This window comes from Lasioglossum baleicum, chromosome 12 (assembly GCF_051020765.1).
Source record: "Lasioglossum baleicum chromosome 12, iyLasBale1, whole genome shotgun sequence".
Classification (NCBI taxonomy): Eukaryota; Metazoa; Arthropoda; class Insecta; order Hymenoptera; family Halictidae; genus Lasioglossum; species Lasioglossum baleicum.
Genome location: NC_134940.1, coordinates 4,964,619 through 5,036,707, shown reverse-complemented (window position 1 = coordinate 5,036,707; position 72,089 = coordinate 4,964,619). Strand labels below are relative to the sequence as shown.

At 44.5% G+C, this 72,089-nt stretch overlaps 1 protein-coding gene across 2 annotated transcripts; it reads right to left on the bottom strand.

Annotated features, from left to right (window-relative positions):
- Positions 1-17,898: 17,898 nt before the first annotated feature.
- Positions 17,899-55,820, bottom strand: LOC143213932 (uncharacterized). Of its 2 annotated transcripts, none has more exons than XM_076434302.1 (5): positions 55,335-55,820; positions 45,555-45,820; positions 31,624-31,818; positions 25,527-25,687; positions 17,899-20,540 (listed from the first exon to the last, which is right to left on the bottom strand). In XM_076434302.1, exons 1-5 carry the CDS (start codon positions 55,337-55,339, stop codon positions 19,992-19,994), a joined length of 1,176 nt encoding a protein of 391 aa, XP_076290417.1. In that variant the 5' UTR covers positions 55,340-55,820; the 3' UTR covers positions 17,899-19,991. The 2 variants fall into 2 exon arrangements, with proteins under 2 accessions (XP_076290417.1, XP_076290418.1); XM_076434303.1 differs by having other exon boundaries at positions 25,527-25,684; positions 55,335-55,818.
- Between the last annotated feature and the right edge of the window lie 16,269 nt (positions 55,821-72,089).

Below are 72,089 nucleotides of genomic sequence, written 5' to 3'. Positions count from 1 at the left end.
CAGAGCCGGTCCTTTGAACTGTAGCGGTTCGGTTTTCAGATTCCGCGTCTCCTAGGGCGGAATGAAAGCCCGAATAACACCGGTGGCCTTCGCTAGACACCCACTGGGAGTTATTAAACGATCTACAATGCTTGTTGCCTCGTCACCCATCTCTACCGGGACCCGTACCGAGCCGCCACGGCACCTTCAGAAGCCGTAATCAAATTCGTCGGGGATCCGGCTCTCTCGCCTTGGATCCGATGATCGAAGAAACACGCCCGCAAGGATCATTCTGTTTCTCGCCGGTCACTCCTCGCTGTTGCCTTTTGTTGCACCGCGAAAGTCGGCTTCTGTTTCTGTTCCGGGGCCACATTGTGCTCGAAACACGCCGCTGGATAACCGATGGCATCATGCTCCGTCAATTAACAATGTTCGTTTCGAATCGATGGAATCCGCTCCGAAACATGCACCGCGAAGGAGAGTGGATAGTTGCAATTTTCTGCGATTTAAATGAACCTCTTGGTGTACAAAAACGTCACGGGTGCGGCGCACAGTGGGGAAAAGTGACCTAACTCGATTCAAAAGGAAATAACTTTCGATAGAAATGAGGTAGAGCAATAAATTTTTTTAAAAATTAAAACTGATACCTTATTCTTATTGTTATCGCCAGAAGTTAAAGAATTCGTTGATGAGAAGTAAGTTAAAAAGATTAAATACTTACTTACTGTGTACATGAAAATATAATCATGGAAAATAGATATCTAATTTAAATTACATTACAGTCACACATAGCCTACAAGGAGACAAGGAGTGCCAGCGGCAATCGCAGCGATACGTCGGGTGATCGTTCGTCAAGTGATATACGTCAAATAAACGTTCAAATACTTCATTATGTTTAATTTTATTGTGTTTTATATATGAGAATACAATATACCTTCAAACTAGTGGGTTATCAAATCATTTCAACGAAAAATGATTACATTAGTTCTGTTCACAAAAATCGATTTCTTGAAAAAAACAGAGGTCGTAGATGAATTTTGAGGCCAGATTTGAAATCAGCGTGAAAAAATCTACGGGAAATGATATATAGCAAAAATTAAAAAAAATTTTCCGCCCGTGGTAACGGAGAAACCATATTTTCTTGAAATTGTGAAAGTTTTAATTTATATTAAATAATTTATTTAATAATTTATTTAAATTTATTTATTAAATAATTGTTAAAATCCGTTCGTACCGTAATCTCCCTATTTTTCCCATATTCTGCAAAGTTTCAGCTTTAATTAAAAAAAAAATTCATCGCTCTACCTCATTTCTATCGAAAGTTATTTCTTTTTGAATCGAGTTAGGTCACTTTTCTCCACTGTGCGGCGTGTTTCTTGTTTCAAGTCGAACGCGAGTGGAACACATTAGATCATTTTTAAAACTTCGAATAGCATCACACCCTTTTTGACACTAACATTTCTTGGGCTCAACCTTCCCTTATATTTCAAAAATTGGCCCGTGGTGCAATCCGCAGTGTAATTATTAATATTGCACTCCTAATCTCCGTTCACAAAAGACACACACCCGAGCCCGATTTCATTAGTTCGATATATCGAACCTATTCTCCATCGACCTACACAGCCCCTTGCAATGTTCTCGCTCAATCAGAGCGGCGATCGGCGGGAAGAGAACGGGCAAGAGAAAACAAGAAAAGAGAAAGAAAGAGCGAATGGAAGCGAAAGAGAGGGGTGGAAAGAAGAAATTAGTTTCGCGCGGGGGTTCCGATCGAGCCACATGACGGTCCCGTTGTTTGTCCACGGCTGCCTTCTCGGTAGCTTGGTTCATTACGCGGTGGAAAAGGTAATCGAAAGGTCAGAACAACAGGAAGAAAGAGAGCTGCACGAGAAACTTTCACCCTCGGTGTCTTTCTTCGAGGCGTGCCGGGGTGCAGTCGCGTAAACGTGTATCGTTTGTAGCCGTCGGCCACCTGGAAGCGATCGAACCTCGAACAATCGTAACGCAGAGTCACGATTGCTTCGAAGAGTGGAGAAAATGAACGAGAAGGAAACCGGCGAGAAAAAGACTGGGGCCCGGGTTAGCTGTCATTATGTGCGCGGGAGAGCACGGAACGCGTGGATGAAGAAACTCGCAGGATGACGATCGCATTCATCGCGGATCCGAAATTACTTGGTCGACCTGTTTATAACGAGCCCTAACAGGGGCCTATTTAAAAAAACAATGGCACTTTTTATTAAAATCTTGTCTGTGCGCGAGAAACTATCGAATAAATTCGTATAAAGCGTCGCATCGCCTCCCTTTCGCTCGACGAAGGGCTATTAACCCTGCAGCTGGTAAAAAAAAATCGAACGACTCGCTCGAAGGAATTCCACGGGACTGATCGTGTTCGAACGATTCGAGTCCGCCTCGTTCGATCGGATTCCCGGCTAATTTTCCTCCGTCGTCCGTCTGGCTTCAACCCTTTCGCTGCAGCCCCGGGCGAATTTTCCGCGCCGGGATCGCGAGATCGCGTATTCCTCCTCGTGCAGCTTGACGAGTGTTAATGACGTTTATTGGAAATCCGGCGCTTCGCCGACGCGCGTTCCGAACGGTTCTCGGCGAGCTAAGTAGCTGTATACAGCCCGTTGAACCGAGGCAATCGATATCTCTATGGCGGATGCAAAAGGGGGCTTTCCTGATTAATGAACGCAGCCCGGCGAACCTATTCGCGCGCTATATCCATCTTCGATTCGCTCGTTCTTCACGTCCCGCTAAACAATCTTTCGATCGGTTCACCCTTCTCCTCCACTCCCTCGTCAACCCTCCCCCTTTCTAACATCCCTGTGCAATTCTACATCTTTTTCTGCTTGTTCCTTTCGAACGGGTGCGTCAAACAATGCCGATGCCGCGCTCAGTCGGGATTACTGACGAGCACATGGAAATCCTCTAATTTGTCTAACCCTTACATCTATTTAATATTGTTACATCACACAAGTATATACAAACAACGTGATCGTCTGTTTATTAACTTTTCATTACTTGATAATAAAACGGGCTGCGTTTGGACTGGGCTAACCTAACATAGTATTTGTGTGTGTTGATTGTAATAACGGCAAGTCTGTCGATAAAGTAGGTGCAAACAATTATCATCTGAACAGATAGTTGTAGTGACACCTGTTGTGTACTACTGCGTGTTGTGTATACTCTGAACAATGTATCTAATACAGTCTCTGTACGACCGCACAACCAGAAGGTCTTATATACAAGTATCAGATTAAAGTGTTATATTAAAACCAGTCTATACATATATTCCTACTCTGCTCATACCCAGTAAAAGTAATACTGTTATTACAACAGACAAAATTCAACAGGTTATGGGCCCAGGTCCAAAGAAAAGTAAAAAAGGTAAAAACTAAAAACTAACCTAATACTAAGAGCTGTCGAAAAGTCTAAGCAAAATTAAAATCAAGTAAGAAAAAATAAAGAGCAGTAATAAGTAAAACTGTAGGAAAGTGAAAAAATTAATAAGGCTAACAAGTTAAACCATAAGTGTTCTGTTCGAAATTCAAATACACGTGGTCGTGAAACAAAAGTGAAAATGGCTGCCAGAAACGGTTATAATGAAGCAGATCATATAGAAAAACTGAAGGACGAAACCAACTTTCAGTTCTGGAAATTCCAAGTGACGATTCTGTTTAAGTCGCAAAACATACTCGATGTAGCGACTGGGAAAATTGTGCCAGCAAACGATTGGAACGAGCAAAAGAAGCTAGACTGGGAACTTAAGGATGCAAAAGCGCAAAAAGTTATCATACTTTCAAGTGAGAAAAAACCGCAAATGCATCTCCTGCATTGTAAAACCTCAATGGAAATGTTCAAGAAATTAACGGCCATATACGGAAAAGATACGGAACAAATGAAATGTACATTGCTGCAAGAATTCTTTAACTGTACTTTCGAAAAAGGAAGCGATATATCGACTCACGTGAGTACTCTTGAAAACTTAGCTCATCGATTAAATTCATTGGATCAAACAATAGACGATACAATGTTAATAACAAAAATATTAGCTACTCTTCCTGTTCAGTTCAAACATTTCGCAAGCGCGTGGGATTCGACGCCATTGGCCGAAAGGACCTTGACGAATTTAATAACAAGGTTACAGCTAGAAGAAAACAGAAACAAACAAAAGGACGATTCGCCCGACAATGTTGCCTTTAAAGCTTCTGTTAGAAGGTGTTTCAAATGCAATGGTTTTAACCATTTGGCTAAGTATTGCAGGTCAACAGAACGTAATCGCAACGAAAGAGGATATAAGGAGAAATCTTTCGAATCGGCGAGTGACCAATCATCACAAAGATGCGGAATCTGTAAGAAATCTAACCACTTAGAGAGAGACTGTTACTTTAGAAAGAATAAAAATGTATCAACTGCTAGACGTACTCAAGACAAGGTATGTTTCTACGTTAATAAAAACAATGACTGTGAAAATAAATGGGTAGTTGACTCAGGTGCATCGAACCACATGATTAACAACATTAATCTTCTAAGTGATGTAAAAACTGTAGAGTCCGAAATATCTACTGCAAAAAAATCGGTAACTATGAAGGCCAAAGCAACAGGGCAAGTAATAACTGAAAATTGCACACTAAACAATGTAATACTGATTCCAGAACTCACGAAAAATTTATTGTCTGTAAATGCAATCACTCAAAACAATGGAAAGGTTGTGTTCACCAAGGACAAAGTAGAGATTTCAAAAAATAATACAACGGTACTTGAAGGATCTCGAGGACAGAATGGACTATATGCAATCGATTTCAATAAAACAAACAAAACTACAAGTTTGCTAACATTGCAAAACGAGACCTTACTATGGCACCGAAAACTTGGGCATTTGAGCGGAGCAAACATGAAGAAATTGGAAAAATTAAGTAAAGGTATGAACTCAATGTCTATATCTACTAATAACCTAGAAACATGTGACATATGCATGAGAGCGAAACAAACGCGAAAACCGTTTAATACGGAGAGAAACAGAGCCTCAAAACCATTGGAAATCATACATTCCGACGTGTGTGGACCGATAGAACCACCTACCTGGGACGGGATGAGATATTTTGTAACAATTCTCGATGACTTCACGCATTTCACAGCTGTATTTCCCATCAAAGGAAAATATGAGGTAACAGAAACAATTAAATACTATTTAAATCAATGTAAAACTAAATGGGGAAAACAAGTAACAAAGCTGCGGTGTGACAATGGTAGAGAATTTGCAAATAAAGATCTAGAACAATGGTGTAAAAACAATGGAACTGTATTAGATTTTACGATACCTTATTCTCCACAGCTAAACGGCAAAGCCGAAAGGTTGAACCGGACAATTATGGAAAAAGCAAGAGCTCTTTTGCTGGATTCCGGATTAAACAAAGAGATGTGGGGAGAAGCTGTAAGAACAGCAGTTTATTTGTTAAACAGAAGTCCTACCACCACGAGTGATAAAACGCCAGCGGAAAATTGGCATGGAACAATTCCTAACCTGGATAATTTACAAATCTTCGGATGTAACGCCTATGCAAAAAAGCTTGGACGACTAAAAAAATTAGATGAAAGGAGTACTAAATATGTTATGGTTGGCTACTCCACTTGCGGATATCGCTTATGGGATGAACAAAATAGAAAAATAACACTAGCACGAGATGTAATCTTTAACAATGAGAATAAAGAAGAACAAGAAAACAATGAAAGTAAAATATCAAAGGTAATGATTAGAATAGAAGACAGTAAAACAGACGAACATCAAACAGAGAATACAGAAGAAAATCAAGAAGAAGAAAACTCGGAAGAGACAGACAGATCAGAAAACTCTGAAGAGACAGGCAGATTAGAAAACTCGGAAGAAAACGAAACATCTGTAAATGAGGATGAAGATATACAAAATACTGATCAAGATCGACAAGAAATGCCAAGAAGAAGTGAAAGACAAAGAAATCTACCAGAAAGACTTGGAGAGTACTATGTACATCTAACGTACAAGGAAGCAATCTATGGAGAAGATGCAGAAAAATGGAAAGCTGCAATCGAAGAGGAAAAGACTTCCTTAAAAAAAAATAAAACATGGATTGAGGTAGATCCTAATCACATATCAGACAAAAAGATTTTGAGTGCAAGATGGATATTCAAAATAAAGGATGATGGAAGACACAGGGCACGTTTAGTAGTCAGAGGATGTGAACAACAAAAAGGAGTTGACTTCAACGAAACCTATAGTCCTGTGCTACATGCAAATCTTTTCAGACTGTTAATGGCCTTATCTGTTTTAGGAAATTACAAAATTCTGAAATTTGATATAAAAACTGCGTTCCTGTATGGACACTTAGATGAGGAAGTCTATATAAAGTTACCAGAAGGATTCGGAAACACAAACAAATTCTGTAAGTTGCAAAAAGCTTTGTACGGACTGAAACAAGCTCCAATAAATTGGAATCAACGTTTCAAATCATTTGTAAAACAAAACGGGCTAGATCCGATTCCTTCAGACCAATGTATTTTCAAATCAAAGGGAGGTCATTTGATATTGGCAATATACGTAGACGACGGAATAATACTAAGTAAAAATACTAAATATTTGAATCAAATTAAAGAAAAACTGTCAAAAGAATTTGAGGTAAAATTTTTTGGCTCTTTTGAAAATTTCTTAGGTGTTAATATAACTAGAAATAATACTTCGTTAATATTAGATCAAAGTAAATTTGTTGAAAAAGTATTAACAGAATATGGAATGGGAAATTCAAAGGCTGTTTCCACTCCTATAGTAAGTATTCATACGAATACTAATTTAAATGATGAAACATCAGATACTCGTTTTCCTTATAGAGAATTAGTTGGTAATTTACAATATCTAACGTCGAAAACTCGACCGGACATCGCGTTCGCTGTCAATTACGTAAGCAGATTCGTAGACAAACCAACAAACCTAGATATAAGTAATATAAAACGCATTCTCAGATATTTACAGGGAACTAAAAACATTGGTATTCAGTTTTCAAAACAAAACGCTCAACGAGAAAATGAATTAATTGGCTACAGCGATTCGGACTTTGCTGGTGACGTATCCACAAGAAAGAGTACTACTGGCTTTGTCATATTTTATGGAAATGGACCTATCAGCTGGTGCTCCCACAAACAATCCATAGTTGCACTGTCAACCACCGAATCCGAATACATCGCTGCTGCAGAATGTTGTAGAGAACTTACATACCTAAAAACTGTGTTAGAAACTTTAACTAATTCAAAGGTAAAGGCTACACTATTAATAGACAATCAGAGCGCTTTGAGCCTAATTAAAAACGGAATAATTCATAAAAGAAGCAAGCATATTGATGTACGATTTCAATTTATCAGCGAAAAATATAATGAAGGGACTATTGACATAGAATACTGTCCATCTGAAAAACAGTTAGCTGATCTACTAACTAAACCCTTAAGCAATGTAAAATTTAAAGAATTTAAGAATAGTTTACAATATACTATGTAGAAACAAGCATTAATTAACAGCGCTCATGAATCAATGATGTGTATTACTCAGTTTGGTTTATTGTTCTTGTGACTACATATGTTAAAAGCTATAGACAAGGCAATTCAGTAATATTTTTTGGTTTCTAAAAGAAATAATATTCAATCTATGTTGTAATTATAGAAATAAAAAAATTAATAAATCTCTTAGACAAACTTACCGTTAAGAGGAAGTGTTGATTGTAATAACGGCAAGTCTGTCGATAAAGTAGGTGCAAACAATTATCATCTGAACAGATAGTTGTAGTGACACCTGTTGTGTACTACTGCGTGTTGTGTATACTCTGAACAATGTATCTAATACAGTCTCTGTACGACCGCACAACCAGAAGGTCTTATATACAAGTATCAGATTAAAGTGTTATATTAAAACCAGTCTATACATATATTCCTACTCTGCTCATACCCAGTAAAAGTAATACTGTTATTACAACAGACAAAATTCAACAGTGTGATGTAACAATATTAAATGTACGCATTGCGAAAGAAACTTTTGGGGCAACCTAATATATGTATGATATAATTCAAGGAAGTTATAAAAAGTCTATGTTTGCTAAAGGGGTTAGGAGGCAATGCCGATTCAAGGCGAGCGCCCATCGATCGCGAAACACCCAGGACAATCTTCTCGGACGTTCTCTACGAATCGCGTGGATGTCCCCCACACCACCCCCAGCTCTATCCTTGCTGGTTCGTAGTTTTGCATTATCCCCATTACTGCTGATTCACACGTCCTCCTTTGTGGGCTTTGTGAGCCGCGACAATGCAGGACCGGGGCTCCTCTTCCTCTCTTTTTCTCGCGCTTAGAAAATACGAATGGCCCGTAAGAGCGAGTCGGATGACAAACGACGGCCCGGCGTACCCCATCGACCTGATATAATATGCGACTTCGTCCTCGTCCTACGATCCTCTCTCTCCTCTCCTCTCCCCATCCCGCCAGCTATCCTCTTTTTAATCCTCCGCCCCGACTGTCTCAGCCTTGAATTAATTATAATTAACGGCGATTGTGCGTGGACATCGGACAGAATCGTCGACGGCTAGTCGATATTTTTAGACCTGCACCGTCTCGCACGGCTTCGATCGCGCTTTAATGACTTATGCTAGGTCTGTTTAACACTATCAATGCGCTTTTGACGATCTAAAACTCGCCCCAACGCGAATGTTTTTAATTTTTATTTCTTCTGTAAAATCTATTACCTCTCTGGAAAAAATTCTCCAAAATTTTGAGCGCAAATCGCTAGGTCCGCATTGGATGTGTTAACAATACTTTTAAGAACGCTTTAACTATGTTTTTATTGGAATTTAGTTAATATATCAATTTTTGACTCTCCCAGGCCGTGATCAAAAGCGGAAGGAAACATTAAACGAACCTTAAAATTCACGCGTGTCCGCCATTATCGAGTCGTTGCAACGCCCGGAAAAGGATTACCGAAAGGACTCCGATCACGCGTGTCGAACCTTCAAGAAACCCTTTTCCGTACAAAAGGGAAATAAATCCTGACGCACAACACAGAGAAAGAGGGAGAAAGAGAGCAAGATTGTTTATCTCGAGAATCGGGGACCCTTCGTAACGAAGTGAAAAAGGGTTCGATCGGGGAGAGAGAGAAAAAAGGAAATAATATTCTGCCCTGTAACCCTTCCCCCTATCCCCCTCTTGTTCTCGATACCATATCGAGGGCAATGAATGAGAAAGATAAAAAGGAAACTCGATCGATCGCGATTGGGAGGGCACAACCGATGTGTCACTGATCGGAACGGCATCATCGAACGTTTTTCCAACGTGCAACAATGGGTTCCGACCGACAAAAGGGACGTCGGGCAGGTAGTGCCACGTTCTGCTTCCTTGTTCCGCGGAACCGAAAGGATTCTCGCTACTCCATTTTAGCAACGGGAACAGTCAAATTTATTTACCCTTTCTGGGCCAGGACTTTTACGTAGCGAAAAGCCAAATGTCACGGAATTGAATTGATTTCTTGAAAAGTTGTTCACTCTTTGGCTATTCCGCAATATTGTTAGCAAACTCTTGACAGAGTGAATAACATTTCCTCGATTCGTTGCAGTCGACGCTACTTCACCCTTCCGCTTCTTCGCACGACTTCCAGCGGTCTCCGGCGGCTGTTATTAATTCAACGCCTCATCGGCAGCATCATTCACGCTGAGACAATTTTCAATTTACCATCATCGCCTCGAGTTTCTCTCGGAACACGCCTTTCAAGACGGTCGCGCACCGAATGGCCGTAATAAATAAAACATTTCATCGGAATCAATACCCAGTCAAAGCAATCGCTCTCTGTCTGCGAGCAAGAATTATTATGATCGTTATTCTCACCTGCTGGTTGGCTGCCCCCCCCCTGCCCCTCGTCGTCGTCGGTTCGTCGGTTCAACAGGGTTTCGCCAGAATTTCCAGCTAATAACGCGCCTCGCGCTCGTTATCGCGCGTCACACGTGAATTAGCACCGAGCTAAGGGAACTCGTGCACGCTCCACTCGGCGTGTTTCCTTTGAATGTTCGTCGTTTCACTGCTGCAAAATTGTTTATAAGTGAGAAACGGAGAAAGGGAACGACTACGATGGGGTAGAGGTGGAGTAGAGGAGGAGGGATCGTGGGAGTGCGGGGGCGGAACTCGGGGAGGGGAGGGAAATATAATCCAGCGTTTTCTGTCGGCAAACGTGTCAACGCGTTCCGCGGTCATTCGCTCCGCTAAAAGGGGGAAAATTGACGGCGCCGGGGCTGCCTGGCGAGTTTCAAAGTGTAAATTAGGTCATTGTTGATCGGTATGCGAGGCGCAATTACACTGTATCAAGCCTTTGACTGCGGTTATCGCTCTCGGGGCCGCGTTCCGCGTTTCCAACACCTTCCGACGAATCGAAATACGCCGAATGAAAGTCGTCCGCGAAGAGGCTTTGACGTTCATCGCGTTCTCACTTGATCCCGTGTTTTCGAAATTAATTTTACTCCTTTTACTGGAAAATACACTGTGTAGATTTTGCTCCGGTCGATTAAGAACGACGCCCCCAATTGTTCAGAAACACATAAATTTCGGAGGGATCGCGCCCATGGGTTAATTTGTTAATAAGACGTCTGCGGTGCGCGCCGAACATGCGTCACCTCGCGAATAAACACGAGCCCCGAATGGCAACCCTTCGAGATTCGTTTTCTACGAGCCACCCCCGAGCAGATATCGGTGTATACGAGCCGATTGAAAGGAGGGTGTCATTGTTGCCAGCTTTTAAATCGCGAAAGGGCCCGCCACTGCTCGCGGATTCAATAAAGTAACGATTCACACCGTTATCTGGATCCCGCAGATTGGGGTTCCGCGCGTTGATCAGGCCCGATACGTGCGGCCGGATATAACGAGGGCCATCGTACACTTACGCCCCCCTCGTTGCGTCGCGAGACAATACCGGGAACTTTCGATGAAAAGAAGGGACGCCGCTTGGAGGTGGAAGATAGCGCCCCGGTGAAATTGAGAGAGATAATCATTCGGGTTGTTTTACCCTGTGGGTTTAACGTGGTTATTCACCAAGAGCACGCAAAACTTACGATGAAAGTCTAGGAAATGGTGAATGTGTCAAGTTCATTTATGATTCTCGGTTTTAGTCATCTTTTCGGTGAACGTCATCGAACTTTCAAAAATCGGAACAAGACTAATAGTTTTTTTTCGAGAGGTCACGTGCAGAGCATCGATCTCTCCTTCTATCCTCCATCCCCCAGCAACAACTTCAAGGATGAGTCACTGCGTCGCGATGTCGATTCGTCGTTCCCGTCGGTAATCGACTCGACAATCGACCGTTTAACAGGATGGAACTGCAATCAATAATCTACCCGACAGCCTAAGAAATTAAGAATAGCAAATCTTTAAAAATCCTATCACGCGGATACCATTGTCCAGTCCTCCGGACGCAAGAAAAAGTTAACGATGTCCCGAAATAAAAAACGCCGTTTCCAAAAAACTCGGCTTCGATGCGGGTTTTCAACATTGAATTTATGTGGACATTCCAAGTGGCCAATTTTTTGTAGTATTTCTCAAACATATGCCCAAAAACAGAATAAACTGCATCGACACAAAATTACTATAAAATACAAGTCCCAAAAAAAAAGAGGTGTAATTAATCATCCAACATAAACGTGCATATTTATTAATTTATTTTCGGCATTCGAGTCACTCGGAATAAGTTAGACGACTATCATGATTTTCGCAGCAAATGCCAAAGATAAATGAATGTTTTAAAGTGAATATGAATACGTACTTATAGAAATACTTGGAAATTAATGAAAGATGTTCGAGACGTGCCACAGGGTGAAATTAGCGACAGCATTGTTAAAATTGTTTATGAAGACAGTTCGTTAGGGATCGCGATTATCAAATGGAGGCGAGGGGGCATATATCTACCTGGATTAACCGCAAACGATCTGGAAAATCGTCTGGAACAAAATGGGACGAGGCTCACCTCCGAATCGCGGTGGGACGTCCTGGATGGCATCCACGTATGAGCATCCGTGCAGCGGGAGGCCGCAACCAGGTGTACGCGTGTGAATAGACCATCGGCTAATTTACATACACCGAAAACCGGCGTGCCAGCTCCTCGATGGCCCGGAATTCCCGGCAACAAAGCTGCTACGTTTTATCCGGCGGGTGTATCTCGACCGGCTGGAAACCAACAAATTCACTACCTGTTAGTTTCGATGAAAAAGCGGCCGCGGATGAAGAACACCAGCATGTTTCATACAGAGGAAGCTACCTTGTCCGCGGCGGTGTTTCAAGCTTGCCCTCCAACAAGGGGGCAATGAGCCCTCCATCGATAATTCAGGACCACCGAATATTAACCCTTTGCACTCGGACCTATTTTAACTGGAAAATTAAACATTTCTTTCGACTTAGAATAATTCCGTTCTATATTAATTCTTTTCTTTGTATGAATATTTGAAATTGATATAATAACTTTGATATATACATATTGATTGATATAATAATAACACAATACTTAAATGTTTAGTAATTGATTCGATACTAACATATTTAGTAATATAAACAATATTTTGAGTAATGGTACAGCAAGTTTTAGTGGTCCCTCGGAGTCGCCACTCGAGTGCTAAGGGTTAAAGGTTTCTTCTTAAATTGGTACTTAATAGTGCCTATGAAATAAAAAAATACATAAAAAAAACTTTTTAAAAACCACGCTTATATTAAAATGCACAGAAAAGGAGAAAATAATTTTTTTAGACATTAGTGACTATAAATAAAAGCGTGGAGCGCCCACGAAGATTACGTCAATATAGTTTAGCGCTCCATGCTTTTGTTTATAGTATAAAGTACATATATATAGTATAGTATAATTTATAGTGTATAAATAAAAGCATGGAGCGCTGAACTATATTGACGTAATCTTCGTGGGCGCTCCACGCTTTTATTTATAGTCACTAATGTCTAACAAAATCATTTTCTCCTTTTCTGTGCATTTTAATATAAGCGTGGTTTTTAAAAAGTTTTTTTATTTTCTACTTTTTAGGATAACTCCGGGAGACGACGTCTCTTGATGGAGTCCGAAATTGTCCGAAATGGAACTGAATGAACGGAACATCACACTGACTGAGCTCCTTCGGTGCGAAATGGGTCAGTGGAGTGGGGATGAGTCGGAGTAAGAACGCGTAGTGGAGTAGGAAGCTCTGGCGCGCGGAGTGGGGATCGCTGAACGCGATGACGGACTACCGAGCGTCGCGCGACGAGGTGTGACGGTTAATATTAAAATGTTTTTTCTCCTGAACGGACAGATTTTTTAAAATTTGTTTTTTTAATATTGCATTGTCATCCAGTTCTGAGCTATGTTTAAAATTTCAAGTCTCTAGCTCATCGGGAACTGGTATAAAATTCGATTACAAGATTTGACGCATACAACAACAACAACAATAATAAGCGTTGTAAAAAGGATTATTAATATCGCAGGTTTTGTCTGAAGCGAAAAGAAAGATTTAATTATGCAACCGGTCAGGAAGTTTCCACGGGCGGTTTTTGCCGATGCTTTTGGACAGTGCAGAAATTGCAATGTTCCGCGTTTTGTTGTCGAGGAATGGAGCAAGATGAAGCGAAAAAAGAAATTCTGGACCACACGAGCGATCGAAATTCGCAAGCTATTGGCGCCTTTTTTCACGGATCGCTTACGGTCCTTCCTTAATCCGAATTATCACGCACGTACCGAGGACCGTCGCTATAAACCGCAAGTTCCACATTTTGGTAAATGTGCGCTAAATCTGTAATATAACTGTTAATGAGAAAAAAATTTATTGTCGCGCGTGTTGTACCGCAAAATCTGTGCTTAATAAAATATTCATTTGGAACGTAGAAAAAACTATCCATTTTTACGACGCTGATGTTTAAGACTGTCAAGATCCGCCATTTGATGAAATTAAATAATCCGTAATTCCGTCTGAATCGTTCGGGAAAAATATGCGCGAGAACCCGACCTACTCCAACCTATTTACCTCGAACCTATAATACCGTTGATGTAATACCTTCCGGTGCGTGGCAGCCGCCCCAGGTCTCTGAAAGAAAAATCAGGGGAAAAGACGATCGAAGGAAGAGAGTCGTTGGAGTCGATTCTCGAGTGCAGGGTTCAATCTGGGTTGAATCGGCGAGGTTCCCTGGCAGCCTCCCCAGAACAATGATCAACGATTAATTATACCGTTCGCAGCTCGTGTCGAGACCGCGCGTGTGAAACGCGTTCGAGTGAACAGGGGCGCGTGATTAAGCTTTGCCGAAGGCGCTGCGTGCGAGTAGCCGGGAAATCGAAATGTCCTATTCAAATTATTTAACGCTTTGCAATCCCGTCAACCTGCTGGCGATACATTCCATTTAATGCACAGTTATACAGCAATACATTCACACATTCGGCATACCCAAAAAAGGTAGGAATAATGAAATATAGACGTTAGGAAATATACTCTGAAAATATAAATTGTCCAGAATGTTTTTTTAAAGCGACACTTAGAGCAGCTGATGATCGAATTAACAAGCTCATTACAGCTTAAGTACCATTCCAATTTCAATCTGCAAGCCAGCGAGATGATTTTATTTTCAAGCCCAGTCTCGAACCTTTCGAGTCGTCCCAATAATTACGATCGATGCGACAAAGAAACGAGCAAAAAGTTCGAAAAATCTGATAATTTCAGGTAGTACGTTGAACCGCGATGTTCGCTATGAATCACGATTGCTATCACGTGATCCCGCTTCCTATCTAAAGTGTGTACTCCAATAAACGTGAATCCGTTCGCAACCGCGAAGTTAATCCTCACATTTTGCATCGGAAACGAGCATAGGTAACCAGCGGGGGAGCCTAACGCGATTATTATAATTTTTCTGATGGCTCTCGAGATGTGGTCCGGATGGTAACCGTATAGAAACTCCGCGACGTCGAAAGTAATTAATCCTTCAGAGCGGTTCAAGTTTGTTCCGGGAACAGTTTATAAAAATCAGAAAAATCGTCGAGACCGGAAGTAGTAGATGGCTCGGCGGTTGGAAGGCTCGAAATGCCAATGGCGGATCCCCACGCTAATGAAGCCGCGAGGTGGTGGACGAGCGACTGATTTACATTCCGGTTAAGTGATTTCAGGTACATAACTGGCGAAAGGCACTCGTCCAACTCGTTGCTCGTCGTTCTATAATGAATTTAATGAGAAAACCGTCCGCAGCGTCTTTTGAACGGCAACAGTTGACGAGAGAGAGAGAGAGAGAGAGGAGCAGAGAGGGATAGAGAAAGGAGATAGCAGAAAAGGAGGGCTGCTGCTGTCGACCAGCTTCGATCGTACGGGTCGTCGCGGGACTGACGGGACGTATAATTAGTAATTAAATTGTCCGTCGTTCACCGTCGAACCACCGGTAGCCGAATTCTAGACAATCACCGGCCGATTTGCGGCGATTTCTAACGAGATGAAAAGTGAACGGCGCGGCCGAACAGTTTGAAGAAACCTGTTCCTCGGATGATGACGTTGACGCAATCCTCCACTAAACTTTGTCTCTCTCTCTCTCGGAACCCTCGACGGCCTTCGTCACGGATGTCTTATCGGATGTTGTAACTCGCTTCGATCACCTGGGAAAGTGGCTCGAATTCTTTGAATACTGCGTGTTGAATCGTTCTTTTTTTACTTGCTGGCTCGGAGATAGAAAGATTGGTTCTGCGCTGGCAGTTACGCTACGTCCTTTCGGGTAATTCGTATGATAGATGTTGCGAGATCAATTAACCCTTTGCGGATCTTTATGCGGATCGCAACAAGGTTGGAAAAATAATATAATATTCTTACTTTGCACTTACCCAATTTTCAATGAACGACATACTCGGAAAGATATTATCCCGAAGGAATAATACCGGGCAGAGTCGTATTTTACCGGGCACAGGATCAGTCGACAGGAAACCAGGATTAAAATCTGTCCAAAAAGAGGCTCACAGTTTCACCCGAAACCAGGGCATTCAATGCCATCTTAAATCATTCCGCCTCCCGCGGAGCGTATCCTCTCGGCGGAACCTCTTCATCGTGCGGATCTGGGGCCTGGGTCCCGTGGTAACAGGACCTTTACATGGACCACTTAAAACCCCATCGGCAACAAAAGGCGACCGTGATCCCCACGATCAAATCCCTATCAGCTCTTCACGGACCCCCGAGCTGAAGAATCAGGAAACCCACAAAAAACCGAATCCGAATCTGACCATCAGAAGAAGGAGAAGACGACGACGGAGAAGGAGAAGGATGAGGAGGAAGAAGAAGCAGAGGAGGATGAGGTTGGAGAGCGCGCCGAGTCCTCTAAGCGGAGCATTCCAAAGTCAACAGGTACTAATGAAGTCGTGAGTGGTTACCGGGAACGGTGCATCGGGGTTGAACGTCCTCGGGAAGGCTCGACCGTGGTCGAAGGACGGGGAAGGATGATTTAGATTCCACCTAAACGATCTGTCTAACCGGTGGAGAGGAAAGGTCCACGGTTGACGGGCGTTCGGCTCGAGTTCATCGCTGTTCACTCGGTATAATGGATTTAATGAGAAGGTAGCCACCTCTCGGCTTGCTTCTGCTTGTCCTTGCTTCCTCCGGGTCCAGGAGAACCTACAGGGATCCCGTAGAACCTGGAGGAGAGAGAGCTGGCTACGGGGGAGCGTGTCCCTAAGCGGCGCGCGAACGGGTATACACGCGGCCGTCTCGACAACATAATGGCTCTCCAGAGATCAGAAACAATGGCGCAGGCCCTCGAGAGGATAATGATGGTGAAAATTGTCAGTTTGTCGCGGCAAGAGGCGTGCATAAGTCGGTAATCACCGTTCTCACGAGCGCCGCCTCATTATTGCTGGGCGGAGGAGGCTGTGCTATCGTGGCCGTTGCTCTTTTTTATCCAGTTACCAGCCGCAAACAAACGAGCTGCTGCTGCTGTTGCCCCGCCAACAGACCCCTGCCAAGCCGTCTAACTGCTCGTTACCTTTTCTTTTATGCCCCCAAGGACCTTGGCTGCCGGTTTCTGCCAATGGCCAGCTTTCGACACTCTCGGCCCGAACCAATGAGTCTCGGCCCTTTGATTAAGATGACAGCGATGAGGAACAGAGTAATAGACGGACTCCGCATGCTTGCGTAACGTTACGGGTTTGCACGCGATCTCGTCAGCTCCGGATTTACAGAAAATATTGGTCTATTTTGTTTAGACATTCTTCGTGTAACGAAAAAGAATTAATAGAAAATTGTGGTCTGGTGAAAACCGATTGTAAATTAACTGTATTTTTTAATTTCTGTGTCTGGACCGTCTTCCAGCCGGCGTTTCATAGAAAAGAGGCTTCCTCAAAAGCGGCCCCTTTCACGCACTGACGGAACCATGAAGGAAGACAAGATTCGGCGGCGAGGAAGGTGTCGCAGAGGTGCGAACGAATGAATGGATCCAGGGATGACGAGACAGGCAGCCGCGATCGCAGCTGTCGCTTTTCGGAATCCTACAATGCGTCGCAACCCGGCGAACCTTCCTGCCGCTTTTTCACCTTAACGCTTCGACCGCGTGTCAGATTTCGATAGATATTGTGCACAGTTAACTTGGCCGGGCGGCTTTGTTTCCGGGGATTTTCGAGGTCCTGTCGATCTTGGATTTCGTGATCCTCCGACTACAAGCCATTGTTCGCGTCCTTTCGATCGGGAACTAGACGTGTCTCACTGTTCGTTGCTTCCTATTTTTATTTATCCCCAGAACTTGATATTCTGACACCTCTCCGGCAAAATATTGCACCGCTGTTTTATTTTTCAACTCTTTACGTACCGACGCACACCTAGAGAAACATTAATGGAAAGAAGCATAAAACAGGAACAGGTTAAAGAGAAAGTGATTTGATTACACAAGCGTCGTGCCAGTTTCGAAGGATAATACTTAACGTTTATTTTGCTTTCTCACTTACAGTACAATATTTATAGGTTACTTCTGCCACTTTAAATTGTAATACTCGAATAGTCGGTACACTGTGTAAGATTTATCGTAACGATACAAGTACAAAGGTTACACATCGTACAACGGGAGGTGGTAAGGGGGTTCGTGAACGTTTTCGCAGCAATCGAAAAAGGAGATCTCTCTCTTTCACTCTTCCATCTATTCCTCCCTCTCTTACGTTCTCTCATTCGTGAAACATCTATAAAAGCTCTCATCGTCACTCTCTCACGAAGTCGTTCGACAACGAACAACAACACCAACCAGAAAACTAAACAAAAGAAAACGAAACAACGAAGATTGGCCGATGGGAGAGCACTAGGTGTTCTCTTCACGGTGAACAAATAGAAAATAACTCGCGAGGAACAAGTGGACAGGCATGGGGAAACGATATTTTACAAACGCGATTGTCTAACGACACAGTCCGGATGATTCTCGCTTATTTAACACCTATCAATTCAACCTAACACTTAGGTGATTCATTTCTCTTGAACTGAAATAAAATATAAACTTTCTTGTACGAAGTTCTGATCGTGATTGGAGCAAGAATCATCCGAAGAAGGGACCGATATCACCGATTTGCAACGCTCCCCTAATTCGGACTTCCGAGCCCGGGGAGACTCAATAACCAACATGGGGAAACAAGAACAAAGGAAACTTGATAATAAATAAGCCGAGGCGGGGAGACTCGTCGACCGAAACCGAGACACACGCACAATGTCGTATCTAGGGGGACAGGGGTCTAGACGAATCGATGATCACGTTCGATCGCCGATAAACCGAGAAACTCTGCGGGACGCGATAGAATTTCCTCAACGATCCGGGCCGTCTATGTACACCGATCACGATTCGAAAACGCGAACTCCTTCCAGTTCCAGCCGATCGTTCTGCGAGCACATCGTCAAAACACCTGTCGCGATTATGTCACACCTTTCTCTTTCTCGGAATCGATTCGATCTTAGTGTCTCGAGGTAATTCTCAAGCTACCGACGGAAAGGACAAGACTTACTCGGACAGTTCCGACGACCGAAACTGGAGGAGGTCCTGGATCGAGGGAAGATATCCTAGACGAGTCGGGGGTGTACGGAGAGTCTGAAGGGAAACTGTTTGCGAGCGACGTGCGCGATAATAATCCTTGCTACACTATTTACACGGGGACTATGTACAATATCTCTGTATCGCCTCGTCTGCCGCTGCGAGATCTATGCCTGATAAATAATCGTTGCGTCGTGCTCCGCGTCTACGGGTGGTTTAGGGGTACGAGTACGTCGGAGTTGCAGTTCCGTTTTACTCGTATCCTTAGAACGGAGTGATTCGATTTCGTTGTTGATGTCAAAACGATTGGGCACCGTTGGCGGCCCTGGGATTCAACTCGCGGGCTAGCTAACGTGGTCCTCTTCTGGTCTGAGAGTCGCCTCGGGTGTCCGCCATTTTCTATCCGACTGGCTCGGTGCTTAGGCGAACAATGTTCAGGGATTTCAGAAGGTAAAGCCTCGTCCAGACTGCCGACAGTCAGCGGAGGATTGTTTATCAGTCTGGACAGGACTTTAGAGTACGCTTACTTGCGGCTTTGGCGCCTGGGAGGTTCGGGCTAGGCTACCTTCTGCCGGAATCTTCTGTGTTAAAAACAGTTCCTGTGATGAAGAGGACTGAAGTTCTCGCGAAATTGACGGATCTTCGAAGTGAGAGAGTCAGAGTTCTTTGAACATTAGGACCCTTCAGAATTAGATCTCGGAGCGATTGGTCATTCTCGCGAGGAGTCGTGGATGTGTATCAAACTCGAAGAGGAGCCTACCTGAAGCCCCCACACCCAAAGTCCACTTTCCACATCGGTAGCTTCTTGCATCGGTATAGCAAAGCCCGCGGCCGTCACCGATCCGACGCATTCCAACCGAGCGGGCCCCTCCACCCGACGGTAATCACATTTCACAGGTTCGCATCCGAACACCTCCGGACCAGTCCTTCCGACCAGATTCTAGGGAAACTGTTCCTCGAAGAAGGATCAGAGCTACGTTCTATCGGGTCAGAAGATGACAGTGAGGGGTCGTCGGAACGACTCGTTCCCAGGTGCGGGGGCGGTTTGGTAGCCGCCGTACTGGCTCATCTGAGGTCCCAGCAGGCCGCTACTCTGAACTGGACCGGGGTAATAGGCTGGAAGGCTCGCCCCAGGACTCGCTGCCGATGACGTCGACGTGGAACTCGCGCTGGACGAACCTTGCTCGGTCCTCTCGTGCTGTTTGCTCATGTCCGGCGATTCCGCAGCCGGTGACCTCGTCGATCCACCACCGCCCACTACGCTGCCAGGACTGGACTCCTCGTAGAGCTTGTTGTGCTCGTAACTAGGTCGATTGTAGTCGGCTATCGAAGGCTTCTGGTCCATGTACAGCTTCGATTGCTCGAAGTACGCCTTCGCCGAGTCCAGGTAGCTCCGGTCCAGGTACGACTTCGGGCTGGAGTCCAGGTACTTCGGATCCGAGTACATGCTCATGGCTAGAGTACTCGGTGGCATGTATGCGGCTCGGTACTTGTCAGCTTCCATCGAGTACTTCATCGCATCCATCGAGCTCACCACCTGGAACGTTACAAAAGTACCCGGGGTTCTTTAGTGGTTCTTGGGATGTTAATCTCTTTTAGCATAAAGTCTTAAGAACGTGTTCGCGCGACACATTTGTCCTTAACCCTAAATTCGCCATCCCAACAATAGGTCCTGAATATATGAAAGGTCGGTCAGCTAGCATTCCTCGGCACTCGGGCCGCCTTTAAAGGTCCTAGCCGGCCGCGTAGCTAATGGATCCCGTGTCGCCGATCAATTTTAATAAATCCAGAGGAGCGGGAGGTAGAAAATCGCGCGTGGGTGGAGGGAAGAAGCTATTTCGAGCGAGGAGAAGAAGCGATCGAGTCGGATTCGCCTCGGTGCGGCTCGCAAATCGCGAAATCGCCGGATCCACCGCTCAGAGATTTGTTCTATGCGGAGGACAAAGCTGCCAATGGCTATAAATTTCGTAACGGTGGCCACGAGCCATCCCAGAAAAAGGTAGGAGGAAGGTGTATACTCCGCCGCGCGTGAACCCCGCGAGGATACTTAAAAAGGCGAGAAAGAGATCCCGGGAGGAGCTTGTATTCCCGATTCTATAATTCGTGGACGAGGACCGAGAGCGGGACCCTTTGTCGGATCGTTAAGCGGCTTTGTCCGGATGATATACATCCAGTCTTAGCTGCCTCGCTCGTCTCACCTCCCTGCTACGTCCAATTGATTACCGCTCGGTTCCTCTCGCCTCAAAAATCCTCCTCGCGAATCGGCCCTGAAGCCCTGGGCCACGATGGATCCGGAAATTAAGTGCTTCTCGCATTCCTCGACCCTAGGTGCCGCGCTGGGAACAGTCTCAGACGTCCCGATGATCGTTTCGCGAATTTATGGAATCAACTTTGCCACCTGTTCGTCGCGACGCGTGAGAAAAGCTGCTGATGTCGCGATTTTAATAAAGAACGATAATTTAACGTTACAATAGAGACCCTAATGACGAGCAGAGTTTGCAATGGTTGAGCGGCAGTGTACATTTAATTTCATAAGGCAGCGGGTCTGAAATGGCCAGGAAATATTCGAGAGTCCTCTCGGTATAGTTTCTCTAGCTCTCGTTTAGAGCCCGGACACTCCAGACCGTGCCCGGCAAGACTTAATTATCCTCCACCATCGCGATGTCACAATTCAGCCGTACAATAACGTCGAAACGTTTCTCTTCTGTTTTCATTCACAAAAGCGTCTATTCTCCTCGCTGCCATGTGTCGTCAGAGAACGAAGGGACGTGCAGAAAGGAGACGCACCGCGCCAGCAACTCGGCGAGACGAAGACAGAGCGAGGAGGAGAGACACTGGGTCGGAGAATGGAATGTCTTTTGCTAGCTCACTTTATTTTCCAAATGGCCCCTCTCTCTTCGTTCCGGGGACCAGAAAAGTCGACTAGACCGAGAAAGTCAACCGTGGTGCCATTGTTGCGCACCCGGGACGCCGATATATCACCCACATTGCGCCCCATATGGATCGACCTGGACTAATGTCGATGGAGGTCGGAGCCAGTCGATCGAAGCGCGAATTTTCGTCTTCGAATTTATGCGCATCCTGCTGCTCTTCTGAATGAGCTCATTGTGAACCTCTGACCCGACGATGGTTTATGCTCTTCTTCTTCGGAAGCTCCTGATTCGATCTTCTATTTAGTTCTACGGTTCTTCTTCATCCAGTTCAGTGTAATTTACAGTTTATAGATTCGGATGATTTTCATGACAAAAACGTGTAGAGCATAACAGCGCAGGTTCGTCCAGTTATCCCGCGCCTCCAGGAACACAGTGCATCGTCTTGACGTTGTTGGCTGCCTGCCAACCCTTTTCTCAAAAATCGTTTCCCGGCGCCCCGTCAATTGCGCTTTCAGCTGGCCCGTGGTAAGGTAACCGCGAACGATGGTCGATCGGAAGATGCTGGGCCCGGATGGGCAATGACGGTGTCCGGTGACAGCGATGACGCCGATGACGCCGCCGTTTCGTCCTCGGGACGATAACAGGCAGCGCATGTTGGAATTCTTCGCTCGTGCTCGCCGGTTCGCCAATAATAGTCGGCTGTATCGCGTCGGTGCGTCGTTCCAGACGCGTCGGCCATTCAGCCGTTGAATGCAGAAATAACTAGCTATCTGTTTGTCTCCCGTACCCAGCTGCGGAAATTCATACACAGACCACGGTCTCCGGTTTCTGTTTGCGAAGCCACCCGGGGGCCCCTTTGTTGCGACAACGAATGAAACGTACCTACGCTCGTCCTCCGCATCGTTCTCCTCTTCTTTCTCCTCTTCCTATATCCTCTCTCGCTGCTCCTGCTGCTTCTCATCAGCGATCTATCTCCCTCTTTCATTCTCTCTTTTTTCCTCCAACTTGCTCTCTCTCTCTCTCCCTCTCTCTTTCTCCCTCTTGTTTCTACTCGCTGCAGCTCTACCTCGGCTCCATTCGGACCAGGCGATCTAGGCAGACTCTGTTTCGAGACCGGAGGAGACCCGATCGACATTCGATCGACGAACAATTTTGCCCGGCTATCTTTTTGCTTGGCGACTGCCCGCGATTCGGTGACGTAACGCCAGCTCGAGAGCTTCTTTCGCTTTTTGTTCCACGGTCCGCTATTTTGGAGGCGAGCCCAGCCGCTGGGGAAAGAGACGGTGCTTTTCGAGGAAAGTGGGGTTGGTTCCTTTTTTCTTGGTCTTCGGACCACGGTCCTGATAACGGCAATGAAAATGTTGAGGTTCTTTCTTGCTTCAATCATTTCAGTCAGTTGACAAATAATATTAAAGTATATTTTGTTAAATCATGTTGGAATTCGTCGAAGACGATCAAAGAGCGAACGCATCTCGATAAATCTAGAGATTCCCCGATCGGGTCTCCGTCGACGTCAGATTCCGCTGAATAGGGACGACGGAGAAATAACCGCGTGGGCGGCTTTTTTTTCGCTTGCATCTCGATAACGCTGCTCCCCATACGAGCGTGTCTTACGCATTTTTCGTGTCTGACAAATCGTGATCGTCGATCCCTCCCCATACTTCTTGGTAGATCGACTGTGTTTGCTGATTGAATCGTGCATTGTCGTCCGAAGAATTGTTTTGTCTCCTTTGTAGATGGAGTTACTCCTCGTGAGTGGGACTAATGTTTCCTTGTTCATTTAATCATCGAAATTGATAAACTCTATAATCCCTATAATAAAAGTATAAAATTTTGAAAGAACTCCCATTTGTGAATACTCGAAAGTCTATTTCATTCCGAACGAATTAACATAAGAATATACGAATGATTCTTCGATTAAACAATAGATATACAGTTACTGACAATTTAAAGTGGACACCCTTAAAAATCGCATAACATTTTAGAAATTGGACCAAAGGACTTGAATTTTTTTAAGATGTTAGACCGGCTAGTTCGCTAGAGAATAAGTAAACAAAAATTTAATACGATTGCAATTGGTAGGAATCATACAAAATTTTTAAAAATGATGTTTTGTCAACTTTTTTATCTGGGCCTGTAATGATAATTTAAAAAATGCGTTTTATAGATTTCGGTAACTTATATGCATACTGAAAATTTCATCGAAATCGGTCTACATTGCAATGAGCTACATACGTTTAAAGATGAGAGCTTAAGGGTGAAAGTCGCAGATTTTCAGCCTTGCCAGGACATTTCGTTGTCAAGTTGACAAAACATCATTTTTAAAAATTTTGTATAATTCCTACCAATTGCAATCGTATTAAATTTTTGTTTACTTATTCTCTAGCGAACTAGCCGGTCTAACATCTTAAAAAAATTCAAGTCCTTTGGTCCAATTTCTAAAAAGTTATGCGATTTTTAAGGGTGTCCACTTTAAATTGTCAGTGACTGTAATGGAACTATTGTGCAGTCATTCGTCATTGTATTATTCTCTCGTGGATATACACTAAATGGTAGACCTTCTAATTTAAGTTTTCCATTTCCCGACATTTGCGTGCCCGTATGGTAATTACGAGCATAAGTTTGATTTCCCGAGGTACTAGGTAAAAAATCACCCCGTTGTTAGGAACGTGACGAACCGGCGGAACACCGCGTTTCCTAATTTTCCGCACGCCTCCGAGTGTTCAAACGAGCGTGCCAGCTGCAGCGAGCGAAAACGCAACGTGCGTTGAATTCGACCGCGGAATAAACGAAACCAGCCGTTCCTCGTAACAATGCGCAATTAAAATTCCCCGCAACTCCGTCCGCTTTGTCGCAATCTTCTAAACCACTATGGGGCCTGGTCTCGGAACGTATGCTACACTATGCTGCACCGGCATTTGTTCAAGGAGAAGAACGGGAGCCCATCGCAGCGTGTCCTGCGGAAACTCTTGTCACGATTCGTTTCACTTCGCGATCGGAAATCGTAGCATGACCGTTTCAACATGGAATCAGCATGGACACTCTTCAGAAAATTGCTAACATTGGGAAATGTACCAGTCGATAAAACGTTCAATAAAATTGTACGTAAGTGGATTACGTTAATCCATAAGTGGGGTGTAGAGAACACGGTGCGTGGGAAAGAGGGATTCTCTGGACGCGGAAATTCCATCTTTCCCAAGAGCACACTCTAGCCGGTTTGGTCGAGGGGCCGGTCATTAAAGTGACGATTGCCAGAACCCTGGTACGACCGTTGCTGTCCTTGATGTTGACGATTCCTAACACATTGTTTCGGCGGAGCAAACTATCTCCATTGCTCTCGAGGAATGGAGAATTTCTCTCCCCGTTTTAACGGTTTTTAGGACGTCACCAATCCGCCCCCAAAAAGGTTTCTTACCAGTGGGGCAGAAAGCTAACAGACGTCAACGAGTGTACTTCGTTCAGCGCGCGGATATACATATCCAGAAAACGTTAGGCTCTCCGAGTTACCGTTAGTTGTTAGCGTTTTCTGACATATTAAATATTCTCAATATTATCACGTGTACCATTTAGTAATTCTCTACTGCACGATATCCTAAAGGGGCTTATAGCTGATCGAAAATTGTGTTTATTTACAAGAGATGTCGACTCACCTGACCAGGTGCCGCGAGGCCCGCGGACATCGCCGCCGCAGACTGTTGGGCCGCAGCCGCAGCCGCCGCGGCCATGCTGGCCGCCGATAGTGAACCATAAGCTGCCGCAGGACCATAGTACGAGCCCATTCCAGCTTGTCCCATACTGCCAGCCATTCCTACTAGAACAGAATTTTTAATCCATTAGACAACTGCACCGTTCATCACACAACTCGTAAAATACTATTCGCCGAGACACAAAAATCATTCAAGTAAGGTGGAGTGGGGTAAGTGCGTCACACACACACACACACACACACACACACACAACGGGGCAAGTCCGTTAATTGGTTATTTTTATTATAATATGAACGAAATTTCTCTAGCTTGTATTTATTAATGTAGTATAAGTTAGTATGAACTATTCGACACGTACATCTTTGAGGTTACCCTGAACGTGCAATATAGTTTAAAAGTTATTAATATATTATTCTGAGTTGTTATTTTAGATAAGTACAACAAATATTGATGTAGGTTTACATCAAATAAACCGTTTTTATTTTATGTTTGATTCAGACCAACACTAAGATGCACTTGCCCCGTAAATATTACTACACGGGGCAAGTGCGTACTCTCACGGTGGGGTAAGTGCGTACTGTATGGGTAACTATACAACTAAACAATATATTTAATTCAATAAAAAGCATTTTGTAGCAGGCTTGATAATCATTCTTTTCTTGCCCCGTAGTACTTGAAACAAGGTTCGAAAGTATTTTTAAACTTTGTTTTAATATCACTGTATCCCCTTTCATATTTCAGCATACAAGTACTTTGTTTCCTTAAAAATGGATAACTATGAAACTAAACAATATAATTGAATGCAATAAGAAGCATTTTATAGCAGCTTGTTAATCATTTTTGTCTTGCCCCATAGCACTTGAAACAAGGTTCGAAAGCATTTTTAACTCTCAGAGACGGACTTGCCCCATTTTCGGGGCAAGTGCGTACGAGTTGACACTTTGTACAATATCCTATCAACGTCATAATTTTCAAGCAAAATTATAATAGAATCCCGCAATTCACTAATTCATCAGTAATACAGTGGGTAACGAAAGTATTCGAACGCCCTTTAAAACAATAACTTTTTCATAATTGTACCAAACGACCTGATTTTTTATAAACAATTAGAAGCATTAGGTTATGAAATGATATGCAAAAAAGATGTTCCAAAAAATTATTATTGACAAGGTTACGTGCAAAAATAAAAAAGGCATTTTCTATAACTTTTTTATTAGGGCCCCCTTAAAGACAATTTAAAATATATAAGTTATTTTGTTTTAAAGGGCGTTCGAATACTTTCGTTAGCCACTGTAACTGTGGCAAGAGTTCGATACCAAGAACGTTAAGTTTTTACATACCGTACTGAAAATACATCAGTTTAAAGTCGAACTTTCCAAAAACTAGGGCGGATTTACCCTATTCCACCTCAACATTTGTTGATAGATCCACAATACGAGTCATAACCGTAACATTCGGACGTTTTCCCGAAACACACGTTGCGCCGACAATAACCTAATCGAGCGATCCGTGCGTTCCTTCATCTTCGATCCGAGGCTCTCGTGGACCGACAATGCCAATGATTAACCGAACAAGCGTGCATTTTCGTCGAGATTAATATCGAGGGGCCGACGTGTACCACGACGTGTAAGAGCAGCGCCGGCTTATCGATCATCGTCGTCGAACGACGGAAACGCGGCGAAAGAATACCTATACCAACGAAGGCCCCATTGTCGGGCCGACGTGAATCTCTACGGTGACGAAGAAACGTCGCTTGATGCTTCGTGCTATGGTCCTTCGGATGAAGAAGAAGGCCGGGGATGATTGGCGGCGAGATTTATGATCGGCAACGAAGAATTCACGCGCATATTAGTCGCGATTTTGTAACCGCGCATTCCACCCGTCCCCGCGGAATTAATAAAATTGGTAAAAGGAGAAGAATGAACGGGCCATTAATTTCTGATTCTCCCGAGTTTTCGTTTCCACGAATTGTTATCACCTTTCAAGGGAATCTATTAAACAAAGTACAAACTAGGAATTTTACGTGTGTGAACGTGATCGCGTAAAATGAGCACGCGAACGCATTTCCTCCGGTGAATTTGAATAATTCGGTTCGATGTATCGCGATAGCTTGCAGGAAAGAAGCGGATCGGTCGAGAAAGCGAAGTTCGATGAACTAAATGAAATTCACCGCGAATCTTGATAAATTCGTGGAAATCGAGGTATTCTAGTCGCGGCATCGATTTCGCGCGAACTATTTGTTCCCATGTGACAGCCAAATGGAAATTTCATGCATCGAATATTCGCCGGTCGCCATCCCTTTCGCCCGCCCCCCACCCCCGCGTCCTCCCACGCACCCCCAATGGGCATCGGCCATTCACGATCATAATTTCGCGCGATTGTTCCTAACCCTCTCTCGTTTTTCTTTGACTCGCCGCCGCGCCGCGGAGAAATTCAAAATTACGTAATCCAGTATGAGGCGGGCAACAATGAAGACAATGGAGAGGCCGGAACGTCAAACAAATCTGTGTAAACTGACGAGGGGTGAAGAGAGAGAGAGAGAGCTCGCGTGTGTGTTCGCGATTCATCGAACATCTGTTACCCCGTGATTTCGCGGGGAAACTTTACGAATTCGAGATAAGGATCGATCAAATTCGACGGACACGCCCTGCGATCGCCTAATTGAACCTGACGGGCCTAATCGAAGACGCGCTTAAATTATTTCGAAGGAACACAATTTTTAACTTTTGGTCTTTGTTTGGATTAGTTAGGAGGTAAACATACTAAAAGTCCCTACTCCTTTTCCGGTTTTCCGCTTATATCTCGGAAACTATGTGTCCTAGCGATAAGACCATTCTATGTATACAAAATTAAAGCTGACAAAATGTGCCATAAGATTGACTCCATTCAGTTTTTCGCTATCTCGCATAGTTTCCGAGATATCCGCGCTCAAAATTCACTAATTGTGAAAAATAAAAATTTTTGCCTAATTTGACTAGCTAACTCTTCAGCACAATTAGCGAATACCTGTGATTAGCGGATATCTCGGAAACTATGCGAGATAGCGAAAAACTGAATCCCATCAATCTGGTGGCACATTTTATCAGCTTTAATTTTGTATATAATAGAATAGTCTTATCGCTAGGACGCATAGTTTCCGAGATATAAGCGGAGAACCGAAAAAGAGCAGAGACTTTTAGTATGTTTACCTCCTAACACTAGTCCAAACAAAGACCCAAAGTTAAAAATTGTGTTCCTTCCATTTCCCTCTACAACTTCTCGTTGACTGAACTATATTGGCAATTAATAATCGTGCTCGTGCAGTCACGTGCTTCCGTCGAAGTACCCACGGCGTAATTATAGACGGTCTTGAGGGTAACAGCGCCGGCCACTAAGACAATTCGATAAATAATGAGCCAGCGACATGTTTATACTCTCGCGTGCATAGGACCAATGAATCGCCCGCACGAAGCGCTGCCCTTCCGCGCCAAAGGGAATTATTCGACGATTTATTCCGAGCCCTTCGAGGCCCCCGATCGTCGTGATAACTTTTGACCCGTGTTTTTGAAAATAAACGCGGGGGCCGTCGCGTGATCGCTTCATTCGCCTTCCACCATGAAATTTATCAGTTCATGCTGCGTACACAACCTCTTGATGCATGACTTACTGTTTCATCGATAACATTACGGTTTATTAATTAGCTGAGAATTTTTAAACTCACCGAGGCCACAGAAAATACGAAATTCTCCTTCTTGTGACCGGTAGAAAACCGTGTAGGATGTCGAAAAATTATTACAAATGTTCTGGTATCCTTGGAGGACAAATTCCGAATTTTCGAATCATCGTGTACGAACAATTTCGACAATAAATAGGAGACAAGTCAATAATCGGCGAGTTATGGCGGCAATTCCCCGCGGTACGGCGCAGGACAGTAGAAGTTGAATCGATTGTGCTAGATCAAGGGGAATCGCTAGGCAGAGTCGCAGTTTATCGCGAATAAGGGAGGATCGAGAGAGTGGAAAACACGACCGAAAGTAGAAACGGCGTGTTCCCCCTTAACTTACGTGCTTAAGTCGCTATCTGCACGAGCGGAAACCGCGGTCAGAAATTCCAGCCTAAGCCGATAATTTATCCCAGCCACCCACGCACTTGTCTTATGCGCGTGCCACTGTGCGGGGACGTGTCCGCCAACGTCTGACCGACGAACAAAACGGGAAAGAAAGGGGTTTATGTAGCACGGTGGATAGAGAACGAGAATGGAGGTGCGGAATCGGTAGCAGATTCCCTTATCGCGAATCTAAACGGCGGCTACTATGAAAATCTTCTGGGTTTAGAGACAATAATTCACTTCACATGTTGAACAGAGTCGTTCCGTGAGACGCGATACTCGATCCTCGTTCTAAAAATACCTTATCACCTTATTCGAGATTTGAATCTAATTAAAGATGTACTCTTATCTGGGTAAGAACGCAAATATTATAATTAGACAATTGTTTAATCGTTTACTGTTTTATATTTCACTCAGCCAATTTCTTCATAAATCCATAAAAATCCGCATTTTCGCAATTCTAGCAACAGATAAACTCGAATGCAAACCGCGCGATCGTGATCCGCAGATCGTGCTCCGGGAAAGAAGAAAAATTTTCCACGACTCGATTTCGTTATTTCCCGTCCGAGAAAATGATGGGACAAAGTGCGGGACCGTGCGAGAGAGATAAAAGGAGAAACCGAGTAGAGAATGAGATAAAAGGAGGGAGCGAAAAAGAGGTAAGAAGGGGCGCCGAGGAATACGACCGATAAATCGCGGATTACCGATCACTTTTCGCGGTGTCGCGTGGGCGACGAGATAAATTCCAGCTTTAATCGGGTCGTTGCCGGAATTAATAATTTTGTCTGGTTATACTACGGATCGGCAGGGGTTTGTGAATGAACCGTGTGTGGATATACCCGTGAACGCGTTCACGCGGTTACAGCTGAAGTTACGAGCTGCTTGGAGACACTCGTTTCCACAGGTTTCACGGAATTATAATAAAATGATCGGCCGGTGCCTGTTTATTCCGATACGATCGGACGATATTTCAGATTTATGCTGATTCTTTCCATACCGGGCCGTTCCACTACGAAAGAAACACTCTCGTCGAAATCGGAGCAGAACGCTTAATAATATTATTTCTGTGATTATCGCGCGAACAATATATAATTTTGCATGATCAAGGAGGAGTGACACTCGAACACTGACCGCAGATGACGTCACCAGTATAAACGCAAGTGTTCGTCTGGCCGGTTTGTTTGAACAAGTGCAGATGTATATTCGCGATAATAAGACCGCGCGGCAGCAGTCGCAAAAGGGCCGGTGTACCGTGTCTTTGACGCGAAAACGGGCAAACGCGTGAACCATTAACGAGACGCCGGAGAAAATGGCAGAGGAAACGAGAGTCGGGCGAACCTCGAAGAAATCGCTATTATAAGACTTCCGACCAGGGATCCCGGAGGCATCGCCGGCAACAATGCGGCTGAAACGCGAGCCGAAAAGATAAGAATATCAGAGCCCTACCAGACGAACTGTTCTTCTTTCCCCCCATTGTACTCCCCCGCAACTGACGCAACACACTTACAACTCGGCGCCGTTCCTCTGGATCATCCGTGAGGATCGATCCCGCCTTGTCCTTTCGTACCGTGATCGCATTGTTTCACCGACGGCGTAAGAAAATGGGACTGTTTCAATGGACTCTTCTAAGAAAAGCGATTATGGCTTTCAAAATTGCTGCTTGCGTCAGAATTGATTTGAACACCGACCACCCTCCCTTAAAATAGTGACGCAGACAATTTTGTCCAATACGTGGATGCATGAAATGATTTTTGCAACTCGGAAACGTATACAGAAGTATCCACATTATGTTAATCAGATGTCTCGGAGTGGTACTGGAAAGTTTCCTGATGCTTCCTTACTTTTCTGATTTATCAGAAGTGCCGATAGTTTCGATACAGATCGTAAGTAGATGGTAAAAGAGTTTCGAAGTTGCGGTAATAATGTTGCTCGATTGTAGAACGACCGACTTACCGGCTCGGATCGCATCCATGGGCACGCTCGGGTAAGGGATGCTGTACGGGTAGCCTTCCTTCCTCAAAGTTTTCGGCTTTCTTCTCGGCCTGTATTTGTAATCGGGGTGTTCTTTCATGTGCTGGGCTCGTAACCTCTTCGCCTGATCGATGAACGGCCGTTTTTCGTCTTCGGTGAGCAGCTTCCATTCCGCACCTGGAACAATCGATTAGTTTTGGCTATTAGACCAAGCGCATCGTGATGTTTGTTGTACAAGCATATCCAACTGTATCCCCTTTCATATTTCAGCATAAAAGCACTTGTTTGCTTAAAATGGATAATTATAAAACCAAACAATATAATTTAAAGCAATAACAAGCATTTTATAGCAGGCTTGTTAATCATTCTTTTCTTGCCCCATAGCACTTGAAACAAGGTTCGAAAGCATTTTTAAACTTTGTTTTAATATCACTGTATCCCCTTTCATATTTCAGCATAAAAGTACTTCTTTGTTTAAAAATGGATAACTATAAAATTAAACAGTATATAATCATTCTTTTCTTGCCCCCATTTTCGGGGCAAGTGCGTAGTAGTTGACACTTTGTACAATATCCTATGAAAATGATAATTTTCAAACAATATTAGAATCCTATATAATACTAATTCATGAGTAATAACTATGGCAAGAGTCTGATACCAACAGTGTTAAGTTTTTACATACCAAACTGAAAATAAATCAGTTGAATGTCCAATTTTGCAAAAACTAGGGCGCACTTACACGAAAATTATCCGGAGACGTTCCCAAGAATCTAAATCCTAATTTGCTAACAGCGTGAGTTTAAATAATTTCCAGATGCATTTGGTGCAAGAAAACTATCAAAGGAACGAGTGTTATATTATTAGCAAACAGATCTTTGATAACAATCTGCAAACGTACTAATAGAAGCAGCGACAGCTTCGATATCAACCTATCTCCCTCCTTCTCCCTCTCTCTGAATTGCGTATTTGCGGCCCGTATAAAGCAGTTTGTAAACGAACGATAGGCACTTGGATCACGCGTTCGATCAATGACTATAAAAGGCATTTGGACGCTGTGTTTACTCGGCGAAACGGCTGTGTTGTGTGCAGCCGACGCCGCCGCCAGTGCCAGCCGTTATGGCTGAATTATCGACGAGGCCGTAATCACGCCTCATTTAAATCCGCCTCGTTGACAATTGTCTCCGCGGAAAATTGCAGTTTCACTTCCAACGATGTCACTCAGTCTATCGTGTCGCTGTATCGTCCAAGACAACTATTTATTCCTGTCTATTCTATTATATTTAAATGAACGTAACTGTCACACGTTTCAACGCTCAGACAATGTCTGAATTTGCTATACAAATTTTTGTAATAAAGACAACTATTTATTTCTGTCTATCATGTCATATTTAAGTGAACGCAACTGTCTACATTCTTTGCAGAACAATTTTTTTTCCCGGCAATCTCAGGACAAACTGAAATCGTTACTTTCGTCTCCCGTCTCTGACATAATCATAATCGCCATCCAATCAGAGCGTTCTCCGCCCACGCGACGAGATCAAAGATCGTCGACGAAAAGACGCCAAGCGTCTCGACATCGGGCCAGCATTGTTGCAAACGAGTTGGGCGCGACCTCGGTGCCCTTTGTTTCGGCGGTTGCAAACCGCGGCGTCGGCGTCTGCGTCTGCGTCGTTTCTCGTTTGATCCGGGGCTCCATCTCCAGGATGCAAGCGCTTCGCGCTTTGTTCGCGCAGCTACAGCTAGCGCCCCGAGAACAAGTGGTAATTAATTCTCGGCGAAACAATCGACCCGTTACCGCTGAAGGAACAACACCGTCAAAGTGGAAAGAGGAGTGAGAGAGAGAGAGAGAGAGAGAGAGAGAGAGAGACGCGGAAGCATTTTGCCGCGAAAACATTGCTTGTTTCGGCTAAACGACTCCCCTTTCGACGCTCGACGCGCTCCTGTAAAACAGTTTGAACATCGTTTGTTCTGAACACGAGCCGCCATGTTGTTCGCCGGCGTCTTTCTTTGTTCTGCTCTGCAAATTGCTGATCTGTTTCGCGTTTCGCAACTCGCAACGGAGCTGCGAATCAAAACTTCTTGTTCCCGGATGCTATTGATATTTATCTGGGAGACGAAGAAGAAACTAGCCAGACATTTCTACATTCGAGCCGATTCATGCAAAAATGGTGCGAGTCTCAATGATTTGATAACGATGAGAATTAAGCAAAACGAAAGTTCTCGGTTAAAACGAAAACTTGAGAGACAAAAAGTGGGGGGGGGGGCGGGGCGAAACGTGGGGATGACGGTGAATAAAAGAGAAAATCGGGGCCACGGAGTAATATCAAGAACGAGCACGTTCCAGCGGACACAGAACCGGGTCTGTCGAGGAATCGCTCAAGGGGGATGAAAGTTCCTCGATACAGAGAGGAGATACACTACCGGAAATTCGAGGCGCACCGGAGTAGATACGAGAGAGTGAGAGAGAAAGGGAGGAAGCAGAGGATGGGATTCAACGTTGCCCGATGGATCTTTTACTCTCCTCGTTATTGTTGCTGACAGCAGCCAACAACAATGGAAAGAGTTGCTCGGCATAGTGGAGCACACACAGCGAAAGAGAGGGAAGAAAGGAGAGACCCGGCTAAACAATACGTACACGTGGTGGTGTACAATGCACGCTCGAGAGGAACGATGCGAGAAAAAGAGAGAGGAAACATCCGAGATTTTTGTCTTCCGGGACAATGTCGTGCGCTGATAACACATTCGACGACCGGCGAGTGGTGTCGGACCATTCTTAATCCCTGTTCCGAGAATTTCCGATACGCGACGACAAATACGCTTCTGCCATTATTTCCATGATCTCTCTTAAAATAATCACACTTTTCTCTTTCAGTTTCATTTTCGAAGAAAACAATACGTTCTCTTGTTTGCTCGGGCAGAATGGTTCGCGAAAGTGCTCGTGCAGATTCACGAGGTCTATTCTATTTAGTTTTATTAGTCTTCCATGATCTTGAAATCAGTTGTCGAGGTCATCATTAAATTCTTCTCAATTTTTCTTTCCACAGTGCCGCAAGCACCTTTGATTCCCCGTCTCCCGCGCCGAGTCCCCAAATCGTGAGGCATTCGCGTAACAAGCCAGCAGCGGATCGATTCGCGAGTACGTTCGCACGTGCACCGGTGCCGAAAGGGGTTTCCTTCCACGCTATTTACACTATAGGCAATCCAATCGATACACGTTTTCCCGTGTGCAAAGGCAGGTACCACGACCGCGAACAAGGGGCTGTGCTCTCGTTGGCATGGGGAGGTCCGGAAGGTAGCTGGGGGTTGACGGCGCGAAGGAGGGGCGGGTGGTCGAGGGTGGGTCGGCGTATTTGTTTAGAACAAAGCCTCCTCGGCACCGACGGTATTAGTAGGTTGGTATTCTCGACCAGTACTCCTTCCTCCTCTTCCCGCGGTTTCGGAGAGCGAGAGAGAATCTGGAGAGAGCGAGAGAGAACCAGAGGCTAGGACGGCGACGACGTCGACGACGACGTCGACGATGAGGACCGGGCTTAAAGCACAATACCGCCTGCTTTTCAGTCCTTTCGCTGGCGGACAATGCCGTTTATTTAACATCGTTTAAAAGTACAAAGCCTGTTAATTAATGGACGGGGTCGAAGGAGAGAAACGAAGCCCGGTGTCGAGAGGGGGTGGGAAAACCGGTGGTGGAAGAGAAGCTGAGGATAGTCATGGCGACGGAGCCATTGCCACAGACCCCGGACCTCTCTCAGGCTTTTACCACACCATCGCACCGCGACGCGCTATTGCACCGGCATTACTATTTCTGAAGGCTGCCGCTATTAGTCCACGGCTACACAGCCACTGGATATGCCATTCTTCTTTCGGTCCTCTCTCCTTTTTACTCGTCTTCATTGTCACCCCGGCGAAACTAGGCTACTACCGCTGCTACTACCCCGCTACTGTTCTTCTTTTCTCCGTTCCCCCACCTATCCGCCAGACCAAACCTCGCTTTTCTTCGCCGTGTCTTCGGGGCCCGCTCAACAAAACCGCTAGCTAGTATCTGCGGTTGCAAGGAAAAACGCCGCACGTCGCAATTTCAACAAATTTTAGTTTATGCATTAACTCTTACAAGGGAAGGACCCCAACCGTCCGTCTTCGATTTTGATAATTTTTTGTGGGACGATTGTACATGGATCCCTAATGATGTCTGCAAAATGTTAGGTGTAGTTACTCAATAGTTTTAAAGATATAAACAATTAAGGTAAAGGTACCAGTAGTTGACCATTTTGCAAGAAAAACATAAAAAATAAGATTTTTATAACCTGTACACTTCTGATGAAAGTGAACCACGGATGCCATACCATCTGTTGGTTAAATTTCAAAACAATTGCATGCGAAGTGAAGTATGCATAGTAATAACGGACGTCTGAATTCATTAAGGTTAGTAATATGCCGATATGAATTGTTTGAATTATTTGCTTTTTAAATTCTCACAGAGTTTTATAAGTAACAAATGCATTGTTTTTGTTATTCTAACTTGAAAAACAATAGTATATTAGGTGGTCAAATACTGAATATTGTAAAGGAGGTATTTTTCGCGATCGCACTATTTTGAAAGAATGGTAATTATTTTTCTCGGCGCACAGGTTCGATCAATTTTCTACAATAAATGAATATAGCTTGAGCTATATTCATCAAGCTATATTCATTTATTGTAGAAAATTGATCGAACCTGTGCGCCGAGAAAAATAATTACCATTCTTACTGAATATTGTTCTTGAACAATTTTCAGAAGTTGACAGACGTGGTCAGTTACAGACGTGACTCATTTAAATTTGTTTACGATTTATAATGTATCCATTTTACATCTACGATTGTTAGGAGTACAAAATATAATTCCAAATTTTGTAGCATGCTGTGTTTTAGAGGATGACCACATGGTCAACTATTGATTGCATTCACGGTCAAGTATTGACCAATGTCCATTTTTTTAACACTTTACCGACCGATAGCCTATTAATCGGCTTCAAGAGGAAAACGGAGAAAACGAACTGTTGAATAACAATAAATGGTCTGCCTGGTTGCCTGTTGAAAAAGTTGTGAACGAGCACGTAATATTTTTATATGATGGAAAACATTTCCCTGAAAAAATTCTTCGTGTAACTAAAACTAAAGCGGCTATTTCATCCATGGAAATGTATGGGCGATTATAGAAGTGGCCAGAGAAGCCTGATGTGCTGGACTACGAGTGGAAGGCTATACTTTCTCATATCAATGAGCGTACGAAATCAAGCAGAACTCGCAACTCTACTCTGTTCCTGAATTGAACTTTTTATGGAATTGATTTGTTTTATTTCTTATTTTATTCTTTAATTGTAATTTGTGCTGGTAATTGTCGAAACTAAATGATAGTAAAATGATTCCCAACATTATTGCTTTAACCCTCTTTCTAGTATAAGTGGTCAACTACTAACGAACAGAAGGTCAATTACTAGATTTTTCATTTTCAAGTGTGGTCAACTTCTGAAGCAATTACTGAATTTTTAAATATGTTTCTTAAAGTAGAAGTAAACTTTTTTTAAAAAGTCGCCTTGGTACATAATCTAGAAGACTTAAAGAGTGTCTTCAGGCATCGACTCTCGCTATTTGATGACTGGGGAAGTGGTTACTATTGTTCGCGTGGAAAACTTCTCTTAACTGGTCAACTACTATAGTACCTTTACCTTATACCTTGTTGATATACAGGTATGTATACAGTAAGCAGGTTTCGTGAAAGTTCAATTGTTCATATCTTTAAAACAATTGAGTAACTACACCTAATATTTTGCAGACATCATTAGGGATGCATATACCATCACAAAAAATTATCAAAATCGAAATCGGACACTTGGGGTCCTCCCCTTGTTAGTTTTTTCGTACACTAACGTTGACGAGATGAAAGACTGTAAACTTGGTGTGGGAGCGAAGAAACGTAGGATGGAAGAAGTAAAATGACCGCCCCCGAACTAAGGCTTGTACCTTCGAGCGACGCACGCAGGAAATCCGCGTGTCACGAGGAATGACCGTAGCAGCCAATAAATCAGAGAAGCGCCTCGACTCGAACAAAGCACGCAAAAAATAAGGGACTCGACTAAGCTCGACTTCTGGCTACCAAATATGGCAACTACAATAGACCTATAAAATACTAAAATCGTGAAGAAACGGCCTTTTGGGAGGATTTTCACCACGGGTAGTTCAGTGTTATCGCATCCCTTAGTCGGAGAAAACGTGCGAGGGGTCGTCGTCTGAAGAACCCAACCCTAAATCAATTTTATACGACAATTCCGAAATCTTTCTGAGAAACGGAACGGTCACGCTGTAACGTACTAAATTCGTTCAGTTATTTTCAAGTCTTCGTGCGCTACTTTTATGAACGTTATCGCAGCTTAATTTCTCACTCGCGGAGCATTAAACGACGCTCGTGTGTGATCCGGTTAATGCGACGCACTCGTTGACGGATAACGAGGCAATTTGTCCGAATTAGATTCTTTATGCTAGGAGAAAAACTACTTTGTTACACGGATAATAACGCGGCTTATTAATCCGCAACGTGCACGACTCATTAATACTGGCAACAGCCTTTCGCGTTGAATAACAGATCGTTAAGGTCGATAAGCATGGCATTGTTTCCCACTGGCGGCGACCGGGAACCACGTGAATCTATCATTGAGAGAACGTACCACGGATCCGCTAATTTATACGCTGCAACTTGCTACATTCCTGTCCAACCATAATTTCATCCACGGTTGAAGAAAGAAAACCAAGCAAAAAGATTCGATCGAAAAATTCACGACAGGATACCTCTGTTTATCTGTTGGAGTTTTTTTCACGTTGTTCATGCAGCTCAATTAGCGTCAAATTGAGCTGCAAGAAAAATGTGCGCATTTCCTAAGTTGTCCTGAACTGCAGCCGCTATGAATTCATTTATTTTAATCGATGTAATAATTTTTCTAATGTACTCAATTACAAGCCAGTACGCCTGTAAGAATAATAAACACGTTAAAGGTACCCGTTTCCCTCTCGCAACCATTAATAAACTCTTCTCACGAACGATGCTTAACGATGCTTAACGATGTTTACCGTAATTACTTATTTATATGCTAATTTATGAAAGAAGAAGTGGAGTAGAAGAAATAGAGATACAGGATTCTAATTATATTGTAAAAAGACAACTTCCAGTCGATTAAACAAACACGTGTTCTTATCGTATAATATCAGTTTTAAGCATTTAAATAGATTCTTCAGAAATTTTCCTATCCTAACAATGAGTTTTGAGAATCTAGCTCAAATGAGGTTTGTCGATCTAAAACTAGCAACTAGAAAGTCCTTGTAGTCGACGAGGAGAGAATTAACGAGAGCAGTTTAATACACTCACCAATTAATCTAAACACCCCTTAAGAACACTTTCTCGCCACTTTGTCGAGATTGTTCCCGTTGGGGGTCCGCGATCCCCGGCAAGTCTCTCGCGGAATAACGTATCCAGCTTATGCGGGAGGAGAGAGCTTTCAGGTTGAAGAGCTTAAAGCTTGCTCGGGGACGATCATTTTTAATCACGCGGAGACAGATAGAGCGAGACCGAGAGATAGGGAGAGGAACAGAGATATAGGGTAGAGAAAACGGGGGTGGAGGCCGTGTACCTGTGTGCAGGCGTTTTGTGTTCCCGCCTTTGTCGCAACGGCGCCATTGTCCTCGCGATTCTATAGGATCGCAGTGTCGGGGTCCTCCGCGAATTGTTTTCTTCGCGAATCTTGCGCGAGCTCTCTCTCTATCTCTCTCTCTCTCTCTCTCTTTCTCTATCCTCGCCAAGCCGGTGTCCTAGACACGATTACATCCACTTTCCTCGGGATTACGGGAACCTCCCCGAAAATTCTAGCATCGTTTTCCACCCCATCCTATGCTGTTACAGGTTCACCAACGGTTCGAGGGAATTTTCGAACGGGAGGGTGAATCTTCGAACTGTATCGCTCGCGACGGAAACAATCGCGAACTTCCGCGAGAAACAGAAGTCAGGTGTGAATGGAATTAACGCGCGCACGGATGCTGATAGCATGGATGCGAATTGAACGTTTCTTGCTTTCCGAGCGACGCACTGTATCAAACAACAGTCCACCCCGCGCTCCGACGATACGAATTTTTGCTGTATGCTAATTGAGAGTTTTATGTAATCTCTGCTGTTAATTCGTGGTTTATTCTTCATTTCTTGAGTGTTAGAATATCCCGGCTTTTTTAATAATTCTAAAGGGACGTCTATGACGTATTCTTCGCATTATTCGGACTCGATTACTTTCGTCGCGAGGACAGCCAGACGAAACGACGATACAGTTGTCATCCCGGCATCGATCCCAGTAATTCCCAGTCGCGTGCTCGTCCTTGCTTTCCTTTTTCTCGCCCATCGTCTAAAATACCCGGGCCCATTGTTGTCCAGTAAAAACGCACGGAGAACGTGCCACACGCATTATTACAATGCAAGACAGAGAGAGAGAGAGAGAGAGAAAGTGCACACAGACGCGAACGGATGGGCGAAGAAAAAAGGAAGAAGGAGCTGGAGACGGTTCGGGGTGGGAAAGAAAGTCGACAAAGAGGGAAAGCTGGTGTGTGGATGCAGCGAGGATAGAAAACGCGCGGTGTGTACAAACACGGGGACAAGGATGGTGCGAGAGGATAGAGAGAGAGAGGGAGTGAAAAGGTGGGAGGAGATAGGAGGGAAGAGGAGACTCGAGAAGGTTGGAGGCAAAGCTTTCATCGTAATGAAGTATTTCTGTCGGTTCCCGTAGCCTCTCTCTTCGTCCTCCGAGTTCTTTCGCGTGCGTTAAAGAAACGACTTGTCGGTTTTGCGCGCTCATCGACGTTGAAGCGAATAGAGGGCCACCGGGCTGCGAGCGACAGAAAAAGAGAGGATTCGGAGAATGAGAGAGAGAAAAACATTCATCCTCCCGCACGCCGAAGGACAACCCTATTTAACCCTTCGAGCCTGAGTCGAGCTGCGTTTTCTACGCTTACCCAGAGCGACTCGATTTCCCTTCTTCCTCGAGCAACTTTCTGACTGGTTTAAAATTGCTTCGGCCGTTTCCCTGTTATCTCGTTAAACCCTTACACCTTGAACCCTCCAATGGGATTCCCCGAACCTTGTACTCCCTTTCTAGTTTACATGTTCGCTCGACCAATTTTGTTTCACAATATGAAATTTCATAAAATTTCTGTTGATAGTGCATCCTCAATCCTACCGATCATCCCCTAAATCGTTGACCAAGGAGACCAAGTAACCGTACCGGCTCTCCTTCATCGAATCAAACTCGAAGAAGGAGGATCTCCGGGGCAAGTGCGGGGAAGGATAGAGAGTAGAGCGAGAATCTGAAAGTTTCGTGGCAGGAACACGATGACGAGAGAGTCCAATAACCAGATTAGCTTCGGCCATTTCCCAATGGAGCACTCCTTCGCTCGACGAACCGTTCCGTCGCACCCTCAATCTCGGTTCCGGTATAGTTTTGCACTGGGCGGATCGTGAAACGTGTCGAACTGCCCGACCGAAAGATAAACGGGGATGGTCATCTGCTAATCGACGTCGTAAAATTGCCGGCGGACACGCGGCTATCGTTCACGATATCGAAACGACGTGACACACTGGCTCTTGTCCGCCCTGCAAACTGTGAGTTTGGCCACCTTTTTATTTCAAGAAAGACCAACTTCGATAAATACTTTCGAGAATAAAATTTATTCGTCATTCTTCCTGTAATGTTTTACTTTCCATCTCGATTCTGTAAAAAGTAGCTCGATCTTGTTAGAGTACCGCGACTCCCACAGCTAGCTGCTCGAATCGACTTCCCGAGGAATTGTTTGCACGCTGACGAGGAACGCGTTTGCTTATTGTTAGCGAGATACCGGCTGTTTGCACTGTTAATTACAGCGCCACGAGCAGCTAATTGCGCGGAACATTTGTTCGACCGATCTTCGCCTAAATTTAAGAGCTGCTCGATGCAAATACCCCCCGTTACTTGTTACCGGTGGCGTCGCTTCTTCGAGTAATCGATATTGATAACATCTATTGTAGCGAGTTCATATTTGCCGTGAGAATATAAATAGACAGATCGAAAGTCTCTGGAATTTGAGAATTTTGAGGATTCGCAGGAAGCCTTGATTTCTGTAGATATACATATATTAGGGGGACACCTAATATATGTAAAATTAAAGTAGTAAATCAGTGAAATAGTCACCATCCTTATCAACGACTTTCTGCCACCTAGTAAGTAACTTTTCAATCCCTGATCGGTAGAATATAGATGGTTTTTGATGAAAAAATGTAGAAAGTCCGGTTTTTAGCTCTTCTACATGTCGGAATTTTTTCCACTTAAAAAATGCTGCATTGTCCTGAACGAATGATCATCAAAAGGTGCGACGTCGGCTGAATAAGGTGGGTGTGGTAACACTTGCCAACCTAACTCTTTGATTTTGCTCGAGTCTTTTTTGCAAATAGCATACAAGACATTTCGCCCATGACCTCTAAAAAAACAATACTTTTGTACGAAACAGTACTAACTAGTTTCCTGAACCTGCAGCCATGTGCTGAACAACGTAGGTGTACGAAGTTAACCGTTATTATCAGTCAAATGTTGACTTGTACAAAAACAACATTACTTTCCGGTACCCCTAATATAATTCGTAATAGGGTAGTGTCAGAAGTACCCGACCTTGACATATAGCTGGCGGTTGTTATTTGAAAACTTACTATACCCAAAAGTACAATCTTTATAAAGCTCAAGTTTGAAGTCCGAAGACGCTGCGTTGTTTTAGTATTTGTTTGACAGCCACCAATAGCATTTAGCGAGAAAGGAAGTGTATTGTGTATTGTGTAAGAGTATTGCGGTGGCCAAAATCAATGAGTTAAAGATCGAATTGCTTCCTCACGCACCCTATTCGCCAGATTTAGCCCCCTCTCAGACGATTTTCTCTCTCCAAACTTGAAAAAATGGCTCGGTGGTAAAAGATTTGCCAACAATGAAGAGGTGGAGTCTGCGGCTGATGGCTATTTTGAGGAGCTCGTGGGATCTCACTATAAACAGGGTATCGAAGCTATTGAATATCGCTGGGAAAAGTGTATCGAGCTAAAAGGAGACTACCTTGAGAAATAAAGTTATTTTTTCCCAAATTTTGTTGTGTTTTCTTTGTTAGGTCGCGTACTTCTGGGACTACCCTTTAACAATTATTTCTCTACTGCCTCCAGTTTCATTTTAGTTTCGTTCGAGCAAAATTTCAGCAGCTTGAACGGTTTCGATCGTCAGAGGCGTAACAATGGCTTGTCTATTCCAATTAGCAACGCGCAGCGACCGGTACACAGAAACCATAGACAGCGAAATAGGCAAGCTACTCAATTATTTACCGCGTAGGCGTGCACGACCGTGGTTGACCAGCCGTTTATATAGTTTAGTCGAGCACGGTTTGCAACAGAGTGCAAACTTTTCAGCCGGCCAACTACCTAACACGCGAAACCGCGTGTGTTCGCGTGTCCAACTGAACAGTCCGCCAACTAAAAGTCGATGGTGTTTGTAGAGTCTGAGCAAACGAACCCGGCGAGAGAGCCGGCTCCGAAACCGTTCCTGAATGGAAAATATCAGCCCGGAGGAAAGCTTGACCAGTTTCCTTGCCCACTAAGATTTTACCCGTAGGAACGTTATTGTTATTAGGACACTATAAGCTTCCCACTTGCCATAAACTAACCGATTTATGGCTTGTGGAAGCGATTTCTGTTGCAAATAGCCTCCGCAATGTGCTGGGGAAAATGTTTACTTCAGATCTACATAGTTTCATTCAAATTCGACTTGGACATTCGATTGGACGATAGGTGAACTGATATATGCACATTGTTAGCTTAATTATAGAAGCTGTGCTACTATATTTTGAATTTTATGCACAGGGCAATATGCGCTACTGCTACAGAAATTTTTTGTCAGTCACGCAAGTAATATCCACCGGCCCAAGGACCTCCCCAAACGAGCCTCCAACTCCTCCTCCCATTCAGTCCATCTAACAACTTCCAAACCCCACTCAACCACCTGAAACCGCAACGTAAAACCACCTCGACCTCGAAGAACAACGCGAAACCCGAAAACGTTGATCGAGTGTCCCATTTGCAGGACAATGTGTCGCACCCCTGAACCCTCCCATGACCGGAAGCTGTCAAACGAGTTAACACTTTCGCCGGAAACCGCGAATAGGATAGAGATAGTTAGTATTCCGAAATTCTCAGTTGAGAGTACTGTTTCGAGTAGAGCGCGCATTGGTTCCTCGGATCTTCTATGGCGTTCTTTCGGGGTTGGAGAATGTTTCAAGAGGTTGGAGGATGGGGGTTGAAGGGGGTTGCAGGATGAAATTTGTAAATGCTCAGACGAGTTTTCGCACGTCACGGAGAGCGCATCGGTTTCTCGGACCTTTTGTAGCGTTCGTGGTGGTTTTTCGAGGTTGCAGCGGGTGAATCGAGTGACCGGGGGTTGGAGGACGGGGGACGGTACCGTGGAGGCGTGGGAGATGGGGAGGATGCAGGATGAAATTTGCAAATGCTCCGACAAGCCATCGCGCGTCGCAGAGAGAGCTTGGACACGGGGTTTGCGGGGATGGTTTAGGGAAACGCGGGGGTGGTTCGGGTGGGGTTGTATATCAAGCAGAAATGTACGGTGCGCCGGGGATACGGCGGTAAAAGAGCGACGAAAAAGTGTCGCTTCGACAAAGGGTGCAAGCTGGAGAAGAGAAAGGGGCGAGGGGCGGCAGGAGAGGGTAGTTCGGAGGAGGTAGAAGAGGATCGGAGGGGCAGACGTGGAGGAACAGGGGGTGGAATCTCGCGGAGGGAGGTGGTTCGAGCGTGCGCGCATCATTTTTGCCGAGGAGCAGGCACTTCCCTTATTCGCCGTCGCCGGGGGAACGAAAAATGGGGGTAGAAGAACCGAGGCGAGGAAGAAAACGACGGATAAAGAAGCTTCGAGGGGAGCCGCGGGAACTGGGCTTTGTCGATTCCCGGGTATTTAACGGAAATACCAACCGGAATACCTTCGTCCCCGTTCGTCTTTATCTCTCCCTTTCTTTTCCCCCACGATTTCCACCCCGTCTCTCCCTCTCTCTCTCTCTTTCTGGCTCTGTATATATTCCTCTGTTTCTGTGTGTTGCCCGTGTACATCTCACTGTTTTCGTGTGTGTCGCCAGAATAATTCGAGCGTGTGTCGGTGAACCAAGCCACACCGGACCGTCGACGCGCAAAGCAAGGAATTCTGAAAGAGATGAATCGCGGGGAGGAACTGCCGCGTTCGAATAGACTGCCGCGCGCGTTCGAACCAAACCATCGTGTTTGATTCTCGAAAATGCGATTAACGCTGTGTTCGCCGCGACTCGCGTTCCTTCCTACCCCTTTCTTTTTCGCTTTGCCGTACTCTCTCTCTCTCTCTCCCTTTCCCACTCGTTCTCTCTTTTTCTCGATCTCTCGCTCGCTTACTCGCTGGCTCGATGTTTCCACGGATGAGCTCTGAACGATTGTTTCGGGGGAAGATTTTTTTGAACCGCGCTCCGTTTGCCGCGCCCGTTTGGATTCGCTAATTGCTTTCGGCGATGGAAGAGCGAACGCTCTGTCACCGGTTCTCTTTCGCTTGTTTCCGTTTTTTCGTGAATGTTGCGCGCGATGCTGACATAGATATTTTCCGACGGAATTGTTTGCTGCACGTGATTTATGATGTGTGATGCTTCGCGATTTTGACTGTGACTTGTAAATTGGACTGTAAGACGATGTTCTCGTAAACGCATAAAATCCGTAGTCTAGTATGATACTGATACTAATTTCACAGACGATACTAATGTACTAGTTTGATACTAATTTGACGGATAACGAGGACGCAAAGAATATGTTGGAAGGTACTCACCTAGCCTCTTGGAGATCTCGCTGTTGTGCATCTTCGGGTTCTCCTGCGCGATCTTCCGTCGCTGAAGCCGTGACCAGACCATAAACGCGTTCATCGGCCTCTTGATGTGCTCCACCTGCGCCTTCTTCGCGGTCGGGCCTAGAGGGCTGCCGAGGCCAACCCCCATGGGGCCGACACCCGCGCCACCGGGTGGCGACGTACCCGACATGCCCTGCATACCGCGCAGGGTCTCCGTGAAGGAGCCGTCGCACATGTTGCCGCCGGCTCTGTAATTAAACGCAGCCACCAATTAGTAACCCCAACGGGCACGTTAATGGGACACGCCTACGTGAAAACAGCCACCGACGACCTCGAGTCCGGGTGACCGAGGAAGGAGAAGGAAGGAGAAGGAAGGAGAGAGAGAGAGAGAGAGAGCGAGTCCCGAGGGCATCGTCCATTGTTTCAACACGGGGTCCGAACGCACACCGTCGGAGACAAACGTCGTTCCCATCTGATTTACGATCTCCACGACGTTATCTCGGATAGTTAACCTCTAGACGAGTCTTAGACACCGATACGCAAGAGATTTTAGACGAGATAGGGGTTGAAGATTAGGTTTGACGATCGGGCTGATTTTAAGGGTGTGGGTCCGGCTTGAGCGAGAGTGTGGTGGCACCCTAACACACCGCTAGACACTGTATATGTACACGAGGATTGCAAGGGTTTCGTACTTTACAAAGTACGTCTCGCTAATGCACATTTGGAGCCTCTACGTAGTCACAATCGATAGATAAAAGACCCACCAATTGCCGTTGCTGTCTAAAATGGCCTACTTTTGCGTTTTCGAGGCGTAATTTTCATTATTCGGCAGCATGTAGCGGAGTTCGACAAAAATTGGGCGGCGCGACAGTGCTGCCACTGTCGAGACACATACATTTTCTTAAATATCGAGAAATTTAGGGTTCTTATAGAAAAATCAAACAGCAACAGAAGTTTTGAGGTCACATACAATGCCAATGCAACGTTTATTATGTTAAACCATACGTGTTTAAACACACACTTTGTAAAGTACGGAAACATACCCCTAAACGGAGGTTTAGGATCCAAGTATAGGTCCGGCATTTTTCGCTACGGGGCGCTAACATCTGATTCTGCTGTATCGGTAAAACAGTGGACGAGAAAAAGCATGTTCCCGGTAAGTTGGGCTTCATACGTAAACGTGACGTCACTATACGGCTCACGATGATGCAGCGTCAGTGTGTAACTGACAAACCATTTCTCTATTATACACATTTGGAACCACTACGTAGTCTCAATCGCTAGATAAAAGATCAATCTAATGCGTATGGTGTCTAAGATGGCCAACTTTTGCGTTTCCGAGGCATAATTTTAATTATTCGGCATCAAGATGTCTGTACCGCGCGGCGCACTCACACACTCGTCACTCGGGCAGCGTGTACGTGTGCCTAGGCGGATCGCAAGGGTCCGGTTCTAGTAAAAGTACGTCTCGCTAATGCACATTTGGAGCCCCTACGTAGTCTCAATCGCTAGATAAAAGATCAATCTATTGCACATGGTGTCTAAGTTGGACTAATTTTGCGTTTTCGAAGCGTAATTTTCAATCTTCGGCAGCAAGATGTCTGTACCGCGCGGCGCACTTACACACTCGCCGCTCGGGCAGCGTGTACGTGTGCCTAGCCGGATCGCAAGGGTTCGGTAACTGACAAACCATTTCTCTATTATACACATTTGGAACCACTACGTAGTCTCAATCGCTAGATAAAAGATCAATCTATTGCGCACGGTGTCTAAGATGGTCTACTTTTGCGTTTTCGAGGCATAATTTTAATTATTCGGCAGCAAGATGTCTGTTCGGGAGGCTCTGCAAGCAGGCTTGACTTTGACCAGCCATACCGCGCGGCGCACTCACACAGTAACCGCTCGGGCAGCGTGTACGTGTGTCTAGGCGGATCGCCAGGTTTCGGGAAGCTTCAAATCATTTTTCGTTCTTCGCCGCCTCCTGCACTAGGTATACTATATCTATATCTATGCCATGTAATACCTTCCTATACCTGGTATATCATAGAGCACTATAAGGGTCGTTACGGGGAGCGAGACGCGCGGGAAGCACGAACACTGGTTGAACAATGCTGGCGTTGCCGACAACTGCTGCAAACCATTTCTCGTCCTCCGCTGCATCCTCCGCCGTATCTTCCGCCGCATTATAAATTGTTATTATTATTCTATACATTATAAAAATTCAAGCAATTATTTTAACAATTAATTATTAGATTGGAACGAAAGTTCGTAGCGTTTTTAAATAAAAATTCAAAGATGAAATTAAGATATTTATGTATTCATAGGATCATTGAATAACAAATACATTATAAAAATTGATTTATTTATTAATAGTATATTTAAATATATATATATGGTTTGTACGCGCGCCGGTGAATCTCCGGGGAATGCAAAGTGCACATTTTATAATTTATAATTTATTATAATTTATTGTAAAAGTAAAAATTATACGGGCCGCCTCTTCGGCCTCCGTCGCGCCGCGCGCTGCCCCGCGTCCTATCAACCCTTTGAAGACTTCCTTCAGTGCCTGTCTCCTTAGTATTTTCTGCAACATATAATAAAAATTAATGATAATGAAAATAACATAGGATACCTAGTTGGGACCTGGGATTGAACACTGTTATGATATCGGTTCCGGTTCTCGAAACAGTTATGAAGAATCTAAATGGTGTTGTAACTGTTACGAGTATATCGGTTCTGGCTTACATATGTAAATATCGATTACGGTAATGGTTTTGGAGAACCGATATTATTTCGGTTTTATAATTGTTAAATTTCGGTTCTGGATGTCGGTTCCTGGTTTCCGGTCTGTATTATGTATTGTGTTCGGCCTTATATATTCATTATTCAAGTAGTTCTTTATTGTTATTCATAATTTAAACAATTTTTAAATGAATAAATTTTTATAATTTGTCTCTACATGCATTAATTGAATTATTATTCCAATAATAATTTGTTGTTAAAACAATTGTTTAAATAAACATTATTATGTAAATGGTAATTTAAACAATGAATATAGAAACAAACTATACATTATGAAAATTGATTTCTTTAAACTATTGTTTCAACAATAAATTGTTATTCAGATGATAATTCAAATAATGCATGTAGAGACAAATTATAAAAATTTACTAATTTAAAAATTATTAAATTATGAATAACAATAAAGAACTACTTGAATAATGAATATACATATGTATAAGGCCGAACACAATACAGAATACAGAACCGAAATCGGGAATCGACATCCAGAACCGAAAATTAACAATTATAAAACCGAAATAATATCGGTTCTCCAAAACCGTTACCTTATCCGATTTTTACATATGTAAGCCAGAACCGATATTCTCGTGGTGTAACAGTTACAACACCATTTCGATTCTTCATAACTGTTTCGAGAATCGGAACCGATATCATAACAGTTTTCAATCCCTGGTCCCAACTAGGCCTCTTATGTTATTTTTAGTATCATTAATTTTCTTTTAAATGTTGCAGTAAATACTAAGGGTGCGCCTACAGTGCATCCTACGACCGACAGACATGGTGACGTCAGAGCCGTCTGGCAGACATTTCAAATGTGTGGGTAGGCCCAGGTAGGCCCGTCTGTGAGAGGCCCTTCTAGTTTCGTCCTGCATCAACCGACAGGACGGCCCTTGCACCATACAATATTTCGGTGCAGCGTTCACTTCAAATAATTTTCATGTCGCCAATTTTGAAGTATCCGTATTTTTAAAAACGGGGCCGTAAAGAGGACACTTGGGGCTATATTATCATTATTTTTATTTTTTTTATTTTCTGGTGCTTTCATAGCAATGCACCTGTTTAAAACAATTGCAAAATAAACTATGAAAACAAATATTTTCTGAACTGAAATAATTTTTATTAAATACTCTGATGGTTTCACTATGAGTAACCAAAACTAAGTTTCATCAATTTGCTAGTTTAGCCGTTATAATTTAATGAAAAACTTGTGACACACAACTCATATTACATGTCCGTAAAACCAACAGTTTTCAAGATTTCAAAGAATTCTTCGAGATACGTCTATATTTTGCTAAAGACTGCAACATATTCAAATTTGAACAAAATTCGAAACAGTAGTCTTATCTCGCATGGAAAGATTCATGTGCACTAATTGTATATGTATATGTAGATTAACTCTCATGGAAGTATGGATACTCGAAAATAATTAAAAATTAAAACAATTAGAAGAAACTGCGATTTACATAGATCAATCGTAAACAAAAAAATTCAAATTGCAATTTTTGAGAGAAAACCTCTCTTAAATCCATTTACTTCGTTATTACTTTATTGTCGGAGCCACGAAGAAAAACTCGGACATCTCCCTATACCTCAATAGCAATTATGTGCTATAAACCTTGCAGACCTCCACGGTCAGTTATGGGCTGCAGCTAATCATCTTGGGGTTTCCCGTCAAACCCGCACACCATGTGCAGTGACTCTTTTATCTGTCTTCCACTTGGAAGACACTTTTGGCCAAGTAGAGATGGGACACCTTTCATGTAGTGAAAAAACATTTTCAATTTGTTTATGTCCAACAAGTAGTCCAATACAATGCCCGAATTACTATATAATTGAAATACAATGTAATTCAATTCTGTAATTGAATTAGCAAAACTCTGAGTGGGTTAAGATATTACACCGTTACCGCCCACTACTACGCGATTGTCGGGGTGGCAAGGCGCCATCTCGTATGGGTCCGAACTGGTGACATTGTATTGATGCGAGCGTGAGAAGAAGCGTCCCAGGCAGGACTACGGTGACGTGTCTCTAGGAACGAATGAGCGGCCGATTGGATCAGAGCGGAGGAGGCAGACCTCGTTTCACACGCATTTTCGGCTGTCGACGAAATATTGGCTACAGCGGCCACACATACCATGTAGCGTGCAGCGTCGAAGTCAAAACATTGGGACTACGGGCGCGGCTGTGGTGGCAGATAGGCAGACCTAGCAATGATAGGCTCGATTTGTTTATGTGCCGTTCCCGAGGCTGTTCTCTATGGAGAGGTTTATGACAGGTCATTACTATTGAGCTGGAAGTCGACACTTTATCGGACATGACGTGTTGACTTGTTTTAAATTAAAAAGTACTTTACAGTAAAACATTATGAGTAGGACGCGTTAAAAACAGCTTTCTGGAAAATAGCTTCGCTGTCGATCGCCCAATAATGACCCGACCATTTGCATGCCCAATGTTTTACAGCCGCTACGCTATCGTACGTCGTACAGTGGTGCAAAATCCCCAAAACATGGCAATAATTCGTTTATTATGTCATTTTTAAAAATCTATGTGTATTGAAATACATTACAGTATTAATGCATCGATCATAGATTGTAATAGAACCTAACCCAAACACTGACATTGGAAAGAACTGTGACATACATTTGAAGGAAAAAATTTTGTCTCATTTCTTTGTTGTTTTTGCGTATATGCACTCCTTGATTTTCGAAAGTTTCATAGTGTAGATATTACTCAGTGCGGTGAGTACATTACTTTAAATTATAAAAAATGCAAAGCTAATCATTAATTTTTTTTGTATACATATTATTAAGACCCTATGGTGCCACCGATTTTTATTTGGTTATAATCCAAAAATTTGCGACTTTATGTTACTTTTCCACAAATAAGGTCACAATGGTTTTAGAAAGTGCGAGATAAACGATTATTTCGAATCCACATTTATTAATATTAAGATTTTTAAAACTAAGAAAATATGAAAAAACTATCCGAATACCCAAAGTCACAAGTTTTTCATTAAATTATATCATAGTGTAACCATAAGAGTATTTAATAAAAATGATTTCAGTTGAAAAAATATTTGTTTTCATAGTTTATTTTGCAATTGTTTTTTAAACAGGCGCATTGCTATCATACCGCCAGAAAATTGAAAAAAAAAATTATGATAATATAGCCCCAAGTGTCCTCTTTACGGCCCCGTTTTTAAAAATACGGATACTTCAAAATTGGCGACATGACAATTATTTGAAGTGAACGCTGTTTCGTCCTACGCCGGACGAAAATTGAAATTATTTGATTTTCCTCCTACGTCGTCAGACGGCGAGGCCCCATGATACCCCAAGATACGGCGGAGGATGCAGCGGAGGACGAGAAATGGTTTGCAGTAGTTGTCGGCAATGCCAGCATTGTTCCCCATAGCTCCCCGTAACGACCCTAGTGCTCTATGCTATACCAGGTATAGGAAGGTATTGCATGGTATCGATATAGATATAGTATAGGTACCTAGTGCAGGAGGCGGCGAAGGACGAAAAATGATTTGAAGCTTCCCGAAACCTTGCGATCCGCCTAGACACACGTACACGCTGCCCGAGCGGTTACTGTGTGAGTGCGCCGCGCGGTACGGCTGGTCAAAGTCAAGCCTGCTTGCAGAGCCTCCCGAATAGACATATTGCTGCCGAATAATGAAAACTACGCTTCGAAAACGCAAAAGTAGACCATCTTAGACACCGTGCGCAATAGATTGATCTTTTATCTAGCGATTGAGACTACGTAGTGGTTCCAAATGTGTATAATAGAGAAATGGTTTGTCAGTTACCGAACCCTTGCGATCCGGCTAGGCACACGTACACGCTGCCCGAGCGGCGAGTGTGTAAGTGCGCCGCGCGGTACAGACATCTTGCTGCCGAAGATTGAAAATTACGCTTCGAAAACGCAAAATTAGGCCAACTTAGACACCATGTGCAATAGATTGATCTTTTATCTAGCGATTGAGACTACGTAGGGGCTCCAAATGTGCATTAGCGAGACGTACTTTTACTAGAACCGGACCCTTGCGATCCGCCTAGGCACACGTACACGCTGCCCGAGCGGTGAGTGTGTAAGTGCGCCGCGCGGTACAGACATCTTGCTGCCGAATAATTAAAATTATGCCTCGAAAACGCAAAAGTTGGCCATCTTAGACACCATACGCATTAGATTGATCTTTTATCTAGCGATTGAGACTACGTAGTGGTTCCAAATGTATATAATAGAGAAATGGTTTGTCAGCTACCGAACCCTTGCGATCCGTACTACTCTTATACTACACTATACAGTGTATGCGCTTGAAGCGTGAAACGGAACGCACCCTTACTGATGCAGTGACGGCAGACAATGTACCCAGCTCCCCTACTGGACGAAAATGTTATTACTTAGGTTCTACTAGCGGGCGCTCTTTCGTTTTTGGCGTGACCATCGAAAAGTCGTCAAGGTCAACTGGGGATCCACACCCTTAAGGGAATGGGGTGCAGCAATCTGATCGACCTGACCATTTTCGGGTATATTAGTGAAGTTTGATCGCTCTACGATGAAGACATATTTTTTAGGTGATTATCTTTAGGAAAATGGGGGTGCGACTTGGTCAAAAACAATAACACAGTCGTAAAAATGTGGATGGATTGAACAAGGCCCAAACACAGCTAGCAAAATTAAATGCGTACATACAGCTTTCTCAACACAACTAAAGTAGGTGGTGAAAATATGTTTTTCTACTCGGAAAGTAATTTTTTGGAAGGTCAAAAAGGCTCGGCTAGAAATGTTGTCGGAATGGATCCGTTTTATCGGCTCAATTAGCTTCAGCAAAGCCTAAAACGTCGTTAGAATAACTAATCCGTAGCGGACGTGTCGCGTAAAAGCGAATTTGCGCCGATTTCCCTGAAAACCCAGGCACTCCAGCCTGGTGGCTTTTAATTGTGCGCCACCGACACGCAGAAGAACCGAGCGAGGGCACTCGTGCAGCCACTCCTCACGGTCCTGGTAATTGCTTATTCGTTTGCTCTTTGATTCACAAGCAAATTAATCTTATCCTTTCCTCGTATCAAAGCCATTAACCAATCTCGCCGCGTTGCCTCTCTACCGCCGTCTTTTTACCCTAAATGTCACCCTCCGTTCTCGGGGGCTCTGCCTCTCTCCAACCATCCCCCATTCCCGTCGTCTTCCACGATCCTCTCTCTCTCTCTCTCTTTCTTTCACTCCTCTCGAACTAATACAATTACACGCGGATCTCCTTGAGCATTCATTAAGAAAAAAAAAACCTGTAGTGGTTGAGGGAGTTAACCCGGGGGCGGTAGTTACGATTTTGTAGGGTTAGAACCACCCTCGGCCGAGGCCAACCCTCGAGTGTCATTCAGCTCGGATTAATAGATACGTTGGTTAGCGAGTTTGCAGGGGGCGCGATAGAAGGAAAGAGAGAGAGAGAGAGAGAGAAAGGGGGTGGATAGGGGGTGGAAGCACCAGCGGTTGCTTACGAGAGAGCCCAAGGGTGCTCGGGGGTGGCTCAACGGGGAGAGAGAAGATGCTGGAAGTAATGGCTGTTGACAACGAGCGACGGGGGATTAGGAAGTGCTAATTGAATGTTTAGGTCCCGGTTCGAACGACCCACGAGCCCGCACGCAGCAATTTATTGCTCTGTATGAGGGAATCTCTATTTGCAACGGCAACCGACCGACAGGGATCTGATTTTTAAAGGACCCGGGGAGTGGATCCGCGCGATTTGAAGGCGGTGATGCGAATAGCGACGCGGGGACGATTTACGATTAATTGAATTGGTCGTAGTAAATACTGTCTACTGCTTTCTGATCGTAAAGGATGAAAGAGGATTTTTATACGAGGAATTATGAAGAATTTATGACAAAATTGAGTATCTACAAAAATCACAGAGTGATTGAAAGTCACTTTAGATCTACTAGAATGTGAAAAAACACAGAAATCTCCACGCGAATCCTGTTTCTTACAGCAGATGTAACAAACAGAAATCCGCAGTCAGGAAGACTTACGAGAACATTGTATGTAAGAAACTATTAGATACAAATTATCGGTCCACGCGCGAGCGTAGCAGTCCCCAGAGTGTGAACGCGCGCATTTAAAACTATGCAATAGTTTGTACATATTTAATATTTGATCGAACCGTGAGCTGACCGATGATCTGTAACGCGAGCCTTAGTTTCCGTCGGAAGCTTTGAAAGAGACATGCCAAATTGATTCGAAATAAGCGTGAAAACTGAAATTCGTCGAAACACTCCGTGCATCATGGAAACCGCGTTGTTCGAGGGAGCACTGTACGTACAATAAAAGGGACAGCAGGTTGTACTTTCGCGAGCAGTAACTCTTTCGACTTAAATTGTACTCTATTGCATCTGCAACGAGTATAATGACACCCAACAGGCTCAGGGGGGACCATTCTACAGTTTCCGGATCAGCAAATCAAGATAATAGGTCTTAAAAGGTGCACTTTCATGGCGAAACAAATTTCTCCGAAGACGATAGTAGTTTAAATGCAACTTAATTCCTCGTTCGGTTATTATGGCGCAGTTTTTGTCTAAAGGAACCGTGTATGTATCCCCACTGGCAAATCTGGCGACTGACATTCCTTAGATAGTTCATCTCCGAAGCAATAAATGCATGACGAAATTTTTGTCGCGTCTATGAACGAAATCCTCAAGAAGTTTTCGCTTCTGTGTACAAAATCCACGATTTTCATGGAATATCCGTTCTTTTGAATCGAACATAGTCGACATTGAAACCAGGGGTAGTTCCGAACTCTAGAGTCCATTCGGAGGCAGTTTCCACACACTACAGTTTGTCAAATTAATATAATCTTCTTGTTAAAAAAAAAGTAAACACCGGCTCACGACTAATTCGCAAACGTCCTCCAGGTGAAAGGGGCAAGTTCCCACTGACAATTCGTCAAAACCACTGAGAACTCACCTCATGAAGTGGCCGGCGGCCCGTTGGTGCAAGTCCAGCTCAATTGTGGTGCCGTGGTTGAGACTCTGGGCCTCACCGATTCGTCCCCAACGATCGGCAACGAGCCCCGTGAATTGAAACGCGTCCGTCGAAACGTGTGTAATGAACAACCAATAACAAAATAGCAGGTCACTGCACTGTCATATCAGACGATCCACTTCGTGGTCCAGAAAATCGGATTCACTGTTACGTTCTACCACGGGCCACTGTATTGTTTTCCGATTTGGTCGGTGTGTCGCGGCGCGGTTCGTTACGTCGGCATCTTCGTTCGTTTCCGGTTTCGTGACGAGACTAGCGAACTCGTATTGGCAAACTCGCAGGCATAGACTCGCAATCGGCGACGGACGAGGACGAAACACAGAATCGCGACGCTCAATGTGCTTCCCCGGACGATAGTTTTGGGAGTGTGCACGCACAACCCGACGCTCGGAGCCGATCCACGGTGTCCCTTCAACTTCAACTCGTCGGGGTCCCCCACCATCGGGCAGCGAGCGGGAAAAGGTCGCGCGAGCCAATCCCAGCCAGCGGTGGGCTGGGCCTCCGAGCTAAACGCCGTATCGCTCGCGAACGCGATTGGCTGCGGCGCCGAGGCCGTCGATAACGAACCCGACCTGCGTTTCCTGCGCACCCCACAGCCCCTCTTATCGTGGATTACGAAGAGATACCCTCCCGGACCAGAAGCCCGGTCCACCCTCTCCCGACGTTCCCTTGTTTCGACGTTCTTTCGCGAATTCGCGAACGCCGCAACTGCTTGCCGCGATTGGCACACGCTCGCTGCCTCCTTTCCCCAATTTTTCCACTGCTACCCCCGACTCGAAATTCTCCAGCAGAATCACAAATCTCTTTCTAATGTATCTGCTCGTTTCAAGCACGTCCGTTTTGTTTGCAATTATTCCAACCCAATGGAAAATTGGAATCACGGAAAATACGACAAATTTTCTAGCCTAGATTGTGAAATGCCAGCAAACAGTTCTGCAGAAGCAGGTTTTCGGAAATGTAAAGGGAAATGTAAATTTCCTTTTGTCCGGGGAGTAATCGATAGGATTTCTCAGTTTAATGCTTCGACTCTTCACGTGTCTAATGAAGACCGATCTGTTCGCATCGATTTATCACTTCGCGTCGATGCACAATCCCTGAAAGCGATATGGCGTGTCCACGCTCAAGTGTCCCGCAACTTGATATCCTTGTTTCGGCTACCGAAAACGGTAGTGGGTGTCGAATTACACGAAGAAAGACGGGACAAGGTGTTGATGTTCCCCTAATCGCTTCGATGAATTATTCTTTACACCTCGATGAATTTGCTACCCCCTTCTATCTCCCCGGAGATAAGAAACGAATTCTGCTATCCGACTATCCCTTTTGTTTTTTACTTGCGTTTCATTTCTAAGCTAATACATTCGGCCTAGGGCAAAATTGAAGAAGGACGAGTGTCGCTCGAACGCCGCGGCGCGGCGTCAGTTGTTAAGAATGTCAGAATAGGAGTTTATGGATCCCCGGTCGCGCGCGGAATCGGGTACAACCGTCGGGAATCAATAAAAGAAGGTGAGATTCAAATCCCGAAGAGGCGGCGGCGAGGTAGGAATTTCTCTTCAATAATTTCTGCTTGCCGCCGATAATGGAGATCTGTTTGCGTCCACGTAATACAGCATCGTGTTCGGCGGGGGTGAGTCTCCCGAAGGAAGGAGTCGGGAAACAAAACCGACCTGAACGAAATAAAGAGGAGAAACGCGGGGGTGGGCGATAGCTACAGCCAGGTAGAGAGCTGCTACCACCACCATCACCACCTGGCTACCAACTGTTCCAGCCCATACGTGGTGGGGGCCACGACGTCGAAGAAAGGTGGGACGCTGCGAGATGGTGGCCGGTGCTATTGCCGAGTCGAATTCGAAAGAACGCTGCTGAGAATGGGAATAAGAAAGTGACTTCTCTCTCCGATACTTTCCCCTTCTTAGAAGATAATGCGAGGTAAAGCGAGAAGCTAATTCCCACAACGAACATGAGACTTCAAATCAGGGCCGGCCTTCTCTATAAAGGGGCCTGGGTGCAAGAAACCATTTGGGGCCCTAAGTTTTTTGTAAAGTAAAAAAAATTACGAACACGACCATATATTACTAATAAATATGTTTCTTCTATCGATCGTATTTGCTGTTAATAAATGTTAAATGCTTCCGGCGCAACGGTTCGATCGTTTGTTACTAATTACGAAGCAATTTTGCTAATTATCAAACGTAATCAACGTTTCGTTCCTAGTTTGGATCCTTTTCAAGAAACGAAGAAACATATTTATCATGGATGGCGAAAAACTCCAAATAATATGTTTGAAAAGGATCCAAACTAGGATCGAAACGTTGAGTTTGTTTGATAATTAGCAAAATTGCTTCATAATTAGTAATAAACGATCGAACCGTTGCGCCGAAAGCATTTAACATATGTATATTACTAATGCATGTTTATTTAACGCGTGATTTTGTTTTTGCTAATACATTAATTACTTCAGAAAAATAACATTATTTTAGTTCTTGACCATGTTGGGGACCTCTCAATCGCGGGGCTACGGTGCATAGCATCCGCCGCACCCCCCAGATGGCCGGCCCTGCTTCAAATGGCCAACGACAGCAGGATGAAACGATTCCGCGGTTTTCACAAGGTCCAATCGTTATTGCCGAGTGACGTGGATCACAAAAGAATTCATAGAACCGTCGGTTTTCTCTGTAGACACTCGATTCCACCCTCTGGTCCATCGATTCACTCTTGTTTATCCTCAAGTGGCGATGAAGGGTGGTCGAAAAAAGGGGGCGATCCTACCAACCCCGTTCTCTCCAACCGTTGATCTGATAATTTCCCGCGAGTCCGGTCTCGTTTTCCGTAACGTTTCAACTGTCCCGTTGAATTCCGCGCGCAATTTGCACGGTCACGCGAATCGAGGACGCTTTTATTTCGCGCGAATCACCGCGGCGACGGATTTTCACGCATTAAACGCGATGAGTCGCGGATCTCCGCGACGCACCGAGTTAGCCAATATGCTCTTTGTACGGGCGACGATGCTTGTTCGTCGTTCATTGTACACTCTGTCCCGTACAAGCACGATTTCTGTGTACACTTCTCGTGGAAAATTGTCGCGTGTACTGCTCTGTTGGGACGACGGCATTAGCGACGGTCATTGAATCGTTTGCTCCGGCCAGGAATAATTGCGCAGCGCGCGCGCGCGTTCCACGTGTTTACATTCTTACTCCTTTGTCGAGTACGTGGGACAGGTGTGCGATTGTGGCGTTAATTTCTGAAGACGCTCTCGCATTTTTAAAGACGATTTCAAAGCCATTTGGTCAATTTGGTTGAACACAACATTAGTTCTTAAGAAATAATGGTAATATAATTTTAGTGTGGCTAAAATGTGGCATAGGATTTTCAAGCAAGGATATTAAAATGTTAGCCCCAATTTATAGCGACAACTCAAGGGAGCAAGAGAGTTCCATAGATTCCTCGTTCGTCCTTTAAACCATCGTCTGAACCCTCACAAATCATCTCCAAGAAGATTCCGTATCATCTCCAAAGAGAATATTTATGCAAAATAAAAATCGTGTGGATTAATTGTAAGACACAGAGTGTTCAACTAGAACGAAAAATGTGTGGGCTGGATTACTAAATAAATGTGATTAGGGTAACTGCACCAGTGAATAAACGGGCACCAGTAAATGCACGCTTTTGTATATTTCAACAAATTTTAAGCCGCACGGCATACTAGCGATAATGACGCTTGGGCCAATGGAATATATCACTCTTTTTTCTTTTTCTTTTCTTCTTTGAAAATTAATTCTAGGGGATTTTTTGTGATTAAAGAGTTAAATAAATAGGAGAATATTGTTTAGTAATTTTGTTCATTCATTGGACCATTATTGTTCAATTACTAGAATGTAGTGTTCATTGACTGGTATTTTTTATATTTTTTATTTAACGTTTTTGATAAAGAAAAATAATAATAATTTCATTTTATTTGTTCATTTATTTTTTACAAATGAAGTATAGGGAGCCATTTCGCATATATGAGATTCCTTTAATTCACATATTTTTTTTAAAAATAAAATATCTTCCTGAACAATTTCTTAAATGTTCATTCACTGGTGCAGTTACCCTACGAATGCGTAAGGATTGTATACTCTTGAGAAGACGCACAATTTAACACAGAGGCTGCACAGACTCTCCTTAACGATGTCAATCGGTTTACCGTGTTACGTTTAATTAACCGATTTTTAAAGTCTGGCAATGATAGTTAGACGGAAAACTCGGCAGGATGACTATGCGATTCAGTGGCAGTGTTTATCGTCCAAGAGATTTATTTCCCCTCAGCGGTGTGTCGCACGTGCTGACTCCCCGTGCACAGCGCCGGGTGCGTCGATATTGTTGTACGCGTCGTGGAACATGTAACGTATGAATATCTAATGCACCCCATCCACAATTAAATTCGGACAATATGTTTTGTTTCCACCACCCTCGAGGAGAGCCTAGAAAGAGGGGTTCGAAAGAGAGAGAGAGAGAGAGAGAGAGAGAGAGAGAGAGAGAGAGGAGCCAATGGTGGTGGCTCTCGCCTGCGAACCAGACCCGGGTCTCTCCCTTCGGGATATCCTCGACGTTGAATAACCGCCCTAAGTGTAAATCTCACGCTGTACACGCCGATATGATGAGAGGCGATAATAACTTTCGGGCAAATCAGGCCAGACCGCAGAGCCTCTCCAGCTTGTCGGCCCGTCGAGTGAAATTGAACATGTCGACGGATCGTTGGAGGAGATGATCCCTCTTATTAATGGCCCGCGATGGAAGTCGAAGAATGTAATTTATGGCCCTGTGGATTCTTCGGCAACGCCCGGGAAAGAATTGCTCCGGAATTGACGCGTTCTCGTTTTACTGCGCGATTAATGGTACCTTCTTATTGATTGTCAGCTGATATACGAATAATTGGACTGCAGGTGGTAAGTACAAGCTCACATTTTAATCTTAGCCGAATACAATGCTCAATGGTGTCCGAAATGAATGAGATACCTGTCGTTAGCAACCACCAATTAGTCACGCCTAAGCTTGTCAATGAGAGGCGCGCAAGATTTAACGACAAATCCATAGGCATGGTTGACTTAAGCCACTTACAACGCGTGCAAGGCGGCAGGCCGAGAACCATCGAAGTTGCCCATCGTCTTGTCTCTCGGAGAGGGAACAACCGTGTCATCCCGATTGTCTCGATTGGATCCCGCAGTTTTGTGGTGATGAGTCGGATGGTAAATGCGAGCCTGCTGGGCGACAAAAGACGGCCACCAGCTTTTGCAGCAGGCCGTTTGATCTGTTTGAACAAGCTGGGGACAGACGGACCCGTCCTTCTCGGGCCGAGGACACCAGACAGAGGGCGTTGTTTAACGAAAATGAAAGAAATTTTATTAGTCCCCCAGGTGGCCGATTTCGAGGACCGAGGAGGGACGAAGGCTGGTCGAACCACCCGCGGAACGTTGACCAGGCTATTCGCCATCCTTCCAGGGTCTCCTTGCAGCTGATCTCCTTGGAATCGGCGATCTTCCAGCAGCGTGCCAGCCCCCTTGGCCTTGCCTTTCAACATGATCTTCCTGTTTTGCGGAGGAGCAGGTGTCGCGAGAGATAAGCACAATGGCGACAATAGCCGGCCACCGGTAAAACTTAGCTCTCAGTCAAAAGGCTGGTGGGAATTGTCAGCGCGCAGCGGGCTGTCCCTTTTTCGCCCGATTGCCGACCGGTGGCTTGCTTGTTTCCTCCTTTTATGAGACCCCGAGCGAGTAACTTGGCCCTAACAGTTTAATAAAAATGAGCGGTTTCCCGACGAGCCGTGCGAAACCGCCGGATCTTGTCCAGGACCTGTTCCCTTCGTTCGTGGAACTCTGCGCTCTCGATTTTCTGCTGGCATTTCTGGAGAAGCGAACAATCCAGATAAGTTTCGCAGTACATTCGCTGCGAACCACCGAAACAAACAAATAACGTTCACTCGATCCTCTCTAACTTAAGAGACATTCCCAGACAATGCTTCAGTTCTGAAATCCGGTGTCTCCTTTCGATCACCGGCTCAATACAGCCCTCACGGTGCCCCATAACCCTGCACAAGGCTCTCCTCCCACCCCTTTCACCACGATCTTTGCAGCCAGCAAGGTACTTCGAAAACCGTCAGCTATTATGTATAGTTCACGTTGCAGAATTAATTGGGATGCGGTCCGGGACCTATGACAGCTCTCTTCCGGCAGATTGACCTCTTTAACGACACCGGTGTACTCGAGAAAAACACAACAGGAGTGAAGTTTGCCCAGGGGCCGAACGGGAGAGCCGCTTTTGTCGGGGCAGATTCGCATGTAAGTAGGTGGCGGGAACGATTCAACGGGAATCCTGAGGGCTCGGATGCTTTTAAAGGGCTTAGCTGCGAGCATTAGCCCGGCATTAGCCTTCCCGCTCGGTTTTGTTCCAGCGTGATGCCTACACGCCGCTTCGCTCCCGGATTTGTCGCTCGACTGTTATTAATTATTTGCGGCTTGCCCGGGGACCGGGTCTCGAACACCTGTAGGCCACGAGGAGCCCGATTGTTGTCACTATGCTGAACAACGGCTCAACCAGTTCCGCGGACAATGAGGTGATTTTGTGCAAACACCGTGCCGCTGGCATGGTCTTTCAATTTGGTTACATCGCGCCGATCGAGCGGCCGTCAATCAGGAATTATTGCTGGATATACTCCTCCCAGATTTTCGGTGCACGTTGGAAGATCTCACAACTTTCTGTCCTTTCCGCGACACGAACAATTTTTAATCGATTCAATTAATTTAACCAAAATTGTGGAAATTTGGAAGTGAAACAGAACGTGTTACCGCCCGCAGGATTAGCCGCGAGGAATCGGTTCTTTCCGGGACTACGTCGATAAAAACCATCTCGCATTAACGAGCAGGGTCGAGGCTGGCAAAGAAATTCCCCGTTTCCCTTCATCGGTTCCATTTTCCCCGAACATCGGCTGGCGACGCGTCGGGGTAAAGGGGTTGCTGCGCGAGGAGAGCAGAGGGGTTGAAACGGTGGAGGGAAGTTCACCTATTTTCGCGGTACGGCGCGCGAAGAAAAGGGCCGTGCTTGCATCGCGGGAAACACAATGCCGCCGCGAATAAACCAGACGAATGGCGACGACGACGACGACAACGACGGGCTACAATGCTCGCAAAAAAAAATCTTCGACTACCCTCCCACACGCACACCCTCTGCTCCCCTCCACCTTTTCCCACTCTCGCCCCTTGTCGCATCCTTTCCGCGATACGTGGAATTGATGGATGAGAATACGACGACACGAATACAGAATACACCGCAGCTTGGTATTCCCAGCGCGGAATACACGACGGCTCTCAAGCTTTTAGCCCGGGCAAATAAATCGCGGGTTCCAAGGAGGCGACATTCGTGGATAAATTCCCGTCTCTCTTCTCTTCGGCTCCGACACCCCCCCCCCCCCCCGTAACCACCCCTCGCACCACACCGACGAGTTCTGACACCTTACGGGCCTGACGTGTGCCGCCTACTCGAGAAGAATTCCACATTTGTGTACGCTGAGGCGACGGGATCCATCGGTCCGACGAATTTTCCACGGGAAAATGCTTTCGCGTTTTATACCCAACGTTTCCAGCCCTCCGCCCCTCGGTTTTTACTCTTCAACAAAGTTCTCACTGGTTGGTGATTGTCTGGGGACCTTCGTTCGGTGCGCGAACTAATTTCTAAGTAGAACTATCGCTGACAACCACCGAATTTGTGCTGTCGCTAACCACAGTAGCGCCGTTACAGAAGGCACGTTCTCACAATTAAAATCTAGTTTACCAGGTAAACAGGTGGAAGGGCGGACACTGAATGGCAGAATAAAACGGCAATAGTAAAAACGAAGGAAGCTTCGGAATCATCTCTCCGCTCTCGAATAGGAAGGGCAGAGATTTCGTTTCGTATAACGGGGCAACAATAAATTCGTCGTGCTGTTAATAAATCCCATTGCCGGCGAGAAGAGAGATTCTGAGCCCGTGGCACAAAAGGCGCGGATGAACGAGGATATAGAGGGCGGCCCCTTTGCAGCATTTATTGTAGGAAGCAAGCTTAAGTATTGTTACCTGCTGCTACCGGCATTGTCACTCCTTCTGTTGCTCGCTGTTTCCCTCTTCCTTCTCTCGCAGAATCCCTCTTCTCTCCGTTCTCCTCGTCCACTTTTTTTCAGCCGGAAAACTTTCTTTCACGAGCACGCCGCGGAACTCGGTCCCAAATCGTTGCCCGTTCTATTTTAACGGCGGTATTCTTGGTTTCACATTTTCCAAAAATCGGTGTTTCTTCATATTTCCTTCGAGTACGTCGTAGACTGTGTGTCCAACGGAATTTCTCTGAGAAAGATCTGGTGTCTCGTGGGATCGGAGGGGATCGAACCGAAAACAGTGGTGGAATTAATCGGTGGATCGTGTCCAGGCCGGGTTTCCAGGTCCTGTAAGAAGGCGTCGGGACGCTGACTAACACCTGCCCTCTCGACGTGACACGGAACGCCTTTTCATTGTGTCGGACTCTTTCGATCTACCTGCCACGAAATCTTCTCTCTCATCCCTCGGTCGCACGTTCGAGCGTGTGTTCCAAGATTTCGGGAAGAGAGCGAGGGAGAAAAAAAAACGAAACGGAGAAAGAAAGAGGAAGATAAAGGTAGAAGGCGTCAAGTTTCATTGAGGGTGGCTCTGGTCCATCGAGACCAGTCCGTGGGTAGAAACGGCCTAATGGCCTGAAAATCCAAACCCACGCGCATTCCGGATTCCATCGGCTGCTCGGCCAGACCGCTGGGCGCCTTCGGGGTCGCCCCCTTCTTCTTCGTCGTCGTTCCCTCTTCTTCTTTTCTTACTCGTTTCTTTCCTTTTCCTTTCTTTCGGTTCGCTTTTGGCGGGAACGCGGCCCGGCATTCTGTCGGCCATTCAGCCAGCGCGGCCGATTGTTAACGCCTCGATGGAACAGGTATTTCTATCGGATCGCCGCGGACGATTCTACGAACGTCCCCCGTGATCGCTGATGGAATTTCGAGCGGCTGACTCCGGCCGATCGATTCCACGTTTTCTCCATGCCCGAATCCGACTTGGTCCACTTCCACTTCCACGTATCGGCCGAACTGTCACTCGACATTGAGACCGCGGATTTGATGCATTTATGACGAAAACGAGGAGAACTAATATTATGTGGTCTTAACTGAGTCTATTTTAGCCTGCGGACTCGTTAAGCTGTTGGATTATTTGAAAGAACCGATGAAGAATCGTTTTTCTGTAGCCGGAAAGAGCTCGAATAATTCCCAGAACGATGGATCGATCGGGAGCAAAGAAAATCGTATTTCCCTGCGAGGAGAAGCCGGAATCGATGGCTACGTAATCCGGGCAAATAAAATTAGAGAACTCAAGTGGAGGGTCGAAGGATCCAGTAAACGACGCCACAAAGGGCCGCCGCAAAAGAGAAGACTTTGCCGGGTCGTTGCACGCTTTTCCGCGAGGATCGAGCCAGATAAGAGATCTAGAGAATAACTTCCCCTTTGTGGCGTGCCCGGGGGCTGCTTATGCCCCCGTGTTCACGATTTAAAGTTACACGTACGAGCAAAACGTATGTACAAGCCCAGGATAATCCGATCGCGACGCCATTGTCGAGGATCCGCCGGACGTTCTACACGTAAACTTTACTGGACGATTCTACCCTCCTCTCTCTCTCTCTCGCTCTCTCTCCCTGCGTTGGGTTCCCACTTTTTAATCGGTAGCCCTAACGTGTCCACGGGTTAACGTTCAAGATCCGATCGTAATCCCCTTACTTCCGCGGATTTGAACCGCGGCCGATTCACGATACGCCGTTTCGCGAACGTTCTATTCGCGTTTAACTAACCGTGACTATCTGCGAATAGTTTTTTGCCTCTCCGATTTATACAGCGAACCTTCAGATCGGACGTTGCGATCTGTGAACAAGTTTCTAGCCGTTTAGCCGCGCGTTTTTCTTCACCGAAGAAAAGCGTCTCTCCTCTCAACTCTCTCGGACAGGGTGTTTTTATATTAATTTTACAGCTGTACTTACCCAGACATGTTTTTAGAAGAATATTAGTAACAATCATTTATATCGTTGTATCTGTTACAGAAAAATCTTCCCGTAAAATTCAAGAGTCCCCTGTCCCAGCAGAAAATGATACAACTTGGCCACGATCGTTCAGCGAACGTTCTCACAAGACAATCTCGTGTTCCGATCGCAGCTGCATCGAGAGTCCCATCGCGGTAATCGCATCTCGCTAAATACCTCTAAGAAACCTCCACTCGATCGATCCTCGAATTACGGATAGGGGGGCAAGAAGAAGCAATACCCCCGATTTCCCCGAATAAAGCCAAGACACGGTGTCTATCCGGGCCGGTCTCTAAGCAATCTTCCTAATCTGGAAGATGGGCCGATAACGTCAGTCAATTGGCGATCGACTGACTCGGCTTGACTCCCCCTTTTCTCGACGGCGTGCACGGGGCACCCTCGTCTCCTTTTGTGGGAAAAAAGCCAGGGTGCAGGGCAGGAGGAGGAAGAGAATGCAGCAAACAATCGGATAGCAGACGGGCCGGGCATTGTGTCGAACCAAATGACAGTGGGAGATCCTTCGGCTACCGCGATGCGGATCTCTCCGCGGCTTCGACTTCCTTTCTTCGGGCTTAATGAGATGTCCCGTGATTTTTTTCGCAACGAAAACACAAATAGGGAATACACGATGAAAACGAGACGGCTCTCCCTCGTTCCGCCGGGGTTTTGCGCCGAGGATTCGCGAATTTCTGCGCGAAAAGTCGCGGTCCGAGCCCCCGGGGCTACAATTCCCGTCTCCTCGCTCCAGGATATTTTCGGATCGCCATTGTGAACACGGAAAATTTAGGTTTGTAATTCGAGGCCCCGACCTGTGGACTCCATTTATCGACGGTTCCGCCGCTGCCGGTTTGTTTCCCGCAATTATTCAGCTGGTGTTGGTGCACGTCGATGTTTAAACATTGCCGAAATCGTCCCTCGTGAATGCGGCCACTATGCTTCTTTTTTTACGACCATTCAGGGAGCTTGCGGCTTCTGGATGTTCCGGGTAAACTAACAAATAGATACAAATTGTTCGGGTTCGTGGGAGAATGATGGATCGAGTGTACCGGGAACGCTGTGTTAATGAAAAGAGTTCCGAGCTTTTGTGGTCATTGATTTTTACGGTCGAGTTAGAACGTCGTTCGTAATCAGACTGGTCTTGGCAATTTTTAATAACGAAGCACTTTTGTTGGTTTTGGTAGGTTTTCTCTGTGCTTTAATATTAATTTATACTGCCCCCCTGCGTTCCCAACCGAATGGCAGCAACCACAACGGACCTCCGTCTGGACGCAGCGTTTTGTTGTCCCAGCGCCTTTCATACTCCATTTGTCATACTTCGTCAGAACTGCGCCAAGAAACAATATCGCATTATCCTATCGAGGAATATTCTTGTCAATCGTGGCTTCCTAAATGTTGTAATTTACCGACACATACGTATCCGCGTTCAAGCATGCGTGTACCGGGTGACAAAAATCCCTTACAATAGGGTCATCCGTGCGAAAATAGACACTTTCTGGAGTAAACTTTCGGATTTCAAGTTCAAATTTAAATATGTTGTAGTCTTTAGTGACCTACAGTGGGTGTACAATTTGTACAAAGTGTTCGTACATCTTTTAAAAACTAATAACTTTTTTATAATTGTATCAAACGACCTCATTTTTTATAATCAATTAGAAGCATTGGTTTACGAAGTGATGTGCAAAAAAGATTTTCCAAAAATTATAATTTACAAGGTTACGTGCAAAAATAAAGAAGGTATTTTTTGAAACTTTTTTGTTTGGGTACCTAATGAAAATGTAAAATATATGTTTTGTAGATCTATAATAGTTATACACATGCTAAAAATTTCAACGAAATCCGTTGACGTAGGAAAAAATGACACGCATCGAAAGATGTACGATTCTGTGGATTTAAAGCAGAAATTGATCAAAAGTCGTGTGAAACTACGATTTTCACCATTTCTAACCGCTTGTAGCTCGTGTGTATGTTAATCGATTTCGATTAAATTTTCAGCATGTGTGTAACTACTATAGAACTACAAAACATATATTTTAAATTTTCTTTAAGGACCCCAATAAAAAAGTTTTAAAAAATGTGTTTCTTTTTTAACTTGCAGAACTTATTTCGTTTTAATTGTAGGTTCTTTAGCAGGATATTCCATATACAGGGTGGTCCACCGAAATACGGCTACCTAAATATCTCCTCCAATTGTGGGAGAACAAAAAATATTTTGTGTACTATTTGAACGGTTTGAAGGAACCATTATATTGCAAACAATATTCTTTTCCGAAGGTAATTTTTGTCGGAGTTATCAAGGTCGTCGATGTTTTTCGATACATAACTACATTTTTTTGTATTGCATCGTGTAACTGATCGAGAAATACATTCAGATATTCACAATAACATGATCTCGAGATGACTTTGATCTTCGAAAAGTAAAGTTTTACCTTCAGATCAAGGTCAACGTCATGTTATTATACAAACTTGTGCGTCCAGAGTCACAGCAGGGAGCTACGGCGAATGGAGTATGGATAAGAAACCGCTGCGTCCAGACGCGCAAAGGAGATCCCACCTTTAACAAACAAGATAACGATCGGAGTCCTCGCTTTTCCACGATTTCATGATTCGATGCCACGCATCGTCGAGTACGTCCGAGGGCGCAAACCGTCGATTTCCCTGCCATGAGCAGATGTATGCTAGCCCAGACACGAGTCGAGTAAGAAATCCCGGATAAGCCGAGTCTGAGAATCTTCCTCGGGCATCGGTCAGTACACGCGCGCGAACCTTCTTAACCCGGGAATCCCACGTGTGTCCGTCTTTTTGTGTCGCGACGGTTTTTCGAGGGTTCACCGACGAAATTAAGCTGATATCCGACGGGATCCTCTTACGACATTATCGAGTCCGCGACGCTGGATTCGACGCCTTGTTCGCCGAATCTCTTTGCCACCGCACACACTCCGCCAGCTTCTTTGTTAAGGTGACCGGATTCGAGGAGGACTCTTTCTTTGGATCGAGACTTTTGTGACCGCCAGCCGCTCACTTTGTGGGGACGCGATTCGATTTGTCGTTCTTTTCCCTGGAGCCTAATTGTTCGAAGGAGTTAGTTCAAAGTAAAATTGAGGTCCATTTACTTTTTGACTCTGTGGAATGTTCAATTAAATTCTTATATTTGGCTGCAAGGGAAATCTATTGTCATGGCTTGAAAGCTATCATCTCCGATACATGTTCTATCAGGTGTACTTCAAGGCTCCCACCTCGGTCCGCTACTATTTATAATTTTCATCAATGATTTCACTACTATTTTTCAATATTGTAAGTACCTACTATTCGCAGACGATTTAAAAATCTTCTGCAGCATCTCGTCCTACCATGAGGCTTCCAGATTGCAGGCAGACCTAGATCGTTTTAGTGAGTGGTGTTGCAAGAATGGTATGGAACTCAATATTGAAAAATTCCATGTTATGCGGTCTTCCCGTCGCTTTGTACCATTCACATATCCTTACCGTCTCAATGACTGTATTCTCTCCTCACAATAAGTGAGGTAAAGGACTTAGGTATTTATTTCTCCTCAATCTTGAACTTTTCCAAACATATTCATAACATTGTTAATTCCGCCTCAAGAACACTCGGGTTTCTACTACGCTTTTTTACAGATTTTCACTCAATACAAACAATTAGTGTATATTACCCTTGTCCGTCCCCAGTTGGAAGTTGCTTCAGTTATATGGTCTCCGAATAGCTTAAATTACGAAATCATGCTAGAGAGAGTGCAGCATAAATTTCTTAGGTTTTGTTCTTATAAGATTAATAATCCTATGTCAATCTTTGATCACGATTACTCCACAATATTAAACATAGTCAACCTGGAAACATTGTCTGCTCGCAGAAGAGTATCCGACCAGAGCTTTATTTTTAATTTAATTAATAACCATATAGAGATTGTCCCTCTCTCCTTATGCAAATCAATTTTTACGCACCTGAACGTGCTTTGAGATCTCGAGCAGGTTTTCAAACACTTAAATGCAAATCCACATATGGATTAATAAATCCTATAAATCGAATTATTGCGAACTCTCCAGCACTCTATATTCTATATAATAGTATTGATTATTTTAATGGGTCGTTACACACTTTCAAAAAAACATTACGCAGGATTAACTTATAATATCAGTACCTTTATACCAACAGTTTTTTTTATGCATGTCCTTTCTTAGTAATTTATGTTAAGTCTTTGTTCTATTGTAAACATTTGTGTAAATGGACCTCGGTCCGTTCATAATAAATAATAATAATAATAATATTTATTCACTTGAGAAAATCGCAATCGCCAGTTCGTAAACACCGTGCAGAAAATGCGGCGACTGCATTCTGCGCACGAAAACCGTTTGATCATCGGTACATATAACGCGTGGAACAACGGCAACCGGTTCGGAATCCGTGCACCAGGTTTATCTTTCACGCAGCGCCATGGTACCGTAATCATAGGAAGCTAATCGTCCTTCGGATCCTGGGATCCGCGCGATGGCCGAACAATGCTAAAGCCGTGAGTGTAAAATCGGCGTGAAATTGGCGCGGTTCGAGCGATTTGACATCGTCTATTCTGTCGATTGGCGGTGCGTGTCGCATTTCGGACCACTGTCATGCAAAACCGCGACACAAATCTCGAATCACGATTCGATCGGCGCGTTCGGGGCTGGCGTTGCGGAATCGAATCGGGGCGAATCGATGTTTCCGGCCGTGTTTCTCTAATGCATATGCATCGATCTTTCTTAACCCCCTCCCCACAGCTCCTCCCTTCAGGTTTTAATCTATTTTTACCCCCGCCCCTTCGGCTTTCTCCGCGCACACGCATCGAACACGACTTTCTTCTGTGACGAAAATACCCCCAGGTTCCATATGGCACTTGCCCTCGCAGCCACAATAGGGCCCCGTACGCGATGGAAAAGGGGCCATCCCGCGATATTTGAATTCAAGCATGCGGAAGCAGGTAACGCGCACGCTTACGACAGACGATCGGAATAATCGAGACACCGTATGAATAATTTTCTAATCGGCCGTTAGGCTTTCTTGATAGAACGGTTACATACAGGAAAGTTACCGGGGCTCCGCGTGCGCCATTGTACGCCCCTTTTTCCTTGCTCTTTTCGCGACGATTCGGAATTCGTGTCACTCCGACGGAGAGGAGAAGTTGCAGACTTTTATTCATGAACTGATTTTTAACGCTGCTCGAGTGTTGTCGATGCCCTTTTCATTCGGATTACAAGTTTCGCCATTGAACGTGCCATTTTTCGGCATCCGGGAAGAAGAATTTGCACTTTGAGTGCTTTAATTTGTGATGCAATGGAAAATCCGTTTGTGCAGTAGCACAAAGTTCGAACTTTTAATTGGAGAATTTTTTGAAATGATGTTTAGTGTAAATTCTGCTGCGTCTTTCACGGAGATACAGTATACACATCTCCAGAAACATTGTGCACGTGTTTTATAAGATGCGCAGGTAACACCGGTAACTCGGTTTCAACAGCGAACGCAACATTAACACTGCACTATACAGCTCGGAAGCATAATACACCGTACCTAATTGTAAAATACCTTCATTACACGCGCGTATCGTGCAGCAAATCCGGTGCCACGTTCGGCTTAACATAAATCTGACAATAATCCTGTAGCCTGGCCAGGACAAAGAGCGAAACTGATACAGAGATCGAATCAATGGAACGCGTCAGGATATAATTCATGCACCGATCATTTTGCTTTCTTCTTCGGCTCCTCGAATTCTTTTCACGGATCAAGTTACTTGCAGAATGATCCTCGCGTTCGGCTTGCAACCGCAGGATCGAATAAACAAATTTTTCAATAGATCACAATCTATTTTCTACAGTGGACAACATATTTTTAATATTATGTTTATATAAAGCAGGCATGTCAATCACGCGGTCCGTCGACAAATAGTCTGCGGCCCGACCAAAAACTTGGGAACTGTTGATAACAATTTATAGGTTTTACACTCCAAATTCACCCTTCTGCAAATCGAATTCAACCTTTTACAAATCAATTTCACCCATTAAGAATACTTAAAATTAATTATTTATTCAATTCGATTAAATTATATTATATAGTCATTACTGCGAGGGAAGACTCAATACTCGATACGCTTCAATAAATATGTACTTTCATTTCTAAAATTTCTTAATCAGAAAATGGCTACAATGAATATACATACATATATCTACACACAGTTTCGCACATTACAAAGTTAATGAATTGCTAATTACTTTTAAATAATTTGGTGTACATATTTGCAGGAAATAAAATTCTGAATTTCGTAACAATTAATTTACATTTGATCTGATTTTTTTTAACGAAAACTCACTTAAAAATACTTTATTTGTAAAAGGTTGAATTTTATTTGCAAAAGGGTAAAGTTAATTTGCAGAAGGGTGAAATTGAGTTGCAAAAGGGTGAAATTGAATTACAGAAAGGTGAAATTGAATTACAGAAAGGTGAATGTGGAGTGCATACCTGTACAACTAGAATTAATCGAAGTATAGTGTGATTCTGTATTGGAACAAAAATATATGGATGTTGTAATTTCACATTTTTACAATTAGGCGT

Excerpts from the sequence above, each read along its gene's own strand:
- LOC143213932 (XM_076434302.1), bottom strand. Across the intron at positions 31,819-45,554 it reads CGAGATCTCCAAGAGGCTAG|GTGCGGAATGGAAGCTGCTC; the intron begins GTGAGTACCTTC and ends CGATTGTTCCAG. Across the intron at positions 20,541-25,526 it reads GCCTCGCGGCACCTGGTCAG|GTGGTGAGCTCGATGGATGC; the intron begins GTGAGTCGACAT and ends GTAACGTTCCAG.